General features: G+C 41.7%; 1 protein-coding gene across 1 annotated transcript; it reads right to left on the bottom strand.

Annotated features, from left to right (window-relative positions):
* Positions 1–18265: 18265 nt before the first annotated feature.
* Positions 18266–29182, bottom strand: LOC310933604 (homeobox protein Dlx4a-like; the record flags this gene model as incomplete). The annotated part of the gene is made up of 3 exons (XM_083897122.1): positions 18266–18511; positions 26241–26437; positions 28852–29182. The coding sequence occupies 3 exons, from the start codon at positions 29180–29182 to the stop codon at positions 18266–18268; spliced, it is 774 nt and encodes a 257-aa protein (XP_083753248.1).
* Positions 29183–58440: the final 29258 nt, after the last annotated feature.

Here is a 58440-nt window from a genome sequence, read left to right as displayed (position 1 = left end):
CCCGATTATTGCCAGTAATCAGTTTATAAGTGTGCATGTTAACGCACTCATTGATTTCATACCTTTAAACAATACTTTCTATACTGTGTTACCCTCAGTCAGCGATGAGCAAACAAAGCAGCAAAACAATCCCCAGACGTCCACTTTAGCTGCATTCAGACATGCTTTGACATTCTGGAGATCTTCCGTAGAGTTTCCTGCCAGATTACTAGTCTAATCTTCAGGTAAAGTGGGATTAATCTAGACTAAAACACCACCAGGAGAAACTTCCAGACGATCCACAGCAAACCCCTCCTTGCCTGGAGACCTCCACAGATTTTCTTCACGTCGCCTCCTTTTTCGTCCAAATACTGCACTTTAGAAGTGTTGCCAAATTTCCCCAAATTCAAGCTTTCTTCTGTACATAATGTAGAAAAGTTTACAGGAAAAGTAAGACGACGGACTGGATTAATCCAGATTATAAACCCCCCCAAAAACATTTACCTTACTTTCCCGTGAGTACATAGTTTCAAACACAGCACAACTCAATGTCAATCCCATGGCTGTGGATTGATGTTTCCTGAGGGTTTGTTAAAAAAAAAAAAAAATAAAAAAATAATAATAATAAAGGGCCCCCTGTGTAAATGACTTAACAGGAAAAATAACGTAATGTTTGATGAGCAAAGAAACACGACTTCAAACGCACATCGCCACGTTAATCGTATCCAGCGTTTAAAGTGTTGCAGAGAGCGTGGAGCCGCGGTGAAGGGCATCTTCCATGTTTGTTTAGACTCTTCCCTTCCTGTGCTGAGCCCTCAGCTTCCAGGTGTCAGAGAAGAATGTATGTGAACATCACACACAGAGAGAGAGAGGCAGACGGAGAGGGCAACAGGGGCTTGTAGCGACCTGTGACTGGCACACAGCACAGGAGGAAAAAAACAACAAAAAAAAAACGTTTTTTTCCACCTACATCACAGATTAAGCTGCATCCTATAATCACACAACAAACAGCAAACACACACACACACCAGATGGATTTGTGACTTTGAATCCTACACGGGTTTTGATTCCTCGCCGCCTGCATCGCCGCGAGACGTCGGATGACCTATCGCGCGAAGGTGAGCTGAGGTGACAGTTTTTTTTACTCCTCTGCTAGACCCCGAGCCGGGCGAGACGAGGCGATGACATCAACCGCCGCAAGCTGAGCGCGGGGAGGAAAAAAGTTAGCGCGGCGAGGAAAGTTAATAACAATGTCATGAAAGATTTCGCCCCGCTGACGTTAGCTTCCTTTTTCCCTGCCTCCAGCCATGAGCCGCACAACATGCTCAGACCGATACTTGTTTTTTTTTGTGGAAACCGATACCAAAGGCCCGGCGACTGGATTTTGTACAAAAGGGAAAAAAACAGCCGACTGGGAATGTTTTCCGTGTCATGTAAAAGTGCCAAATTACATGGCGCTAATTAATGTTAATGACTTAACTTATCTCCAGTGTGATCATAAAAAAAAAAAAAAAAAAAAAAAAAAAGGCTCAGAGGCATCTTTTCCCCAGTGAGGACGCTGGAACTGCACCAAACTCCCACAGACGCTGCTTATCAATTTATATCTGTGCACCGTTTCTGATTTACAGCTGTTTTTAGTCTTGTTCTGCAGAGAGGGAACGATTCACAGGGAGTCAGGACGACTCAGGTCCCGTCAGTACCTGGACTGAACCATTTGCGTCGCTGTTCTTGGTCGGACAGATTTTACCCCCGTTACATGAGCCCTAATCTTGACCTGTGACCTATGACCTATGACCTCCAGAGCCTCAGAAATGAGGATCTGCCTCATTAGGACCAAGCTTTAGTGCCATGAGGACGACTGTTCTATAACAAGCTCCACTCTTAGGGATAAAAGTGCTAAGTGTTCCAAAAGGGTTCTTCTACAAGGGCTGAGGTTCTCTACCTGGAACCATTTGCTTCTGAAAAACCCTTTCCAGAAGAAAGGGTTTTAAAAGGGTTCTTGGTAACACCAAGGGTTGGTTCTACATGGAACCAAAAAGGGTTCTCCTACACTCTTAGAAATAAAAGTGCTAAGTAGAACCATATAAGGTTCTTCGGCTTGCCCTCAAAGGAGAACCCTTTTTGGTTACCTTTTATAAAGGTTCCACCTGGAACCATTTGCTTCTGAAAAACCCTTTCCCGAAGAAAGGGTTTTAAAAGGGTTCTTGGTAACACTAAGGGTTGGTTCTACATGGAACCAAAAAGGGTTCTCCTACACTCTTAGAAATAAAAGTGCTAAGTAGAACCATACAAGGTTCTTCGGGTTGCCCTCAAAGGAGAACCCTTCTTGGCTCCAGGTGGAACCCTTTTGGAAGGTTCCACCAAGAACCCTTTTTAAAACCCTTTATTCAGGAAAGGGGTTTTAAAGGGTTCTCTGGAACCATTAGTGTTACCAAGAACCCTAGTAAAACCCTTTCTTCGGGAAAAGGGTTTTTCAGAAGCAAATGGTTCCAGGTAGAACCACAGCCCTTGTAGAAGGAGCCTTTTAGAACCCTTATTTCTAAGCGTGGACCTGCATTGTAGATTCCTGATACCAAACCGAGTAAAGTTGAGTCGAGTAGTGATAGAACTGTATACACCAGTTTCTTGTGGGTTCTCGTCGCTCCGTCTTCTTCTGGTCACTGTGACCAATGTTTTCTGCAGAGATTCATCTCTGGATCAAAGATTCCTCAAGAACCTCAGCCCTTGTAGAAGAACCAATGGAACCCTTATTTCCAAGCGTGTAGGGTGCATTGCAGATGTTTCACTAAAGGTCACCGTGCTGATGATCATAATATTAATATTCTGACCAGTATCACCCGAACATATCGGTCGAGCAGTGATGTTCAGTGTGTTCAGTGCATTCCTTCACACGCTGCTCTTTCCCACACACACACACACACACACACACACAGCCAAAGCCCTGCAGTACCTCAGTCGCACTTAAAAACCAAGCACGTATGCGTTTTCGCGCCACATGGGCCCGACGTTAACGAGCAAATTTAAAAAGTGACCCCCGCTGTTCACGACTCGTTTTAATTAAGGCCTTTTTCTCCACGTCTCTCTCTCTCTCTCTCTCTCTCTCTCTCTGTCTCTCTCTCTCAATATGTTACATTCTATGGATCTCTCGCTCTCCCTCAGCTTTCTTCTCGTCAGGGGGTTCACATGCTGTCATCTGCCCAGTAGCAAGTTGTTGTTTTTTTTTTTTTAATAGTTTTTGGCATTTCTGTCCTCACGCAAACTCTCAAACATCTCCCGCTCAACGTCCATATGCCTGCTTTTAATTTGTCTACATACACACACACACACACACACACACACACACACAGCAATAACACGGAGCCTGAGCGTAGCCTCGGTATCAGAATATCAGAATGTGCATTAACACGAGTTTATGAGCGTCTTGAGCAGGCGTAAAAGTAAACGAGTTGAGATTAAAAAAAAAGAAAAAGAAAGAAAAGACATATAGCTGCCAGAGAACTTTGTGTCTGCGATGTATGGATATGTTGATGATGCACTGGAACGGTCTAAAAACAAGTCGTATGCGATATGTATCTTCTCTTCATAATTAAAGGCGCCATACGTAAGAATGTGGTCAAAAACCGGTTACTACGTTCAAATTCAAAATACCGAGGTCTTTTTAGGTTTCGTTTTTTGACGTAACTGGCAACCCGTGGTTGCTCGGCGGCTGAGACTCTACCGACTGCGATGATTGGTAGACGGCGGTAGGTGGCGCCACATGCCAAAAACATGATTTCAAAACATAAACATGATTTGCAAATTCTGCAAAAGATTTTTTTTCAATGCAAATATTTTGTCTGTACTGTTGTTGTTGGTGAGTTCAGTTTTGAACATTTTTCCTGAGTCTCTGTGACATATTAGGAGGATTTTATGGCCAGTTGCTTTAGATTTATTACAGAATGCACCTTTAAGAAGCCGATTATTTTCACGATTAATCGTTCGATCCATAAAATGTCAGAAAATACTAAGAAACGTCGATCTGTGTTTGTCAAACATGGAAATGACGATGTTCTCGAACGTCTCGTTTTTGTCCACAAACCAAAATTATTCCGTTTTAATGATTTCTTTGTGATGTGGAGCAAAGAAACGAAGAAAATATTCACATTTAAGAAGCTGAAACAATCAGAAATCTTGTTTTAATCATGAAAAAAGCGACTAATTGTTTCACCTCTACTGTTGAAGTAGATGGACAGTATGTATTTTTAAAAATCCAGCTATGAATAAACCATAGCACTAAATGTCTACATATGTCCAATTACGGGCGTGTCTGTCACCAGAAATGCAATACAGTGTATGAAATTGTGTTTTCATCTTGAAAAATTATTTTGTTTTCTTTACATTAGAATGAACTCTTAGCCCTTTTGCCCCCAAAAAGACACTCAATCCACTGCAACTAAATCCCACACAGTGGCCCAGTAACTGGTTTTAATGTTGTAAATCAGCATCACATGTGCTAAAACTCTTGAAACAGTCATAGAAAACCAAGTAGCTGTGTTGTGCTTTGATTAGTCAGTCGTGACTGTTCATTTTAAGACAATCCAGGTTGAATTTGCAGTTGCGTTGGGATTCTACTGCCGCTCGGCTCTCAACTGCAGACACAGAGAGCAGAAATCGACAGTCTAACAGCGGGTTATTTAACTCAAGTAAGCAAGGTTTGCATCCACAGAAAACAGAGAGAGTGCACATGAGGCAAAGCAACACAGTCCCAAAAAAACCCAAAAAAACCCCCATCAAGCAAAACTGGAACACAACGTTTCGACTGTGACTTCAAACAACGTGTGACAGAGACTGGAGGTGAACACAGGTTTATATGGCAGTTGGCTGACGACCAGCAATCAGCCCCGATGAGCAGCAGGTGCACTGGTGGACGAGCAAGAGCGGGAACGTATAGATGAGACACACCTGTGTGAACACACCACAGCTACTGCAGGAGAATCTACACGAAGTTTGGTATCGAGTCGGCTTTTTAATCCACACAGAGGCGGCATGTTTGAAGCCCTGAAAAGATTATTTTATTTAATCTCAAAATGCAATTCTTGCATTTTTGTAGCTATAACCAGAGGTGGAAAAAGTACTAAAATATTGTGCTCAAGTAAAAGTACCAATACTTTGATGAAATATTACTCAAGTAGAATTAAAAGTAGTTCATTTTAAATGTACTGTAAAGGTGCATTATGTAATAAATCTAAATCAACTGGCCTTAAATCCTCCTAATATGTCACAGAGACTCAGGAATAATGTTCATATAACAAACTGAACTCACCAACAACAACAGTACAGACAAAATATTTGCATAAAAAAAAAAGTATTTTGCAGTGTGTTTTGGCACGTGGCGCCACCTACCGCCGTCTACCAATCATTGCAGTCAGTAGAGTCTCAGCTGCCGAGCAACCACGGGTTGCCAGTTACGTTAAAAAAACGAAACCTTAAAAGACCTCGGTATTTTGAATTTGAATGTAGTAACCGTTTTTGGCCACATTCTTACATATGGCACCTTTAAGTAAAAGCTACTTAGTTACTTTGCGTGGGGTGTGAGGGTAGTATAAATATGACAAGGGGTCAGAAATCCAAAACTATTTTGGAGCTCACGAGCCCGGCGTGACACAGGATGTTACGTCACTTTTGGCGTAGCGCCCTCTATGTTCACGCGCCAGTGCTGGTGCTAATCCCAGCATCATTGGTCTGGTTCTGGTGTATATTTTCCCCCTGTAGATCTTTATTGTGCTGAATGTTTATTTTTTACTCAGTTACAGATAGGATTTATAAAGTAACTAATACTTGAGTCAATACGTACTCAAGTAAAATACAACATTTTACTGATTTTAAATTGTACTTAAAACATACACCAAAAAAAGTATTCAATACAGTAACTTGAGTAAATGTATTTCGCTACTTTCCACCTCTGGATTATAACCAATATGTGACTTTGAAGAAACGACAAGGCTCTTACTTTTGCTGTCATTGAGTTTTTGTTCAGCATTTGTTGAAATTATTTCATGTTTATGGGAAACTTTTTAAGAATGATAAAGTAAAAGAAACTTCAGTTCCTGTGTGGATGAGGCTTATGAGGCTAAATTCAGATTAGAGCTGAAACAATTCATCGATTACTAAATTAAATGGTCAACTTTTTCGATCATCGATTAAATCGTTTGAAGCTTTTTTCATGATTAAAACAAGATTTCTGATTGTTTTAGCTTCTTAAATGTGTTCCTTTGCTCCACATAAACAAATAAATCATTCAAACTGAATCATTTTGGTTCGTGGTCAAAAACTCACTAAATTTGAGAACATCGTCATTTCCAGGTTTGACAAACATTGATCAACTTTTTTTTTTTTTTTTTTTTTTTAGCATTTAACGATTCATCAAGAAAATTATCGACAGATTAATCGATTAGGAAAAAAATCTTTAATTGCAGCTCTAATCCAGATTACCTGCCACATTGTTCAGTTCCAATTCAAATCTGGTACATTAAAAAATTTGACACCTTTGACAGCAATTCAAGGAAAAAATAATCTACTGTTTAATCCATAGTAGAAAAATATCCCACAACAACAAAATCAATAAAAAATCAAATTGAGCTCTGCCTTTGTAAAATGTTATAACACAGACATTAACATATATATGATTCTTTAAAGCCAGTGAGAGTAATAACGTGCTAATATCTTAGGAATCCACTTTGACTGATAACTTTGGCCCATTTCCACTCTGCAAACATAGAAGAAAACAACCACCAGGGTGCGATAGAGATGCTTTGGCTTCACTGTTGGAGAGCGGTGTCATGAACATACATCTTTCTATACAGTGTGTGTGTGTGTGTGTGTGTGTGTGTGTGTGTGTGTGTGTGTGTGTGTGTGGCCCACAGGCGACTGCTGGGTCTGTAGTAAACGCACTGATGAATTATGTCCAACAGGTCGAGACTGGGAAGTGTACGAAGGTGTAGAGTCACGCTTTGTTCCTCTCTGCTGTTGGACTGTAAAAACTCTCATAAAGCCATCACTTTTAATCCAATATCTAACTAACCCTGGAGTTCATAATACTTTTAAAATACTTTTTCACTTTTCTGTGCAAATTTTCCCCTGCAGTGGGACACATAAAGGAACATACTCTCACAGAAGCCATATTCCTGCTTTTTAATACCCCTCTCACTGTACACTATACTATATTTGCTGTACATGTGCGTTTGTGTGTGTCCTCTTTAGTGTGTACACCTTTGTGGTGTTGTTTGTATTAAAATAAAAATATGTTGATAACAGGTAAATGGTTTTACTGTTCTCAGCTGATCCACTCACACACTGCGGTCAATTTAGAGGTGTCCAATTTACCTAATCCCCCAAATCTGGATGTTTTTGGACTGTGAGAGGAAGCCGGAGAACCCGGAGAAAACAGCTCCGTAACACCCAGGTATTGCTGCAAAGGCAAGGGTGCAAACCACTACACCAACCGTGTGGCTCATAGATTAAAAATTAATGAATATTTATTACTATTTTACTTAGGCTAACGTGTAGAACTCCTCACGTATAACAGAAAAAAGGGCCCCATCCTCGGACCAACCCCTGATTTTATGAACATCGTTTAGCCTCAGTAGCTGTAGTGGCCAAAGTATACACTTAATTCCGAGGCCACTGAAAAGTCTTCAGCTATAGTGAGGTTCTAACGGGCTCGACTCGTAGACACTGTTTTAATTCATCAATCATGAAGGCAAGAGAAAGTCACACGAAGGGTTTGCACATTTATTTCCACTTGCCGTACGTCCAAGTTACATTCCCGCAGACATGTATCCAAGCCTGTCTAGGATCACCAATGCATAGAAATATTCCTTTGACGTTCCGGGCTATGAATGACGACCAATAGGTTCAAACGGTAAGACGACGTAATCCAATATCACGTAGTGACCTGACGGTCAAAAAACCTTATTACACCTAACTTAGTAAGCTAAAAACAGACATTCTTAGTACATACATCTCAATGCCTCTTTATATCACAGCCAGCTAAGACACCAAAGTGCCCATGGGGCCCTTTAGCCAAAGGGCAAAATTAGCCGCAAAGCTGCACATATTTAACGAAGGCTTAAGGCCAACAGTTGACGTTAACTATTTACAAATCACAATGTAACAAGTAATTCCGTACCAACCACCCAAACTAAACCCCACATTGGCTCCTACAGTAGCGTTTCATAGGAGCCACGTCCGCCATTAGCTTCTCTGCTACCTGCCCAGCTGTAACCTGATTTTCCCGCTCATAAAAGAAAAGAAAATTATAAATACATAAGTAAACATTTCCTCCCAGAGATGCCTCAACCCATAGTAAAAACATTACCACACACCTTGAGTGCCTCATTAAAAGTGATGACAGTGATTCACTCTGGATTAGTTTTGTTTCTTTAGGGGAAAACGTCTTTAATACGGGGCTTAATACTTGTACCGTAATATCAAAGCCAATTTATTTTTGGATCTGAACCTGTTTCACCAGTGTTCACATTGACCTCCATGTGACACCTGGGGTGAATTCCAATTCCTTGCTTAACCCTCAATCTCAAAAATGTGTGCTCCCTCTAGTGCAAGTGCTGTCCCGATACTCAGAAAAATTAAGTTGAGGGACAAGTTTAAGGGCTGTATCGCCCTCAATATTGAGATTTTCCGAGACCACCCTTGGGAGCAAGGTTCTACCCAGAATGCATTGCGTGTTTTCACATAACAAAGATGGCGCCGAAAGCAGCGAAACGAGTACGCTACAAATGAAGTATTTTCTTTGTTAATAGAGATATAAAAATGATGAAAACCATTGTATTATCTTAGTTTAGGCCCATATTATGGATTACTGACGTCATTGTTGCGTAACATTTATTTTTATTTTTACGATCTTTTGTCAATAGTCGGCCGGTGCAAACAAGCAATGGTTTGCTATGGTTTACTTTTCAATAAGTCGTGGTGTGTGGTAACTGTCAGCTGAATATGTCCGTGGTTGTGGTATTTGTATGAGTATCATCTTATAACTAACTGACAACCTAATAACTTGACTGACAAACGGATCGTAATAAATAATCCTGACGTAAATGTGTTCTTCTTCTTCTTCTTTCGCAGCTTTCGCCTTATTCTGCCCCCTACAGTCTGAAGACGTATCTGCATTTAAGGGGTGTCCCATTTCTAAGTGACAAAATAACCCTCAACACTTGGTTTTGAGGGTTAGTTAAGATTAAGGGTTGAGCTTGAGGGTTAAGATAGGAATTGGAATTGGCCCCTGACGTCCTGCTGCTGCTGTGACAGTGAGCCACACGCTAAAGTGCTGTTTCAAGTGTCTCGCGAGGAAAAATCGGCTTCAAGGATGAACACTTAGCGGAGCGGACAGTCTGGCAAATTATCTCATTACTTTCCACATCCATCTCCAGCGAGCGTGAGCACACACACACACAGAGCCACTGCGCTGAGCTGGGTCTTATCCAGAACCGGTCGCGTCATCCTGTCAGGAACACTGAACACACCAGCAGAGAGAAAAAAACGTAATGCCAAACATACGACGGTCGGATTGTTTTCCCCGATGCCATGAAGTCGTTAGCTCATCTGTCTGGAAGGAACCAAATCCCCGCTGTTCTGCAGCTGCTGCTTTAAAACACACACACACTCAGACTCATAGAGCATCATTTATAGCCCCTTATAATTAAGCGCTTATTGGTGAAATTTGTATCTTGGGATCAGCGTCACCTATTAAAATTCACCTTGGAATTGAATACATGGGTCTAAAACTCTGATAAACACACACACACAATCTGTAACAAAGACAGAGGTTTTGGATTTTTTGGGGTATTTGACTCGTTGTAAATAAACGCAAATATACTTGGAAAGTACCAAAGTAAATAAATAAAGAATAAATACATTTAAACATTTATTCCTTTTGTTTCCAAACATTTATTTTGGTAGGCAGGTACATTTACTCTTTAACTTGATGGAAAAAAAACACAGTATATTTATTTATTTATTTACATGGGTTAATCAGCATGTGATCATCTGTATCTAAAACAATGACGACAAGAGCATTCACAGAGTTTCTACAGTTGTTTTTTTTTTTTACTTATTTCTTATTAGGACACAACACGACATCTGGCTGTAAAAAAAAAAAAAGTACCTTTTTTCTATACCGGCATCTTCCTACTGCTGCTAGTTTTCCACAATTCCCACAAACTTTTTCCACCACTTCTGTACCGTTTTTTAAAAGTTCTACGTCACTTTTCCGTGACAGCTTATCTGTGCGAGGCCTCGTCCTCTTTCGCCTTCTTTTCTCTGCAAACTCTTTGTGTTGTGTTTATGTTCCAGCAGCAGTCCCCCCCACCCCCCTTCCATCGCTTCATTAGGACAATACCGACACGTCTGAAGTCTGCGAAGCAAAGTATTCCATAAAAAGTCTACGGTGTGAACTCTGCCGGAGGCAACAGGACGCTGCTGCTGCTGCTGCTGCTCGTCTTTGAAAAATGTCCATAGTGTGTGTTGCTTTGTCAAAAATGAGATTCCTGCTCTACAGATGAAAAGGGGGAATACATTTATACATATATATATATATATAAATATATATATAAAAGGGCTATAATGGAGAGTAAATCGCGTGTGTGTATATTTAACGTCGGCTGATTTCGTGACACAGTGTTCATGTTCCCCAACGCGTATTTCCCTTTTAAAAAAGACGGCGGCCAACGGTTTCCAAATGATTTAAGGGGAAGAGGAAGTAAGTGAGTCCTACATGTGAGGCCAACGTACATGTATGAGGTATTTAACTGCTACAGTCAGCTCTCTTCTTTATGGTACAGCTGGTTCACGTTCGCAGGTGTAAGCCACTGAATGTGCACCTGAGCTACAGAATTCTCAATATATCAACAGATAATATATAATATGATTTATGAAAATGATTCTTACATTACTATTTCTATAGCCTACCTACATGTATTAGCTAACTCACTGCAACAGGGTTTTCATGGAAAATGCCATTTTATGCCACAACTGAGCAGACAAGGCATTAGAAGAAGCACCTGGAGTGAGTAAATTCACAGCTCAAAACACTTAAGACGCACCTGTAAAAAAGGTGGATTCTAACTTCTGCAAAAAACCCTTGACCTTCAGTTAGACTTCAGAATTGCATTAGAAAAACAATCACTGTCACAATTTTGGCTTCTCAGAAAAATAATAACAACAACAACCGCTGCTGTTCCCTTTGCCAAGCAGTTCCAAGTGTCAATACGAAAAACAGGTAAAGTTTCTGAATCACCGTACAAACAAATATCACAAGGTTTGCTCACTCGCTCACTCACTCACTCTCTCGCTCGCTCGCTCACTCTTTGTGTTTGTGTGTGTTTGTTTGTGTGACAGTGGGATGGAGCGCGAGAGGCAAAAGTAGGTCACGGAGACTGCACTGTTCGGGTAATTACCCAGAAGTCCACAGGGGGCGTAAGAAAGGAAAAAAATAAAAAAAATAAATATACAATAAATCGTGACTTTCTGAAAAAGACAGAGCAGCCTGTCTGTCGTGTCACGCTCAAAGTCACATTCATCACCTTTTTTATTTTCACCATTCCCACGCACATCTTGGCCATGTCTACGCGGCTTGGATCGCTGCCATGCGATCGCATGTGAGCGGCTGATTATATAAGCGGTTGAAACTGGCGAGTCTAAAGATATGGGAACCACTGCCAATGGAAAGACAGTTAGGACGGTCATTTGCATATTATAGGATAACAACTGTACATTGCGGTTCCCAATGTAAAGTCTGCGTGTTTGTTTAGGTGTGAGCTCTCTGTGTAATGATGATGATCCTCCCAAAACACAAATAAAAAACACTCTACCTTTGCTTTCATCAACACTCAGGTGGCATCATTTTTGTTGATTTGCCGTACAGCTGAATCCCTGAAGTACCTGCTGCCCCACCTGGTTGATGTAATACACCTGTACCAGGATCCTGTTTGTGGACTGAACCCTGTGCCTCCCTGTTCTTCCAGCTTCATGTGCCAGACTCCATTTGGATCGCGAGACTTCCTGTCCGACAGGAAGCAGCAGGTTAAGCTAGGACTAGACAAGTCTCCGGGGCCTCCTGGACCTGCAGCACTTCAGCATCTTCTCAGGGTTTCCTTGCTCCGACACACCTGATTCAAATGCGTGATCAGGCTTTTTGCAGAGCTTGATGATGAGCTGACCATTTGAATCAGGTGTGTTGGAGCAGGGAAACATCGACTACAACAATGCAGGGCTGTGGGTCCCCGGGATCAGGATTGAGAAACCCTGCTAAAGACCAACTGCTGCACCAAGCATCTGAAGTTTGCAGACGATCATCACCGTCTACAGGAAGGCGATTGACCGCCTGGTGTCCTTGTGCAGTGTGAAATCATTTTCACTCGACAGTCATAAAATCATCAATATTTTACTCATTATTATCACCCCAGATGATAGAAAGTGACAGTTATTCCTGAACAGGAGTTATCCATGCTCAGTAGAGATGTTCTAAGGACAGACTAAAAGAGTCCGACACTAACCAAAGGTCAGCAAATAACAACTCTAATGTAAGCTTCGACGCTCGTCCAAACATGTCAAAATAAAATGATCTGGCTTTTCGCAATACTTGATCTAGTGTGGCTTATGTTTCAGATTTTGTTAATGCATTGAAAGTAGCATTTGTGACCCATCAAATATCAAAGTGGTCCTGGATCTTCTGTTTCTTTGTTTTTAGATCCATCATTTTAGGGTAACAACTAATTCTAGTCACCCTAACCCTAACCCAACTAATTCTAGTCACCCTAACCCTAACCCAACTAATTCTAGTAACCCTAACCCTAACCCAACTAATTCTAGTCACCCTAACCCTAACCCAACTAATTCTAGTAACCCTAACCCAACTAATTCTAGTCACCCTAACCCTAACCCAACTAATTCTAGTCACCCTAACCCTAACCCAACTAATTCTAGTAACCCTAACCCAACTAATTCTAGTAACCCTAACCCTAACCCAACTAATTCTAGTCACCCTAACCCTAACCCAACTAATTCTAGTAACCCTAACCCAACTAATTCTAGTCACCCTAACCCAACTAATTCTAGTCACCCTAACCCTTACCCTGACTCTACATAATTAAGAGTAAAGTGTTAACAGTGCATTTGAAATGCTTAGGCTTAAAAGCCATGTTTTAACTGAGTGGAACGATTCGGTTTGGTACGGTATACATATTTTTTTTTTTATTGCATTTCCATTAGGAATAATCCCAAAATAACTGGCCCCAACCCTTCCCTTGGGATGCCAGAATAAAATGGTACGGTGCGGTCTGGGTGGAGGTAGCCCGACGCCATCCAAGACATTTCTTTCCTGCGGTTTTCGTTATGACTCTATGCGAAGCCTTGTGTCTTGAGAAGACTTCTACACTTCAAGTCCATCCTCACCTCCTCCATCACTGTCTGGGGGGGGACAGTGGACACGTGTCCCTAAAGGAACTGTACTCTATCTAGGACTGAGGACAGGGCAGTTTAGTTTCTGACGTGTGTTGTGTTGTCTTTAGATGTTGTCATGCAAGTAAATTCTTTTGCGGTTGAGGAAAACAAACTTCACAACAGACAACGTGGTGACATCTCCCGCCCATAGACAAACACACACATTCTCCTCCGTGTGTCATCCCCATTAAACTTTACTCCCTCTATTATACTATTATTGTTTGCCTTCGAAGATTTTTTTTCTATCCAATTACTACGACTCCAAAAAGTCTCAATCGTTGGTGTCAGGTCTTCTTCGAGGTCAATTTAGTGAGTGGACACCAACAGTAACACACTGTGAGGTGTGTGTGGGGCTCTGTCATGTGAGGGACCTGCCTGTGCTTGTGCATGAATCATGGTGATGCCCAGTTGCCACTCTGTGTCCTCTGCACTTAAGGCCACATTATGCTTCTCCGACTGCGTAACCACGGAGACCCCTCGGGCCTTCATACTTCTGCGTCATGGTGACGGATGCGCGCTGCAATTTCCCGCCCGATCAGAAGGGGTCGCTACGCAAGGTTTTTGTGCTTTTGGCTACAGTGAGCAATGGCGTCCGAGAGAGAAAGACTGTTGTTGTTGAAACAGTGGCCGTTTCGAGAAATTGGCCATTTAGAGTCTAAACATGTGCTGTGCGTATTAAGATATGACGTATTCATAGTTTGGCAGCGACGTTGTCGGCGGCGATCAGCTCCGCCTCTGTGGACGCTCGGTGCTCACTGTAAGCCGGCACAGAGCAGCGTTAGCTCGGCCTGTCCTGAGGACCAATCGCAGCTCTTGCCGTCTCCGTTGTCCCTTGACGGAGTGACGGACACTTAAAAAATACCTACGCAGAGCATGTTACGCAGGAGTATAAATTGGGCTTTATACAGTAAGAAATGACAGGATGTCTCACCAGAAAGACACTTTTCCCCCTAATGGCAAGGCAACCCATTGCCCATAAGATTGCATAAAAGTGAACTTTTTTCAATGACAGCACGACGACGATGAACTTTCTTCCCAACCACATCATTCCTGTTTTAGTGAAACTCTCACGTGTTCATTAGAGAATTCATTAGAGATCAAATAAAGGTTGTTTTTCAAAAGAATAAATGTCAACAAATATGAATTTAAGATGGATAATTCTTCATGTTGTAAACTTAGCAAATGGTTTAATCCATCGTTCTCCAGTACATTTTGACTTTGGGACATTTCAAAGCTCTGGAGATTCATCTGTGAAGGCCTGACGGTAACATTTCATTTCAAGCAGCTCTATTATTGGACAAAACACCCAAACGTATTGTAAGTGCATATGTTGGGGTGAAGGCGTTCAACAATCAGTACCTCCACTTCAAAATGCCAAATTGTTCCATGTAATGGAAGGGTAATACGCCTACATTATACGTATGAAATACACAGTGTACATAGTATATTGTACAGTAGTCTACACATTACACGATACAGACCACCCAGGCAGTTTTATTTTGTTTTGTGTTCTTTAAATCTTCCATCTACAGTACGTCTGCCAGGAAAAAAGAAAGTGTGCATAGACTGCGTCACTGCAGTTCATTTAAGAACAACTGCGAATGAATCCAACTATAGCTCGGTTTTATGTAATGTTTGATGGAGATATCTTAAACAAAAGAGAAGTTGAAAACCATGAATCCATCGCCAATCAAACAAACCAATGTCCTGTTCAGTGTACACAGTGATGAAAAACGAAAAAAAATAGCATCATACAACAATGTATATAAGCATTTCTGTGCATCAATTAGTTGTGAAAGGATTAGCTCTCGCTAATCCAGTTTGATGCAATTCCATCCTTTTCCTTATGGCCCAGTTTAGAAAGATATTCCCTTGGCTGACAATTAAAGATAATTATAGCGCTGGAGTGAGTGCTTTATTTAACAAGCTGTGTCCTAAATTACCTATAATTGATGTGGTCATTTTATAAAATCATTGACGACGTTTGATGACTCTTTTTCTGCTCTTCCAGATGTTTGCCGGGCCAAAGATGTGACCCGCTTCTTCTGATTTACGACTCCAGAATAAATGGCTCCAGGCAACTCCAAAGAACAAATATGATCTTTTAGGGCGAGAGTCATTACTGAGCCACTCATTTGGACTCATTTGGACGCCAGCTGTTCAATGCTAAACAAACCCTATACTGGATATAATTTGAATAAATAAAAAACAAAACAAGATGGCAACTATATAACTGGTTTTATTCCAAGTGACCAAAGTTAATATATTCTAAAATAAAATAAAGAAGTTGTTGAGTCATGACTTTCCTGTTCCAGGTCTCAGGAGGAGAATATTTACCAAAGGGCTTTGAGAAACATCTTTAAAAATCCACTGGAGAAAAAACAATCACAAGTGTAGAACCACAATGAATTAAATCTCGCCTGCAACTTCAGAGTCAATTATCTATTGCCAAAAACCTCCAACGCCATTAAAAATAGCTTTTCTGGGGACAAAAGTGAAGGATAATGAGTTCATGTGTGAGGCACAATTATTATAATTTTGTCATTTATATCAATTGTGAGAACGGCGCATTAGTTCTGTATGAGCTGGCTTCATATCTGACATGCTTTTATATGCAAAACAATAAAAGAAAAAGAAAATGTGTGGCACTGTCTGATTGGTTTGATCTTATTTTTAGATCTTTTATTACAATGGCAAAATACACACACGTATAAAATCTGATTCAATTAAGACTTAATGATACAATAAAGTTAGCTGTGTCCATTCAGTGCCTTTTTTCTTTTTCCATATACACTTTTAAAAAAAATGGGTTGATCAGCACTGCAGAATGGTTGCTTGTCCTCTGGTGGCTCTTCATGGGTCAGGCGGCTACACAGAACCATTATAATAGTGTTATACAACAAGACCCAGTCCAAATTCATCACAATACACAGAATCAATAGAAGTGTACAGTATTTTTTTGTTTGTTTGTTATAGTTATTTTAATTTGATCTCTTTGAATTTGAACAGGTTGCAAACCAAAAGTGTTCTCTGGATCAGAGAAGTTTAAGATTGAAGTGAAAACCCTCACATGTACCTGGCCCGACTGTAACCCCCCCACTGAGACAGACAGAACAAAACAAAACAAACGCACAAAACAAAAACTGATCTGAGTCCAAACATCTGAAGTCAGCGTCGAGTCGTAGCTTTGTTCAAAAGCCTAAAGCTTCTCTGGAGGCAGAAATTAACATCGTATATATTTTGTGATGGAGGCGTCTGAAGGAGCAACACATTCTTCCTCTTACAAAGACGAAGTTGAATCCTTGAATCGATAGGGGAAAAATCGAGCATTCGCCACGGCTGAACCATGTCGTCTCGTGGCACAGTGCAGTTCATCTCAGCGTAAAAAAAATGAACATATTCCTCTGGTTTGCAGGGAGAGTCTCATTGGGAAGGAACAATTTAATGAATAACCACCAGGGGGCCGTACTGTTACTTTTTTCAAAATAAACAAATTCATCTGAATTTGAAGTCTACGGGAAAATGACCCTACACTTCTCTCTCTCTCGATTCCTCTCTTGATAACATCGGTAAACGAGGAGTTAATGGCGTCAATTTGCACTTTCAGGTGTTCTTTAGCACAACATGATGCTAATTATGTAAACCATGTTCAGCTGTCGACTGACTGTATGTCGGTAGAGTCTCTTCCAACATCCACTAAAATATAATGCTACGTTCCAGAGCCCATCCAAACCAGTTGGACGTGGAACTTATCAGACCTCCAACGAGAAAAAGTGCACTGTCGAAGTGGGACCTCCTACTCGCGAATTCGGAGAATAATGGCGGCTCCCATGGAGTCACGTGAATATGCTATAAACTTTATTTTTCTGTGTGTAGAGTTGTTCTAGACATATTTTATCACAACTTGTTTTTCATGTTATGGCGTGAAATTATGTCGTCGTTGTTATCCGTTAGCATGAAGATATGTAGGGCTACGGTAAAAGTATACACATGATGTTATTGGTATCGCTTTTACATATACGGCTCGCTTGTGTATGTAAGTAGACTGAATTGCTGAGAGTCAAAATGCCTCTTCAAACATAAAGAGAAAGCGCCGCGATCGTCCATGTTTTCTATCATTCGACTTCAATTGCTGGAACGCTTTGAAGTAGGAGTTAGTACAATTCAGGTAGTATATGTCCCACATCCCATTTGTTTGGATGGGCTCTGGAACGCAGCATAAGTCAAACCCTTAACTTCCAGTCAATTATCGCTAAGGGGAAACTTGGAGTTGTTTTATGAGCTAGCCCCCTAAAATGAAAAAAAGTCGTCCAAATTTTACTTGATAACTTCCGCAGACACTGACTGTAGACCATCTCTGCATCTTTGGTTGACAGCTTATTAAAAAACCAGGAAGTGCCCGTGCATATAGTCAATTGAACTTCCTGTTTCACATCCTGAGGCTTTAAACAAAGCAGGAATTTGTTTTGCAACTGCAAGTCTACATCCATTTTTATACACGGGCTATGGTCTTATCTCTTATATCCACCAAAACAAGGCCCATTATGTCAACTTTGACTCGTAATATTTTGAATCAAATTAAAAATGCTAATAAGCTGTCCATATATTAGAATAATATACAATTTAGCTGCTCTATTTCCCCCCGCCTCGTCTTCACTATACCTTCGTTAGCATTTTTTTTGCCTCCAGAGTCGCTAAACAGTTTGTGTGCCTAAAACAGCTCCGGTCAGATCGCTGCCGTAAATCCATCATTTGTCCTGGTTAGTGTCGCCGTGTCCTCGTGTGAAATCTGTCACATCATCTGAGTTCTAGGCATTGAGTCCTGCTGGTGTCCGGGATACCAGTGTCCAAAATTGTTCATATATCCTCCAGAGTGCACCGGCGCGCCTTTGGACGCCATGTTGATGTCCCACAGGGAGCAAGGAGAGGAGGAGGACGGCGGCGGCGGCGGCGCTAGGTGGTCGCCCTCGGGGCCGCACGGTCCGTTCTTCATGATCTTCTTGTATTTGGATCTCTTGTTTTGGAACCATATTTTCACCTGAGAGACAAGGAAATGGGGACAGAGTTGAGAAGACATTCTCAGGTGATCAACGCAACGTTACTTGTGGTTTCTCTTTGACAGTTGACAGTAGATCGACAGAGAGAGAGAGAACAAGACGAGACAAGACAAGAACTGGGACATACCTGGGAGTGTCACTCACTGAAAAAGGAAGCTAATGCAAAGGAAATGGTAGAGTCCATTTTTAGCTGTGACACCTAAACAACTAAACAACATCTTAAAGCTCCCATAGAGTGGTCCTGTTGCACATATATGTGAGTTATGGAGGTCTACTTACATACATTAACTTGTTTTTAAGGTCAAAATCCTCCTAGTTGCTGTAAACGAGCCGATAGAAATCTGTCTTTTCAGACGCTGTTCCTGAGCCGCGATATTTCAGACATAAATCTCACACCCAGAAGACATTCTTGTGATTGGCCAATACCCGGAAGTGACATATTGAGCACACCCACTCTCAGAAGCACAGCTCCCCCCTCTGGAACGGTGGATGCACTGCTACTCACTATCAAAACATTGTTTTAACAGTGTTTAAAAATAGCTTCTTCACGACTCCCCGCCACAGTCCCTTTTATGACTTTGACCCGGAGTCAGAAGACACTGTCGCTCGTGAAACACCTCCACAACGGACGTTATTCTTCTTCTGCGGTTCAATGTACGCAACCGGATGTGCCCGGACTAGTGCCCGGAGCAGGACGATCTGCTGTTCCGGAGAACCGATGTTTACGTAACCGGACCGGGTTTTTTCAGAGATCTCCCTGAGCCCGAGATTACAATAAAACACAGGGTTAATTGGAACTAAAATTAAATATTATTACTTAAACGCAAGATAATAACACAGTAGGATACGTCTGGAATATGAACATGGGGAACAGGTGTATATAGGCCCATTTCCAGTGTTCTAATGGTACATTGTGTTTGCTAATCGCGTTAGAAGGCTATTGGATGGTTAGAAAACGCTTAAAAACCCTTGTGCAATGATGTTCACATATGTATTTCTAATCTTGTCAATGTCTTGACTACATTTTGCAACTCTTTTGATGAATAAAAATGTAACTTTTAATGGAAAACACAAAAAAAAATTGTATAGGTGACCCCAAACCTTTGAACGGTAGTGTATACTCACTTTTGTATGATTTAATTTAGTTGATTGTATTAGTATAACAGACTAAAAGTACCATTAAAAAGCATTATTATTGTATTTGTAGCCACAGCTGCTGAATTACTACGACACAGCTATTACTGTGCCGTGTGGTGAGGTCACCGTGGATTACTGTGATTCCCTGCGACGTACATTAAGTAACCCGACGAGGTTCTAACAGGTCTATAATTAAACTATAGCGACGACAGTGACACCGCGAAGAATATACAAAAACACAATGAATGAACCGAACCGCTGAGCTGTATCAGGTCATTGAGACGCGTTATTGTCGTACGTCGCGTGATATGATTGGCACGCTCTCCGTTTTTTTTAGCGTGTCGGCAAATTGAAGCGATCGGATTACACAAATGGGGATCGAGTGAACGACGGGGAAACACGACACACACTCAGTGAAAGGACGCAGGTTTAAATACAGGAAAATACAAACGCCCAAAGGACTGGTACTAAAAAAAACCAAAAAAACAAAGAGAGGGGAAGATAAAAGAGCAAAAGAAAGTTGTTTTCTGACAGTTCTGGGAATTATTACACTGGGATTTTATGGGGTTTTTGAAAGATGATGTATTCTATAAAAAAAAACACTACTTTCAAACTCTTTTACTTGCCGCCAAGACGCCACGCAGTGTGAAATTTGACATTTAAAGGTGCATTATGTAATAAATCTAAAGCAACTGGCCATAAAATCCTCCTAATATGTCACAGAGACTCAGGAATAATGTTCATATAACAAACTGAACTCACCAACAACAACAGTACAGACAAAATATTCGCATTAAAAAAGAAATATTTTGCAGACTGCAAATCACGTTTATGTTTTGAAATCATGTTTAGGCGTCATGTGGCGCCACCTACCGCCGTCTACCAATCATTGCAGTCAGTAGAGTCTCAGCTGCCGAGAAACCCACGGGTTGCCAGTTAGGTCAGAAAACGAAACCTAAAAGACCTCGGTATTTTGAATTTGAGCGTAGTAACCGTTGTTTTTGGCCACATTCTTACGTATGGCGCCTTTAACTTCACGCCTATTGTTGGTCTGCGTGTGCTGACGTCAATCATTACAATTATACCACGGAAACTGCTTCTGTCGCACTTCTTTCCCCTCCCCCCCACATTCTAAATGATACTGTAAATCATCATGTGGTCTAACGTGATCAAAGTGACAGCCACCGTGCCGTGTGGAATAATAATAATAATAATAATTGTTATTAGTACCTGGATTGATAACAACAACAGGCGAGTACACATGCTCAAAGAAAGGCGAGTATGTGGAGCGCGGGGGTTATGAGGCCAGCTGTCAATCAACAGCACGTTAAGTTAATGCAGCCTCACTGAGAGAATTTCAGCCGTAATTATTGGTTTCGTATTCCAGCGGCAACACGGAGGCTGACAAGTTTGCCCCGAGAGTGAGGCTAATGACACTGACAACAGGCGAGGAGGAGGAGGAGGAGGGTGGCGGAGAGGCAGGCCAGGTGCCACCCTGTGTGTGAGTGTGTGTGTGTGTGTGTGTGTGTGTGAGTGAAGTATCCTCCCACGATTTGCACTGCTAGAATTTATTCAAGTACGTAAAACCAAAAAAAAAGAATCACTCAGCGCTGTTCCGCGAAGTTTATCAGAAATAAATCGTTCGCGTCAACGTCCATTTGGTGATTTGCTGTATGTGTGTGTGTGTGTGTGTGTGTGTGTGTGTGTGAGGGGAAAATGTGTGAGCTGTGCTACGTGCGATTTCTCAGCTGCGTCTGGGAACATTAAGAGAGTTTGATGGAAAGTGGTCAGTGGTTGGCCGGCGGCCTAATGGTCCTAATGAGGGCTAGGATAGAGATGTGGTGTGTGATCACTATCTCACGCTGTGTGTGTGTGTGTGTGTGTGTGTGTGTGTGTGTGTGTGTGTGTGAGAGAGAGTTTATGTTTCCATGTGACATTTGAAATAAACCCAATTCACAATGAAGCATAATGTTTGTCTAAAAACGACACTCTGTTTCTCAATATATACTGCCGCTGTATACATGCAAAACGCTCCCTCAGTCAGGTCTGATAATACTGCTTGACGGATGGACGCATCCTGCGTGATCACAAGCATCCTCCCTGCTAACACAGGTTAGCCCCATGTGGTTTGCTTTAATTATTTGCTCTTGCTGTGTTTGCTGCACAGTTTACCTTAAAGATGAAGGTTAAAGATGCCATATGTAAGAATGTGGTCAAAAACAGTTACTACATTCAAATTCAAAATACCGAGGTCCTTTAGGTTTCCTTTTTCTGACGTAACTGGCAACCCGCGGTTGCTCGGCAGCTGAGACTCTACTGACTGCAATGATTGGTAGACGGCGGTAGGTGGCGCCACATGCCAAAAACATGATTTCAAAAACATAAACATGATTTGCAGTCTGCAAAAGATTTTTTTTTAATGCAAATATTTTGTCTGTACTGTTGTTGTTGGTGAGTTCAGTTTGTTATATGAACATTATTCCTGAGTCTCTGTGACATATTAGGAGGATTTTATGGCCTCTGTTGCAATATTCCATCATGATAAAGATAACCATGATGATATGTTACATAATTTCAAATTAAAAGTGTCTGTACTTCACAATAAAATATATGTATGATGCACAATGAGCCTTTGAATATTGAAAACAGAGTCTATATATGTGTGTAAGTCAAAAAAACGTGATAATTACAAGCAAATTAATTATAATAATTTTGATATTTAGTGTTATATTCTGTTATCCCACTGGCATCTGTGCCTCAGCCACACTCACTGTGTTTACAGGAAGAGTAAGTCGTCGTTTTCATTATAACATGATATTAAGTCATGGGCCACATGTGGTCCACGCTCCACCAGTTTGACACCTCTGCTATAGAGTCATCAGTTTCAATTTGACGAATAGAATAAAACAAAAGTACAAAAGCTTCCCCCATGTGTTAGCTTTGGCAAAAAAGTCCCGAGCAGTTTCTCCTGCATCTGTGCGACCAGATTGAACACCGACGTGGACGTGAGCCGAGGCTGCAGCTGCTGCTGCTGCTGCTGCTGCTGCTGCTGCTGCTCAGCTTTAAAACACACGCAAAGCAAACAAAACAGGTAGCGACGCTTCTGTGACATCAACGTCTGCAGCACTTTTTGCACGTTTGCTCAATCTGCACAAAAGCCTGTGATTTTACCAGGAATCACGTGGACTTCCTGGAATCTGGAAACATAATTCTGGGGGAATACTGGACTCGCTCCACGAGTCTAGACTGTCAAATTATCTGTTCAAAAAAAAACAAAAAAAAAACAGTTTGCACCAGTAATTAAGACTCAGCGTCAAAGGCAAAGTGATGGGAGAACCCGTTTGAAACACTGCTACGTCTTAACGTCTCCACGTCTCTGTGCTATTTTCTGCCTCGTTTCTAAGAAGGGCGACACACAAACAAATCCCGCATGTTCTCTGCGAGTGGTTGTGTTTGATGGAACACAAGCTCAGGTGATAGATAGTGCAATTAAAATAATGCATTTGAAAGAATGCAGACGCAGTAACCTGCGTTCAAGCCACAGAAATGTGTCTGCATTCCTTAAAAAAAACACATTCACAAGAGGAAAAAATTCACTCAACCCAAATACTTACTCCTTTCTTTAACTATATATGTGTATTTATATATATATGAAGAAGAAACATATGAATAAATGAAAACAATGAAAACTCTGGGACTGAGTCGCTGCAGACCACAATCTCAAACCACGACAATAATGAGTGGATCATCTCTTACTTCCAGTGCAAACAGAGCTGCAGAGCGGTTCATTCAAAGGGGATTAGAGGACGGTTCGTCTGATGACATCAGCTGCTCGTGTGTACACACACGCACGCACGCACACGCACACACACACACACACACACACACACACACACACACACACACACACACACACACACACATATGTACATCTACATGTCTTTACCACCATGCTCGGGACCGGGCATAATGTCCCCACAAGGAAATATGTCCCCACAAAAAAGGTGTTTTGCCAGGGGGTGGTCCAGAGAAGCATAGAAAGACAAGAACACACGCACACACACACACTTCTATATGTCTTTACCACATTGTGGGGACCACGTTCGGGACCGGGCATAATGTCCCCACAGAAAAGGTGTTCTGCCAGGGGGTGGTCCACAGAAGCATAGAAAGACAAGAACACACACACACAAACACACACATCTATATGTCTTTACTACATTGTGGGGACTACGTTTGGGACCGGGCATAATGTCCCCACAAGGAAAAATGTCCCCACAAAAAAGGTGTTTTCCCCATTAGCTGGTCCACAGAAGTATAGAAAGACAAGAGTACACACACACACACACTTCTATATGTCTTTACCACATTGTGGGGACCACGTTCGGGACCGGGCATAATGTCCCCACAAGGAAAAATGTCCCTACAAAAAAGGTGTCTTGCCAGGGGGTGGTCCACAGAAGCATAGAAAGAAAAGAGTACACACAGACACACACACTTCTATATGTATTTGCCACATTGTGGGGACCATGTTCGGGACCGGGCATAATCTCCCCACAAGGAAATATGTCCCCACAGAAAAGGTGTTTTGCCAGGGGGTGGTCCACAGAAGTATAGAAAGACAAGAGCAGACACACACACAGACACAAACACACACATCTATATTTCTTTACCACATTGTGGGGACCACGTTCGGGACCGGGCATAATGTCCCCACAAGGAAAAATGTCCGCACGAAAAAGGTAAACTATCATATTTCAGATTATGTTTTTCCAATGTGATGTTTTCTCTGTGTCAAATTTGTTGATGCTGTTTTTGAAAGAAAATATAAGATAAGATAAGATAAGATAAGAGAAGATAAGACAAGGTAAGAGAAGAGAATCCACAATGGGGAAATGTATGTATTACAGCAGCAAATGCAGTAAAGTTATCAGTAATAAATCAGAAACGTGCATTTTTCCATCTATGAATGCAGAATTATAGAAAGATAATTGACCATAAATGTTATAAAATGAGAATAGAATGAACCGTATATTTGTTAAATAAACAAATGTATGTAATTTGTTCTGTTCTTGTCTCGTCTTCTGACACTTTTTGTTATTGTTAAAGCACTTTTGTGATTTAATCTGCAAAAGTTCTACAGAAATAAAGTTTACTTACTATTTATTTTGTTACAGACGTCTGCTAAAGTCTATTTCAAGAATAAAAAAAAAAAAAATATATATATATATATATATATATATATATATATTTTGTTTTTACTACAGTAAATCTGGATTTAAATAAAGTCAAGTAACAGTAAAGTAATTCATTTTTAAACCATTTTAGGGTTGATAATTGATGACATTATACTAATATAGTTGTCAGAAATTCACCTCACTTATGAGAAGTGAGGAATATGAGAAAATATCTATACGTAAATATGGATTTGTTTATATAATTGCAATTTTGGATGTTATTTTATTTTATCTATCTTCTTTACCCTTATTCACATCATATTCTTATATTGCTTCTGTAACATCTATCTATGAAATAAATCCCACGACATAAAATACAGATTATTCAGAAGACAGGTTTGTTGATAATGACACACTCTAATTGATTAATATATCATTATTATTATTATAATAACAATAATTCATATTATTCTGAGACATAATAATAGTAGTAATAAAAAAAACATATATAGAGAGAGTTTTAGGGTGAAAAGAACTGTTTAAGACACAACTGTTAAATTACAAGTGGCTCATGATGACAGTGGTCATTCACTGACTCCATGTGATGGACAAAATGGCCGCCGCCATTCAGCCTTTTACACACACACACACGCACGCACACACACACACACACACACACACACACACACACACACACACACACACACACACACACACACACACACACACACACACACACACACACACACGCCTAACACACACTATTCCAGTGGCAAACAATGATCGACAACATTTCACATGACATTTAATGATGAGGGCTTTTTCTCTCTGTATAAATGTCAGGGTCTAATTACACACACACACGCACGCACACACACACACACACACACGCACACACACACACACACACACACACACACACACACACACACACACACACACACACACACACACACACACACACACACACAGTCAGTAACAGTAAGAATGCACCGCTGCCTGTTTTTGGGCCTTATTTTTTCTATCTCTGCCCCTGTTTTTCCTGGAAATTGCAAATGCAGTGATACTATCAAAACATATGAGGGAGGGGGGGGGGGGCATTTTTGTGATGGTGGACGGAAAAACTTGGCCGTAACTGTAACCTATTAAAGCGTAAAGCCACACAAAGCGCAGATGTTATATATATTTATCTATATAATGCCACACATTCCAGTGATGGTGAGCTTGGGGGGCGACTCCCGAATGTGGTGTAAGGTGATTCAAACGCGCCCTGATCGCATTAGAAATGTTTCTATTTAATATTTTCCTTTAAATAATCTTAAAAGGCAACAAATAAACAGAACATGTGTGTCTGTGTGTGTGTGTGTGTGTGTGTGTGTGTGATCCACAGTGTTACCTGGGTCTGCGTCAGGCCCATCTTGGCTGCCAGGTCGGCCCTCTCGGGCAGCGCGAGGTACTGGGTTTGCTGGAAGCGCTGATTGAGGGCCTGGAGCTGCAGGCTGGAGTAAATGGTGCGAGGCTTCCTGATCTTCTTCCCCTTCCCGTTGAGCCTCACCTCGCCGTTCTCTATCACCGCCGTGGGCTTCTCGTGCTCTGGAGGAAGAGCAAAGGGACAGAAGAGGTTTGAACGTCACGGTCGGGGATTTTCTGATTTTAGATCTTGGAATTCCACCATTATGATATATTTATTGCACTAAAAATTGAACATTTATGACACTGGAAAAGGCACTAAGAAGATTTTTTTCCCCCTCTTCCACTTCTTCCATTTCCCCCCCCCTCCCAGTTTAAAGGAAAAGTTATACGACTCTCTCTCTCTGTCTGTATGTTAGGCCCACACTGATTGTTGTTATGACATGAGCTCATAGCCTGCAGTGGCAGCAGAAGAACAGCTGTGGACGAGCCAAGGCCCCACAAGATGTTCGCTCTTCGCGTCGCTGTGTAACTGAGCTGCAGACAGACGCTGAGGAGGAGGAGGAGGAGGAGGAGGAGGAGGAGGAGGAGGAGGAGGAGGAGAGCGAAAACGCAGCAGCAAACGACAAATCTGAGAATCCGAGGGGAATCCGAGGGGAATCGAAGGATGCGTTTTTGATGGCATTTGATTTACTGTGAGTGTTTGTTTAAGGTCATACACACTCCACTGTTGGCAAAGCACCAATAATAATAATAATGATGATACTAATAATACTATTAACAACAGTAATAATCGTATAATAAGCACTAGTTCTGTTTCTATGAGCCCTTATGTAGAAATGTGAATAACAGCAATAACCACGAAGCCTTCACACTAAAAATATTCCCACAAGAAATGTGTTAATATGATCAACTATGTAAATGTAAAATTTTACTTTATTTATACAGCCCTTTCACAACAATCCTTTCGGTGATTTACAACAATTAAATAAAGAGGAAACAAATAAGAATAATTAAAAAACAGTACAACGATAAAATAGCGCAAAAATAAAACAAGATAGAATAAGATAAAAGTATTAAAAGCCATTCTAAATAAATAGGTTTTTAGCCTTGATTTATGAATATTATATATATTATATCAAACGTGTAAATATTATGTAGAGACATGGTTGAATAAACCAGATCAAAATGAACATATTTACGAGCCACAGACTGGTGTTAAATCTGTTTAATTTAACTCAACCTTTTACTGTACTGTACTGAGCGTGTGTGTGTGTGTGTGTGTGTGTGTGTGTGTGTGTATTAATAGGGGTAAAAGAATGGACATAATGATGTTCAACAAAGATAAAGGACGGCTGCGTGTGCAGAGACATTAGAGTTAAAACGGATCTGGACTCATATAAAACCCCAAATATAACATTTAGGTTCAGAAAGCTGTTCGTTTGACAGAAGGAGCAAAAGGAAATGGATACATTTTAATTTAACTGCAGTAAAATCGTGTTTTTTTTTGTTTTTTTATTAAAAGTGGACAAAAACATGTATTAAAATTCAATCATTATTGTGTTTATTATTATTATTATTATTAGGGGTTCAGAGGGAAGATAATAACCTGTATCTGTTAATATTTACTGTAACATACAATATTGTTGAAAATGAAGTAAAAAAAGAAGAATTATTTAATGCTTATTTAATGTGGATTTGTGCTCTTTTCACAGATCCTCTCATTTTGGTTGATTCATTTCCGTGGTATTTAATTATGATATTTAATTATATGCTATATATATATATAATTATAAGTATAATATTATTATTATTATCATCACATTTACTATATTTTAAACACTTTGACCTGCATTTTCTTTTTCTATATAAAAAAAAAGTGCTGTATTTTTATTTAAAAGTAATTATATTTATTTTATTTTTTTTGGGATTCATTTAACATTGGTTAAATTATCATTATTATTATTATTATTATTAGAGGCCTTGGAGCGTGTAGCGGTGGATCATCTCTCTCCTCCGCTGTGTCTGCACTTATTTGGGAGATGATGATGATGATGATGATGGGATTGGATGAGGATTTGGGGTTTTTTGGACTCTGCTGCGGGACACCACACCACAGAGCCGGTTTGGAGCTGCTTCTTGTGGAGAGGCCTTTTAAATAAACTCCAGTCATCTTCGGTTCAACCCCAAAGTACACAACAAACACGACGCTGTGGGCAAAAGACCTGTGTGTGTGTGTGTGTGTGTGTGTGTGTGGATCCAATTACGTGTTTTCTTTTCTGGTTATTAACGCACATGAGTGATTTATGATGTGATGGAGAATACTCTATATTTAGTTTGTTTGTTTGTTTGTTTGTGGGATTTCCACACCAGTGCGTAATTAACTTCACACACACACACACTTTTACATCCTGTAATTCACTGGTTTCAAATAATTAAATTAAAGCAAGGATTAACATGTTTTTGTTCTTTTTTCCACCCCTTACTGCAACCTTATATTATTACATTATAGTAAATATTAGCAACAAAGTATATAATAATAATAATAATAATAATAATAATAGTGTTTTATGATGTTAAAAACAGTAAAAACCTACCGCTGTCTTCTAGTCTGGTGTGTCCCAGCGCGCCTCCGTGGCCCCCGTGCTGGTACGGCAGGTAGGCGCCGGGGTGGTGCGCGCTCACGGGGCTGTGGTAGGGCGCGTATCCCAGCGGGCGACCGTACGAGGACGCACCGGTCGCGAAGGGCCCGTCGAGCTGCGCCGGTCCGACGACGGCGTGCAGCCCGTGCACCGGGTAGTGGTTGTGGGACAAGCCCGGCGAGTGCTGCTGGTGTCCGGGGTAGCCGTGGCCGCCGAACTCCAGGAACGCGGATTTGGACGGATCGGGCGGAACCAAAGTGTCCGATAATGAGCTCATAGTCATCATTGGGCCGCGGGACAGTGGTGTGGAGGGAAATGGAAGGGAGTCATGCAGCTATGAGCTCCGGGCGGGACTCATCATTTTAAAAAAAAAGGTAAAAAAAATATAAATAAATGATCAAACTTTCAAAAGAAGTGCTTGAGTTTCGCTAAAGCAGGTGAGTGCGTGGAGGAGTTTAAGCGCGTTTACGCATCGCTACATCCCGGCTGAGGATCCACGGCACATGCAGCGGCGGCGCGCAACAACCTTTTTAAAAACCCCAACGCGTCCAACACGAACTGACACGCAGCCAAGTTTTCACACACACACAAAGAAAAAAAAAAAAAAAAAAACACACACACAAAGCCGATAAATGTGTCTCCGTCCTTGTGTTTCCACCCTCTCCGGCGTCTCGGTGACTGCTGCTCGGTGCGCTCTCTCTCTCTGTGAGGCTGCGTCCTTCCCCTCCCTGCCTTCTTCTTCTTCTTCTTCTTCTATCTGCACCAAACCATTCTTCTCCTCTGAACTCCACGTTGTCACGCGCGGCGCGCTCATTGGCTGCAGCGCCTCGCCGTGTCACACAAATCACAATCTGCGCGTTTTGGAGAAAAGAAAGAACACGGGGCCCTGATTAATAACACTAATAATAATAATAACACTAATAATAATAATAATAACAGGACAGGAACTATTCAGTGTAATAAATAACGCAGATAAATAAAACAAAAAATAATACACGCTATTAAAAATGTAATTTCACATGAATTAATAACATCAAAAAAAATAACGACCAACAAATGATATAATATTGACTAATTACAGCGGGTTTACTGTTACACCAGGAAGTGAACGAGCGCTCGTGGCCTTTGAGTCACTCGATCACAGTTATTAGTATCATGACACTAAAGTGTGAGTGTTACAGCAACAACAACAACAACAACAACAACAACAACATCATCAGGCCCTGCAGGCGAAATCTGATCACAATCACACACAAGTGAAGAATAAACACACTTTTATTTTTTGGGGGGGAAATGATATAGTGATAAAAACACAAACCGCACATGGCACAGAATGCTGCTGCTGCGAAAGGGCCTTTGAATGGTGTTTTATTATAGTGTAAAAATGAACATGATGAATGTGAAATGATTCATTTTCAATGCAGGTTTTGACATTGACAAATATATGCTCATAAAACGTAAATGTCATTTTGTTTGTTTGTTTGTTGAGATGGAAATTGCACTCGTGCGCACTCGTGGTGCCACGCGGGAAACAGCCAGACAGAGAACACAGATTATTTTCTGGAGTTAAAAAAAAACAAAAAAACAACAACCAGTGATTTATTTTCACTGCACCTCAACATCATCATCATCATCATCATCAACAATAACAACAACAGCGTTTTAATGCGCATAATTATCTCCAGGTTTTATTAACATAATGTAAACACGCGCACCGTGAACGCATCGTTACACTCGTTTTAAAGCAGCAGTAAACACGAGCTGGAATATAATCCTAGTCTCTGAGTTCAGAAAATGATGATTATTATTATTATTTGTTCTACTTTAAAGCATGACGAACTAAAATAAAATAGCAAATTGTTTCATATAACAGGGACATTTGACTTTGAATTGACCTTTAAAAAAGGCACAAACTGCTTGGTTTTAACCTCTGGACTAATCAGCAAAGTAGTTCAACTTTTAACAAAACTTAAACTATTTTACAATTACATTTACAGTTTATGGAATTTTTCATGTATGGATTTGTAACACACACTTCCAGTATTTTAAATAAACACCAGATACATGTTTAAACATTCAAAATCTGAGATTACAGCCATTATATCATGGCTCAAATTCAAATAACACATTTTAATAACAATATTAAAATATAAAATAAGCAATTATAATATCACATTTTATTTGTATTTTTATACTGGTAATAAATGATATTATAAAACTGGAAATATTCATAATGTTCAGAAGATGGCAGTGTTTTCTTCAATTATTATTATTGTTTTAATGAATGACATTTTGAGGCTTTTATTGCTGTATTTTCTCCACTGACAGTAAACCATGTCCATTCTATTCTATTGCTATACAAACAAATGAAAGTCTTACATTTATCTGTTACACTATTAAGCTATAAACGGTTTATTCTGCTCATAAATTCTAATGGAGCAGTTCAAGTCAAATATGACCCTGACAGTTTAGCTCCTCCCTGAACACGACTCTCTTCAGTCTCACAGGAGACTTTTGTTTATTGAATAATATTCAAAGTTTTTCATGTCAGGACTTAAGATAATGTGAAGTTTTTTTTTTTTTTTAAACATCTGAACGCTTGTTCTTTACAGTCAGGCTTTATGAAGACATTTTTATATTGGCCCCCCGGGGGGGGGGGGGGGGGGCCCCCCCTCTCCACTCACTAATCCCAGTTTTGACAGCAGAGGACTTTGAAGACTCTTGCTGTCACTCTGGCCTGCAAGGTGTTACACACACAAACACACACACATGCACACACACACACATTTTTTCCCTACATTTAACCCTTTGATGGTTTTTACCACAAGAAAAAATGCCATTTTCTGGAAATCCACCCCCCCCCCTCCCCCACCCCCCTCGTCCGGCATATATATGACCATTAATTTGTCACTTTGACATAGTACATGAACGCACCGCACTGAAAACCGCCGAAGAAAAACAACAAAAACACACATTATTTTGGCTGTTTTTTAATGTGATTTTGTGTGTTGTGTGTGTGTGGGAATGTAAATGAACTATTAATATACACACAGTTGTGTGATTTCGACATCAACACAGTGTGTCATGCCAACTGAAAATGAGAATAATCATAATAATTTCAGTCTATACTGTAGACAGTGAACTGACGACGACACACACACACACACACACACACACACACACACACACACACACACACACACACACACACACACACACACACACACACACACAGAGCACAGAGTAAGAGATGTTTTGGCATGTTTTCTTTCTTGTTTCTTTTCTCTTGCCCTCCAGGATTTGGCTTATTATACCAACAGGCTGGTGTGTGTGTGTGTGTGTGTGTGTGTGTGTGTGTGTAGAGTTATTACACATCCCCAGCCCCGCGCTGCAGCAGCTTTCATCTGCAGCCAACATTCCTCCCCCCCGTCCCTGACTGACTTCACCTAGGTGAGCGCCGGGCACACCCTCCTCCTCCTCCTCCTCGCCGTGTCAAACGCTGTTATTTAGTGGCACACACAATCTTGTTAAGTCGTCAAAATTTAGCTTCTTCCTTCTCCTTCCCCCCTACCCTCCTCTATTCTCTCCACCTCCTCTTCCACAGAACTGGAAGGTGAAGCAGCCAGTTGGCAGCGCTGTGAGCAGAGCAACATGGGAACACATTAATGTGCTCTTAAAATCCAATTGTGCAAGTCTGAAAACTTTCTTTGGCGTTCAGGCCCGAGGGGGGGGGGTTCTTCGACCATTTTTTTTCACATTTTACTCCGTAGTCTTAGGGCCAATTCCAATTCCTATCTTAACCCTCAAGCTCAAGCCTTAATCTTAACTGACCCTCAAAACCAAGTGTTGAGGGTTATTTTGTCACTTAGAAATGGGACACCCCTTAAATGCAGATACGTCTTCAGACTGTAGGGGGCAGAATAACGCCAAAGCTGCGTCCAGTCTGTCGACTCCAAAAAAGAAGAAGAAGAAGAAGAAGAACACATTTACGTCAGGATTATTTATTACGATCCGTTTGTCAGTCAAGTTATTAGGTTGTCAGTTAGTTATAAGATGATACTCATACAAATACCACAACCACGGACATATTCAGCTGACAGTTACCACACACCACGACTTATTGAAAAGTAAACCATAGCAAACCATCAGCTATTGACAAAAGATAGTAAAATAAAAATAAATGTTATGCAACAATGACGTCAGTAATCCATAATATGGGCCTAAACTAAGATAATACAATGGTTTTCATCATTTTTATATCTCTATTAACAAAGAAAATACTTATATTTGTAGCGTACTCGTTTCGCTGCTTTCGGCGCCATCTTTGTTACGTCAAAACACGCAATGGGTAGCCCTTGCTCCCAAGGGTGGTCTCGGAAAATCTCAATATTGAGGGTGATACAGCCCTTAAACTCGGCCCTCAACTTAATTTTTCTGAGAATCGGGACAGCACTTGCACTAGAGGGAGCACATTTTTGAGATTGAGGGTTAAGCAAGGAATTGGAATTCACCCTTAGTTTTGGGAGAGATACTGGAATATTTAGCCCAATCGCAAGGCTTCATTGTGACTTTGAGGACAGAACGGTTGTTTTACTCAACGAATACGGACGTAGGAGGAGCCGCCGATTCAAGACGTAACATAAGCTAAACGACTGCCCTCAAACGAGCCACGCTGATTTGTTGGCCTGCAGCGAGGCAATTTGTCATGTGTGGGTTTTTAAAGGGTGGAGATAAGTTACTGTCCGGCAACAAGAGATGGAGCTCACGTACAGTATAGCGTGTGCAGGTCAGTTTACAGCTTCAGGGAGAAAGAAAAGAAAGGAAGGAAGGAAGAGGCAGATACAATCAAAATCCCATTAAAATACCAAAACCACTAATGAATGATTCATATATTTGGTTTTTACTTCACCACATAGGTGAGCCACAGTGTTGCGCTGGCATGAAAACACACACTGCAGTTTATTTTGTGTCAAAATTCCCACATTTAGTCGTTTCCACGCCCACCTGCTGCTGCCTGAAATACAGCGGAGCACCAAACTTTTGGCCTGGTTAAGCGAGCACAGAGAGGTTGGTGGCATCCTTTGGCGTTTCTCTTCCTCCTCCTCCTCCTCCTCCTCCTCCCTCCTCCTCCTCCTCCCTACATCATCGTGAGGCGAGGCCTTTATCCAAGGACAAAGAGCCTGAACCTCACCTCTTACACATAGAGAGAAACGCCTCTTCGTAGAGTTCTGGCTCGTGTTCTTGGAATGGTTTGCCTTATGGTGCGTTCACACCAAATTTGGCGCATTGTGTTTTTTTTTTTTTCTCGCGTGATTCATATCGATGAATCACCGTAAACTTGTGATACACAACTGGCAACTGTCCGCAAAACAACAACTAACCAACAACGACATGATTCACACCTAGTTTCAGGAGTGTATCCTCACTTACAGCGCTTTTCCATGACACGGTTCGAGCACGACTCGACTCAACTCCGCTGCTCGTCATTTTCCATTGCTTCGTAGAATCTCCCGTGGGCGGAGTCTTCGTGGCGCGGCTCTCTTCCAGTGACGACACTCTCTGACCAATCAGTGGCCGGCAGTCTGTCGATTTCACATTTTAGTTTCCTCCAAGAAATTTGAAAATCAAGGATGCAGACCATCAGGCCACGCTCAACCCATATCCAAAGTCTTAGTGTGATCTGCTTTATAGCTAGAAAGTGGGGCAAAAGGGGAAAAAGCAGCCCATGGCAGAGCTTGTAACTGAAAGGTTGCTGGTTTGATTCCCGGCCAAGTCAAGGGGACACAACGTCAACTCACTGTTAATTGGTACATTCTAAAATGACCCCAGCCACAGGGGTCCACTCCTAGTGTAGTCCTTATGACAGTCCCAAGCCCGGTAGAATTCCATTACTGGTTATGTTGAATTGTCACATGGTACATGACAAAGAATGTTAAAGGTGCATTATGTAATAAATCTAAATCAACTGGCCATAAAATCCTCCTAATATGTCACAGAGACTCGGGAATAATGTTCATATAACAAACTGAACTCACCAACAACAACAGTACAGACAAAATATTTACATTAAAAAATATTTTGCAGACTGCAAATCATGTTTATGTTTTGAAACCATGTTTTTCATGGCATTTGGCGCCACCTACCGCCGTCTACCAATCATTGCAGTCAGTAGAGTCTCAGCTGCAGAGCAACCACCGGTTGCCAGTTACGTCAGAAAACGAAACCTAAAAGACCTCGGTATTTTGAATTTGAATGTAGTAACTGTTTTTGGCCACATTCTTACATATGGCGCCTTTAAATCCAGAAAATAAGAAACAGTTTTTTTTAAGCAGTTTTAAAATAACACAGCTTAAAATGATCAAGTAGTTAGTGTGAACTGACTTTACATGAGAGCAACTCTCTTAAATCTGGAGTCGAACCATCATTTATGTCACTGGTAAAACCTGTATTTGTTCTACTGTTTCATGTCGACAAATATCAGCTGTGAGAAAAGATCCATTACGCCACGTTTATTGAAGACATGCTTGTTACTAATATACGAGACCGACTCGTCAGTCGCATCATTCCAATCCAAATGCCGATCATCGCTGCATTTGACAGACATGAAAACCCGCTGATTGCCCGTGTCGCTGAGCAACCGCTCGTCTAGATCAGCGATAGCTGTGAGAACCACAACGGTATTTAACGCGCACGCACATCAACTCAAGTATTCCACTTTAAAGTCGTTAAACGTTTTTAGCGAACGACGACTGCGTTTCAATCCGCCAATCAGACGCAGAGCAATCGTCATTGCGATGTCAGTGTCATGTTCGGCGCTGCAGCTCTGTGCTGATTTTCACTGAAGTGGTGATGGAAACATCTGCCCTGAGCTGTTAAACACTCCACTATGTTTTTGCCCCGCTCATTGCCAACTAGTGTCTGTCTGGTATTTGGCATTTGTGTCTGTGTGGTAAAAAAAAAAAAGAAGCTGCCTCCTTCCTGCTGAGCGTGAAGCTAAAGTGGAGCTCAAAGACGCTACAGTACAATGGTATGTGGGGCAGAAGGAACAGCAGAACGTTCTGTGAAGGTGAACACAATCCGTTCTTGTTTCACCATCCATTTTCATCCATTTACGACCACTTTATCCTGCTGTGCCAATCACGGCTGACATAGGGAAATAGGCGGCGTACATCCTGGACAGAACAACCAGTCCATCGCTGGGACACATACAGACAAACCTAATTCCCATATTGCATTTTTTTTGGACTGTGGGAGGAAACCGGAGAACCTGGAGAAAACCCACGCACAGTATAGGCCTGTTCATGCTGTCCATTCCCCTTATGCTGTGCTTCCATCATGGTATAAGTGGGAATGGTTCAGTCTTCTTATGTCTTTTAATGTTAATTTAGGCTTTAGGTTTTGCTTTATTTAGTCATCGTTTTTCCTCTGAATCTCTGGGGGTGTATTAAAGCAGAGCTAGACCGGAAGTTCCAATTAACGCTGTTTTTTAGTGTGTATCTGCGTCATTACCTTGTTTTACGAAGCCCTGAAGGTTCAAAACAAACAAAGTTCAGCCACTGCTGAGAACGCTGTGTATTATTGTAATCTCGGGCTCAGCGAGATCTCTGAAAAAAAACCCGGTCCGGTTACGTAAACAGCGGTTCTCCTGAACAGCGGATCGTCCTTCTCCGGGCACTAGTCCGGGCACATCCGGTTGCGTACATTGAACCGCAGAAGAAGAATAACGTCCGTTGTGGAGGTGTTTCACGAGCGACAGTGTCTTCTGACTCCGGGTCAAAGTCATAAAAAGGGGAGTCGTGAAGAAGCTATTTGTAAACATTGTTAAAACAATGTTTTGATAATGAGTAGCAGTGCATCCACCGTTCCAGAGGGGGGAGCTGCACTTCTGAGAGCGGGTGGGAAGGCTCTCATCCGCTCACCCCACAAGACAGTTGGGAAGGCTCTACGCTGGCTGGCCAATCACAACACACTCTGTCTTCTGGGGGTGAGATTTATGTCTGAAACACCGCGGCTGAGGAGAGCGTCAGTAAGGAGAGATTTCTTTCGGTTCGTTTACAGCAACTAGGAGGTTTTTGACCATAAAAACAAGTTAATGTATGTAAGTAGACCTCCATAACTAACATATATGTGCAACAGGACCACTCTATGTGAGCTTTAAATGTTTTATTATATACACTACTGTTGGGTCATTTCAGAGAAATGTCCTAATTTTTGAAGGAAAAGCTCTTTCTTTCAATGAATATAACATTAAACTAATTAGAAATACACTCTATACATTGTTAATGTGGTAAATGATTATGCTAGCTGCAAACTACAAATCATCCAAACGCCACTAGCAAACACAGTGTACCATTAGAACACTGGTAATGGGCCTCTATACACCTATGTACATATTCCATTAAAAACCAGACGTTTGCAGCTAGAATAGTCTTTTACCACAATAACAATGCTAACATTTGTCAACATAAGTGACCCCAAACTTTTGAACGGCAGCATATCCCTGGTTTAAGCCTCTCTGCTGACGACGAGCACAGGAAAGCAGCCTGGAGGGCGAGAAACAGGCCTGGACCTTTTTTTAGACCATAGAAAACTCATCTCATGATGACAGTGACACACATCATGAAAGAAACCCCATGCCTGTGTGTGTGGTGTGTGTGTGTGTGTGTGTGTGTGTGTGTACCTCTGCAAGGTGAGGTGAGGTTGAGCGGCAGAGGCAGGAGCTGCCTGTGCGCTTTCTCTGCTAAGGCTGTAATTATGGCGTGCCATTATGGAGCGCAGAACAAAGGCGAGCCCTGCAGCAGCAGCAGAGCAGGGGATGTACTGCTGCCTCTATTCACGCTGCAGTTAATAACAATACTCCTGAATGCACTGCAGACAGCATGGCGTCAATCCTCCCACATGTGTGTCTCCTTGCGTGTGTGTGTGTGTGTGTGTGCGTGTACAAAAGACATAGTGTAGGGAGGGAATAGGGTGTGTGTGTGTGTGTGTGTGTGAGACAAAAAGACAACAAAGAAAGAAATCTTGAGGACAAGTTAAAGTTCTCTGTTTGTTCTGAAGATGCTGCAAGTCAGGTTTACACAGCTGAGATTGTCTCGCGTCAATCATCCACTGCTTACTTTGATGTGAACAGTGTTGGGATCCTCATGACAATCGACCGATTGAACGGGAACTTTGATCTCAGGAGAAGATAGCAATTCTGCAGCCAACTAGATTTACTAATGTGTTGTGATGTGCAATCATCTAAAAAGAAGGTTGTAAATGTGTCATTTTAAAGAAAACCAGACCCTGTATGGGTAACTTTTAATTCAGTCTCCATTGGCTCTCTGTTTGGGGGATGAAGCCCACAAGGTAAACTGAATGACCGTATTTCACAAAACCCTCCACAACTGAGTAATAAACTGGGCAAATTTACCTTGAAAAGTGGGGTAATTTACGGACAATATCCAAGGCTAAACATGACCAGGGAGAGAATCCTGCACCACATCATCCTCAAAGTCAGCATCAATTGTTGGATACCAATAATGTCACTTCAACAACAAAAGGGTATGACTTACACCTGGAAGACAGGTGAACTTTCATTAAACTCACATTTACCAGATTTTTCTCCTCCCAAGGTCGCATGGACCAAGAAATCAGATCATGAAATCCAACTGTTCAGTATGTGGTCTTATATCAAATATCAGTTTACATGGTGCACCAGCCATGAGTGAGGAAAGTCATACTGGAATCCATGATTCCTGCTTTTTGCCTTAAAGTTTGCACTGACTTTGAGTTGATTGACCTGCACGAGGAGCACTTGTGAACGTGAACGGTAAATTCCGATCTGGAGTGAATCGGAATTAAAGACTGTTAATGCGAATGTGGCCTTGGACGCATTCTTAAAGACACTAGGACTAAAAAAGGACCCTACGTGGATCTGGCTAATTCAGTTACGCCTCCGTGAACCCAAATAAAATGTCACATCGCTCACATTTGAAGAGCCAATTGGGTCTTATTTCTGGAGTGCCTGAATGCTAAGTAGGTCAAGGTTAGCCTTAACTTTGTTCCCAATATCATACTTTGGTCTCAGATGCAGATGGACATTTTGAGGGTCATCTAAATGAAATATGAAGTTACGGAAGTTATAAATATGGTTCTGTGAATTCCTCGATTGCTCTGTGCAGATTGAGGTCTTTATGTAAACAAAGTCACATGAGTGATGTGTATAGGCTAGTTACTCTGCTATAAATATCATGTGATAGTTTACATCCAGCCTCTTAGAATCTTCTCGCCCTGAGAAGATCCAAGAGTGACCAGCGTGACTGGTAGTCGTAAAGGAATTAGCAGAATCATCTTCAACAATTCATAACTTCCTTTCTGTTTCATTCCCTCCTGTAGTTTCTCTTTGCAGAGGGACGGGGCAAAGCCTATTTTGAGGTTCATCTCAATCTCGAATATATCCAGTTCCACCAGGAATCTATAGTGAGTCATCTCAAGCAGAATCAGGGTGGACCACAACTGGTACAGTGACAAAAGAGGTCTTTGGTGTAAGTCAGCTCCACCTTGGTTAACTAGGTAAACAGGCAGGTTAGGGCATGAGAATAGCACAGAGTTAGCATCGCAAAAAAAGGGACAGCATTATTAACAGTGACTACATCAAGTCCAAATGAAATGTCATGATCTTTGGAGATTATGACAGTATTTGTTGTATTTGTTGAAATATATATAGAGTAGACTTCAAAAAAGCAGTGCCGACAATGCTGATGTTTCCTCGTAATACTGGGATACTTCTGACCAACGTATGAACTTAACAGTTGACTCAAGAAAATGAGATGAAAGAACAGATGATCGCGGCCTCAGCAGCTGTGTTCTCAGATCTTTCTCTAACCCTCCAGTTGACCCCGGACTATTTATGAAACAAATTAAACTAATCTATGAACACCGAGAAAAAAAAACAAAAAAAAACATGGCTGGGGGAAAGTGTCAAGCGTGCCTTTAATGTTCCATCGCACAGCTGACAGACAGACCAGAGGCAGTGACTCTTGAGTGTAGCTACGTTAGAAGCTACATTTCAAGAGCTCTTGTGTTTCTATCAATGAGAAGTTAATGTTACATGGGTGCCATGTTGTACTATCATGTACCAGCCTGAGTTTCTAGATCTACATCTTAGCCAATCATAGACCAACCACATCCACCGTAGTACACGTGCACACATCTTCCCACACCACACCCAATGACTATGGATGGAAGCCGGACTGTGGGTGGAGCGTGGGGGTTTACCTACCCTCGATACCTGTTGCCTTGGAGTCCTAGGGGCTTTGCTACCTCCAGGAAAACTGGGGATTTTGCTGGATTCGCAGGGCTGGCTCTGGGTGGGGGCTCTGGTGTGGCTCTGGTTCCCCTTTCTTGCAAGCCCTTCTGTTGGCCCATCAAATGAAAGCATTTGAATTAGCTTCTCCAGGACAATGGCTTCACCAACCTCCTCTGTGGTGTGGTTTGGAACGGTAAAGCCCAGTACCTTTTTCTTGGTTGGGGTGTACACTTTTTGATCTCAATTAGCTGACTGTCGTAGGTCTACTGTCCACCTGGTCCACCGTTACTCTGGTACCCCAAGGGAAGGATACCGGAAAATAGAATGGTTGGGGCCAGATACTTTGGCACTATACCTAATGGAGACACGAACCGAACCACTCCACTCGGTGGAGTTTGGTAGGGAACTTGGGCTCAATCCAGCATTTGGTAGACTCTAGGTCTCAGTAGGGTTCTCACCAGGTGGTGGACCTAAACTGCTGGCGATAACTGTAAGCAGTGGCTGTTTCAGGTCAGTGCAAGAATGAGCACTCTTCCTCATCTATGGCAATGCCTTTCCAGTCAAGCAGTGACATGAGTCAACCGCTCAGACGTATTATTTTTAACAAGGAAGTTGGAATTGTCTGGGTTTGACTGATTTGGGGACGATATTTTGTGGCCCCCCACTTGATATCAAAGTTTAATGTAAGTGCGGCCTGTTAGTGAGAAGTTGGAGGATAAGAGTGACTGTGGGACTCCGGTAATGTGGCGAAGACAGAAGGCAAGAACCAAGCGCAGGCTTTAAGCCAGCAGGGACGCCCGGACTGTACTGTACTGAAAATAATAAGAAATTAGATGCCCTACTTTTAGGCCGGACGCCCTATTTTTTCTTCCAGTTTCCCCCAGTAACCACCCAAACGATGTTGTGATGACGCGCGCAAAAACTGCGGCCAGCACCTATTAAATGCTGGAAAGTCTCTTTGAGCAAAAGCGAAACGTGGCTGCAAACAGCGCAGATTACGAACTCCCCGCGACAGAACTCTCTTCTCGCTCTCTTTGAGCAGTTATCTAAAGAGATCAGCTCACCTGACGCATCTGTTATTCCCTTAATTACAGCGCTAAAGCGTCTTCTACACAAATATTAAGACCACGGAGTGAAAACAATTAAAAGTGCGTTCCAGATGTTTTTTTTTTGAGTACTTACTTGATGTAACAGGGGACAAAATAGCAGTGCCATGATCTCCTGAAACAGACGACTGTGGTGTGTCTGTGTGCATGCTACTAGCATCAGTGTGTGTTTCTACACTGCATGGCTGAGCACTACACTTCCCGTAAGTGACAGGAGAAGCTTCGACGCAATCTGTCTGCAATCGTTTACGCATCTAGTAGTATAAATATCACAATATTTAAAATATACTTAAAATAGATAGAATTTTTTTCATTGTTTGTGTTAAAACAGGTGTACACGTGTTTGTTCACCTGCAAACAAAAGGAGTAATCCAACAATTAGCTCGAGAACTTTCCTGCATGTCACCTCTGCTAAGCCACTTCAAAACAGTGAAATACCTCATAATTAACATTATCGCTACTGTGTTTTGAAGTGGTTCTGGGCATGAGGCCAGCATTAAATCCTCCTGTTTTGCTCATGGACACGTTAAGCATTTGCATTTGATGACGTGCAACGCAAACCTGGAAACTTTGGTCTTCTGCTTTAAGATTTGCATGAACGTAATGTCAATGTCACACTACTAGTTTTATTTGTTGGCAGAAATTGGGAGCCAAGGTTGTTGTTAAGCATGTAATGAATGTGATCAGGGCGAGGCACAGCGAACAAGAAACATGTGGTTAGTTTATCGGCACAGAAAGCACCTGGTGAGGGCCAGGAAAAGATAATGGTTTTAAACTCATAGCTTAAAGTACATGCACCTCTCCATAAAATCTCATGTACAATCTGGGTGTTACTTCACTTTCAATTAAAGGTTTATTTATATGGAGCTTTCAAAAAATGCAATTACAAAGGGCACACATAAAAGTACATAAAAAAGTCAATGTTAAGACTGAGGGATTATCTGTTATTATACGTGTTTTTAGTAGTGACGTCCGACGAGAATGTGTCATGCTGCAACATAGAAAACACACTGAAACGTCATAACGCGGCAACATTCTGCAATAAATCTTCTCATGTTTGGTCTTGAACTGGTTTTGGAATGAGATCTGCTCATGGTGGTGGGTGTTTCTTACCACCACCAACTCCTCTGAACTGATAGATAGTATGTTTGTATACGTTGCTTTATAGCTTTAGTTTCCATTTGCCTTAAAAAAAGCATTTTATATGTACCTTAGGATACCTAAACCGACAAACCAACGAGAGTGTGTGTTTGGAAGCAGATAATGTGTTATGCATAGGAACAAGATGGTATGTGAAGACCTGTGGGAAAAAAAATGGGTCTAAACGTACTTGAGAAAAAAAGCTGGAACACTGACACAAGATGGTACAAGATGAACTAACACGGACAAAGGGAAACAGAGACAAATTGGCCGAGGGAGGGGAGACAACGAGAAGCAGGTGTGACATATTAGGGCAGGTGCAGATGATCAAACACAGGATGGCAGGAGTCGTTTGAAGACACTTGAAATGAGACACGATGCGAGCATAAAAACAAGTCGAAGCAAGTGGTATCGGAAAAAATAAAGGTATCTTAATGGTGCCATATGTAAGAATGTGGCCAAAAACGGTTGCTACACTCCAATTCAAAATACCCGAGGTCTTTTAGGTTTCGTTTTCTGACGTAGCTGGCAACCCGTGGTTGCTCTGCAGCTGAGACCCTACTGCACTGATTGGTAGGCGGCGGAAGGTGGCGCCACATGCCAAAACATGATTTCTTGGCTGTACTGTTGTTGTTGTTGTTCTCTTACGGGAGCTCATTTTCTAAGCTGATTAAGTTGTTTTTGGTCAGGCATGACTACATTTCTACATCAGGGAACATCAGCAGGTAGATGTTGATATTGATCTGCCCTGCTTCTCTGATGATGATGATGATGATGCGCAGAAGGGTCCAGAACAACACCCAACCCAAAGGCTAGCAGGTGGCCAGTGGGCAGGTGTAGCCTAGGTGTTCTTATCCACTTCCACCAGCGAGGGGCTGTGACAAGCAGGGGATGAGCCACTAGGTGGAAGTGAGTCAAAAGACTCGTGGGCACGAGAGGCCCCAAGTCTTCCACCTCTGCAGGCGAGTTAGCACCTTTAGCACGACTAACATCATCACCCTGCGGTGACAAAAAAAAGCAGCTGACTCATTGCTGTTAATCAGCTGTGGGCAGGGCCCAACAGGTGCTCTGAGGTGACAATGCTACCTGGGCTAAATGTGCTAGCAGTTGGGAGCTAAACGTTAAAAAAAGAATGAATGAACATGCCATTTGCAGCTCTCCACATGGTTCTCCCATCTCCTCATTTGGGGATGTGGAGGGCTGTAACCATAAATGCTGCAGAGTTAACTAGGTCACCACCTATTTTATGTGGACCATAGTTCAGTTCCAATTGGTTCACATCAAAAGTCTTGGCCTGCATTCATAACAATCAAAACATAATAACCTCACCATGCTCGAAGGTTCAGGTCACCTTGACTAAACAAGGCTGGGTGTAAACACACCCTCGCTAACATTATAAGACGCTAACATTAGCTTCCTCTTTGGGCACTTCGTAGTGGGTTGAATTTGGACGACTGTTGTGGTGAAGATCAACAATTAGTTCAGCAACTTTTGTTTGAACAAACTTTACACAGTGGACAAAGGCAACAAGGTGTTGTAACAGTGCTTTCAGTGCCGGTTTCATGTCACTGCGAGTCATTCGATCCGTGTAGCGTGGGCGCAGCCAAATCGCCTGAAGTAGCATGTGGAAAAACAGGCATGAAACCACTTCGCAACAACAACGAAAATGCGTGTCGATCGGTGACTAAAAACCGGTACAACACACATTTACTGTGCATTTACAGTGATTTTCTTTGGGGGGGGGGCAGAATGTTAAAGTGAGTTTTCAGTTACGTCGTTACCATGTATCACCTGTAGGGTGTGCCAAAGCAAGGTTCCGCTCTCAAACTGTGTGTGTTTTTTGAGACTTAATTGAGTTTTATTGCTCCACCAACTCTCTCGCTCACTTGTGTGAGCCACAACTATGTATAATGTACAGTGAGAGGTGTAAAGATGCCGTCCACAGTTCAAAGTTCCTTATATTTCATTCATTCATTACTGCTCGGGGGGGTCATATGGTGGCCTGGAGCGAAATCCTGGCTGGCAATTTGGCGCAAAAAAAGGGCAGGGCCACATCCTGGACAGGTCACCAGTCCAAGACACGGCCAATATACACAACCCTTCACTCTCACATTCACACGTACGGTCAAACCACAGTGACTTTTTCCTGCTATGAGGCAACAATACTAGCCACTGCACCACCATGTATTCCCCTTAACGACAGTTTGGCGTTCTCCTTAATTGTCATCCTCGTTCTTTTATCCCTCTCTTCAGTCTCACTTGAATAATTCATGTTGGTTGGGTTTGAGAGAGCCATGCGATGGACTGGCGAACTGTCCAGGGTGTACCCCGCCTATCCCCCCCCCCACGAGGATAAAGTGGTAGATAATGGATGGATGGATGGGGTTGAGATAAAGAGTCTACGACCAAAGATTTCTGCACCGTGGACAGGAAGTACATCAACTCTCAGCAACTTTAGACAATATAGACCATTTCAAATCCACACTTTTACTGCACATTATACATTTTACTCACTAACTGTTGAATGTTTACCTTTATTTATAAATGTATATATATAAACAAATATGATTGTATATATAAAAAAAGTCACCCTAGTGCCGCCTATTGACCAGCTGCCACTTCTATGACCAATCATATATATATACAGTATATACGTGTGTATATTGAAACATTTGGAAAATGAGTGACTTATTTACAGCATGAATTATATTCAGTGGTAAGGCTTAATTGTCCTCTATTGTATTCATTTATTACCTTTTCAATTGTCGTGTATTTGTCATGTGCCACGTGACATTTTCCCCCGCTTGTGTCAAAACAGGTCTATTCAGTATTCTGACCACAGCGGTAAACAACCCCGCTTTGATCAGGAGTGTAATATGCAAATACATAATTGCTCGGCAAAACGAGTCAACAAGTGTCAACAGCATACCGGGCAGGTGAAGTGGGATGGAGAGTATGCGGAGACAAACGAAACAGGCGTGAGTGGCATAATTGCTCTTGCGTTTGTTGGAGCTGGCAACAAGGTGAAGGATCGCGATGTTGACTGTTCCCTTCATCTGTCACCAGATACAGCATTTAATCATTGTGATAGTGATATCACGCATATTCAGAAACACACTAATCCTTCTATGGTTGGACGATTTCATCAGATGCAATTGCCAATTTGGTACTTATTCTGCTTTTCCTTGTCATACTTATTTGCACTTTCGTACCTCAGGTGTGCGCACACAGGTGACTTTTAGGGCGTGCTTACTTTGATGACTTTCTATGACGCACGCCCTGAAAGGCATCACAGCTACATTCGCGTGTGTGTGTTTTTTTTTTTAAAAAGAGCACACGTGTCTACGAGTATGCTGGTATATATGTGTGAATGAAAGTTGTCGGTTCAGGTGTGCGGATGTTTGCGCGCGTGTCCTCGAGCAGCCAGCGGGGAGGGGTCGGGCGTGTCCGCGTCGAGCAGCAGATTCAATGAATTGTTCTGAAGAGAATAGAAGAAACAGAATGATGCACATTCCACTGCACGGTGTGTTGAAGGGCTGCTGAAAGATCACATACAATAGGTGCAATTATGCTCTTGACAATGTCGAGTTCAGTTTATTTTCATAAACACATCGGCTGTACGCTGTATTCATAGGACTTAAGTGAGCGTGACCATGTAATTTTTTTACATGTGTACAGGCAGAGAGAGGCTTTGTTTGCACTCATGTCGCTGGAAACTTAAGGTGTCATATATATATATATATATATATATATATTCTTTTTAAATTTGACATGCAGTTGCTTTAAATACAAGTGATGACATTTAAAGCTTATGCATGGCAATATCATTTGTGCGTGAGCATGTGTGTGTTTCGTTGTGTAACTGGATACATGTGTGTAATGGGGTGGCTAAACCAACAATGTTTTGTCAATGATTTGTGCAAAAACAGTATCACGTTTCCAATTAGTTGATCACTACCTACATACAGACATAATGCATTTATTAGCACACAGTGGCAGCAACCACATTTGTTTGGAGTTACGAGATTCATTGTATGCATCTCGTAGCTACTTCACTACTACTTGCTACAGGGGTCTGAGTACTCCCTAAGTTGGCAACACTGCTTGTTCCAACAGTACCAAACAGGCGTGTTGAGCACTTTGACACTCTGAAGCGTGTGTGACTTTGTTAACTCCACCACGCGAGAGTTCCCTGTTGGGCCACTGCTGCCTCAATGTGGACGCACGATTGCATATGATTGTAAATGGCGTTGTTTGTCCATCCTGTAGAGATGTGTCTGTTGTCAACGTGTGTCAATGTGACTGACAATGAATAACAGAGAGAGAAATTGAGTGTTTATCATGCCTTACCCTAGCGTGTACTCATGCTGAGCCCAGCCAAACAAATGGGATGTTGGACATATCCTACCTGAATTGTACTAGCTCCTACTTCAAAGCGTTCCAGGCAATTGAAGTCAAATGTTAGAAAACGTAGACGATCGCAGTGCTTTAGATTTATGTATGAAGAGGCGATTTGACTGTCAGCAATGCAGTCTACTTACATACACAAGTGAGCCGTATATGTAAAAGCCATACATATGGATATGTAACGTCATGACTATACTTTTACCGTAGCCCTACATATCTTCATGCTAACGACGATGACAGGATTTCACGCCATAACATGAAAAACAAGTTGTGATAAAATTGCTGTGTCTAAAACAAGTCTATACACAGAAAGTAAAGTAAAGTAAGTAAAGTTTACAGGCTATTCATGTGACTCCATGGGCGCCGCCATTATTCTCCGACATCATTTTGGTGAAGTCGGGTTAGATCGATCAGCCCCGACTTCGCGAGTAGGAGGTCCCACTTCGACAGGCATTCCAGTGCACTTTTTCTAGTTGGGCGTAGGAAAAGTCCCACGTCCAACTGGTTTGGATGGGCTCTGGAACGCAGCATCATATCTGTAAATGTCTAATTGTATGAGCTGATCCACTGAACACTGGACTGTACCATTTTACTCTGCACTCTTAGAAATAAAAGTGCTATGCAGAACCATATAAGGTTCTTCGGCTTGTCCTCATAGGAGAACCCTTTTTGGCTCCAGGTAGAACCTTTTTTTATTCAGGAAAGGGGTTTTAAAGGGTTCTCTGGATCAAAATGGTTCTTACTGGAACCATTAGTGTAACCCTTTCTTTGGGGAAAGGGTTTTTATGACAGCAAATGGTTCCAGGTAGAACCTCAGCCCTTGTAGAAGAACCCTTTTTTCTCAGAGTGTGGTACCCCAAGGGAAGGGTGCCAAAAAATGGAACCGTTAGGGCCATACTATTATTTACGTACTATTCCTAATGGAAACACACAAAAATATGTACCATACCGTACAATACCGAACTGAGCTTAAAAGAAAACAAAGAACTGAAGTTCCCAACCACAAACTCAACATATTAAGGTGTGTGTGTGTGTGTGTGTGTGTGTTCTATAGTCGTGGATCTTGCATGCGTCTGTTCTCTCGCTCTTCCCTCCTCTCAGTCCACTCATGTAACAGACGTCGAGCCAAGAGAAACAGACTGTTGAGCGTTGACGGTCAGCGATGGTTTCTCCTCCGCCTGTCCCTCGTTTTCTTTCCCTCTGCTCACGTTGTCTCTTTTTTTTCGCTAAGCGTGAACGCACATGCGCTCACACACACACACACACACACACACACATAAACAAACGTGCACATGCATGCGCTCCACTGCGGAGAGATGATGAATACCCCGGTGTGGATGGACTGCATTAAAAACAACATTAATGAGAAAGCTCTAATTGCCATCATTTATCAGCCTGTCCAGAGTTGAACTCTGAGGCTTACAGATCAGATAGAAACTTACCCATTCCCATACTGTTAAAACTGAGTGAGTGAGTGAGCGGCAGTAGTTCAAGGAATGTCTGAAAAAGGTTATCTATCATCTCTGCTCTACCTTCATCCGTAACCCTTAACATAAACGGTCAGGATCCAAGGTCGCCGTGACCTTTGCAAACCTTTTTTTTTTCGTTGAGTTCGATGAGTCCTCTCACAAATGTGCACGTCATTGGAAAAAAAAAAAAAAATAAGGAGTGGTTTTAAAAAACGGTACAGCAGATGTCAGATGCACTTTGTCCTCCACCGGCTCAACTGGAAAAAAGGACTCGAGTGTGTTCAACGTGATCGTTTGGTCCGATATGGAAGCATGAGGAAGTCTAAAGACGATGTGATTTATGCCGAGTCACGTAACACAGTTTGAATAGACAGAACAAAGGTGCTGATACACACTTTCCTCAGCCAGCACACACCTGTAGAATCGTCTATGTGTTGGTTTGGTCACCGCCATGTTATCCTCACCTGTCAGTGAATCTACTCCCCGTGGCTTTTGATTCTTTAAACCAAGGCTATTCTTAACCTAAGGCACTTGAAGCAATTTGGAGCGGCCCGCAGCCCATTCACCCATAAATAATTAATGTATTATTAAAAAGCCAATAAAACCAAAGCTTCGCCTATTTCTGGCAATCTGCGACACCTCGCGACAATTTGTGACCCTTTGCGTCCCTTTTTGGCAAATACTAGTACAGCTGTAATTGTAGGCGGCCTATGTATATGTACCAGAATACTGGTACTACCAGAAACTAAGAGCCAACTGTAGCGGTTGTACCTGAATAGTATTGGTACTGTTACTTATATTTCTGCAAAAATAGCCTTTTGTGGCCATTGCACCTTAATGTTGTTTATATTGTTACCTCAAATTTTGTAAGAGCCAATTGTGACTGTTATACCCAAATGTTGGTGGTACTGGTACATTTTGTATCTATTTGTATCCGTTTACTGTATATCCATCCATCCATCCATTATCTACCGCTTTATCCTCCACTGCGGGGGGTGCTGTGCCTATCTCAGCTGACATTGGGCGATTGGTGGGGTACACCCTGGACAGTTAGCGTTTACTGTACATGCAACAAAAAATAGTAGTACAGGGGTTGACCGGCCCACTGGCTGGACAGCCTTCCGAAAAGCTGGCCCTCTGGAAATTTTAGTTGAATAGCCCTGATTTAAACTGACGCACTGATAGGGTAAGGGTTAAAATCAGGCTTAAGTCGGGGACTTTCATAGGGATGAATATGGCCACTGTTTCAACGTAGTCCTTCCCTTAAAAGGTATAAACACAAGCTCCGAAACTAGTGCGCTATAGTGACATATACGTGAACTGCAGCCTACACACTTTGCCCACTTTTGCTCACAACAGCTAATGAACAGTCTCTGTAATGATGGGTGGAAGTCAGCCATTGATGTTTACCTGGGGTGTACGGCAGTGCACACGACGCAGATGTTTGTGGAAAATCCCAATCTGTCTCCAGGATTAGTCTAGATTAGTTTAGAGGCCATTGTAGAAGGAAAGGATTTTTCTGCTGTTGCTCACCAATGATTTGACCTGATACCTTGATAGGGTTTTGATAGTTCTTGATAAAGTTTCACAGACTTAACCTCCCATACGACACAGAAGTGAATAGATATGAACTTAATTAATTACATGGAGTGCAAAAAGAAGGCTAGCTTGACAATTAAGCCTACAATTAATTTCTTGTAACAGACCCATAATAACGTGGCCATCAGTACCTGATGGCTTTTCAAATGAACTTAAGTAATGTTCTTTTAGACACTTTAAGAGGACATAATGTATCACAGGAGTGAAATTCAATTCTGCATATTTAATTATGCTCAGTGAAACTTTTATTTGACTTTTAATTTGGTAAAAGTCGAGACTTTAGTCGTAGTTAGTCGGCTCTGTGCAACTGGGTTAGGGTTAACCCCACAAATAATAGCAAACAATAAGCACCGATAGACAAAGAACAAAAGCAAAAGGCTTCAATTATTATTGATTTATCTGTTCTGCAGAAACGAGTTTCTTTATCCTGCGTTGATAAAGAGATGAGGATTTTTACTGTGGGAACCTCTTGGTTGAAATGTGTTAAAAAAGTGTGTGTGTGTGTGTGTGCGTGCGTGTGTGTGTCTCCCCTCCCAGGAACGACATGCCATGCAGGTACAGGAACACACCTTTTTTTTTTTTTTTTTTTTTTTTTTAATAGGAGCGCTCATCCAAAATGCGTGTGATTGTAATTATAGTTTATGTATTAAAATGCTAGCGATGCTTCGGTTGCCATGGCGATTGACCGACTCACAATAACAACAGAGCTGATGCAACACTGTCACCCACAATTAACATATTTTTATGCTACTAATTTGTCCCGACAGTGATGTCATTCCTTTGAGGATTAGGTTACGTGGGTGTTCTTTTTTTTTCCATGATGTGATGTACGCAATAGGGTCACATGGTGGTGGAGCGGCTAGCATTGTTACCTCACAGCAAGGTCACTGGAGTTTGCATGTTCGTGTGTGTGTGTGTGTGCGTGAGTTCACTCCAAGTACTACGGCTTCCTCCCAAAAAACATGCCAATTGGAGATTAGGTTAATTGGACACTCTAAATTAACAGTGAATGGTTGTTTGTGTCTGTATATGTTGACCCTAAGATGGACTGGTGACCCTAGGGTTAGGGTTAGAAATGGGTTAGGGTTAGAAATATGTATGTATGCAATAGATCAGTAATAGTAAACGGTCCGTATTCAAAGCACTTTTCTCGTCTTGATATTCCACTCAAAGCTGCTTTACGAGACAGTTTTGACTGACATTACCGCTAAACCACCGCGGCGCCAACTGTGTAATTTGCCTGTGGTACAGTCTAAAGAGCAACCAGGGTCACAAGGTTGAGTAGCTACGTAAAACATATTTCTGTGTGACAAAGAGACCCTAAAAAAACGGGAAAAGTTGAACCAAGTTATCGAGAAGTACAATTCAATTCCAGTAGTGCTGATTTCTCACCAGGACTTTGTTCTTTTGTGTACCCTACCGTTCAAAAGTTTGGGCTCACCTATACATTTATGTTGTGTTTTCCATTAAAAGTCACACTTTTATTCATCAAAAGAGTTGCAAAATGAGGGGAAAACATAGTCAAGACATTGACAAGATTAGAAATATAATGATTTTTAGTCAAGATAATCATTTTGCCCTTTCTTCAAAGAACCAGCAAAACTGTTTTCAGCTGTGCTAACATCATTGCACAAGGGTTTTCTAATCATCCAATAGCCTTTTAACGCTATTAGCAAACACAATGTACCATTAGAACACTGGAAATGAGCCTCTATACACCTATGTACATATTCTATTAAAAACCAGACGTTTGCAGCTAGAATAGTCGTTTACCACATTAACAATGTATAGAGTGTATTTATGATTCATTTAATGTTATATTCATTGAAAAAACGTGATTTTCCTTCAAAAATAAGGACATTTCCATGTGACCCCATGTCATTGTATTTTGTATTGAGCACTGAGTTGCATGTGTGTGTGTGTGTGTGTGTCGGTGAACCTGTTCACCTCACCTCAAGTAACTACCATTTCCTTTCTCGTCTCCTTTGACCGAGAAGAGACTGGACTGGAAAGGTTTTTGTGCGTATAAGACGTCCCTGAAGGACACGTGCGTACATCTGCAAAAAATAAATGGACGATGATCCCTATGAAGCGGACTGTGGTGGACAAACTGTGTGTAATGCAGAGAGAGTATGACCGGTGCTTGAGTCTTGCTTTTAGTTAGCTCATGTAAAACCTTGACGTCAATCATTCACTTCATGTCCAGAAAATTGGGAGTAGAAATGCTAACCCCACAAATGGACCTATTCGTACAGGTATACGTGACCATCACCGTCCTTTTAGTCACGTAAGTATTTACGCAGATCCCTTTGTAGTTAAGAAACGCTTCAACTCTTTAATCCGGTTCCAGTAACTGTGTCTCTTTTCTTCTCTGATCTCTTAATTCAGTAATGTAAGCAGAATGAAAGAGAGATATTTTCTTTCTTTGTCTTCTTTCTCTTAATCCCTTAAATTATGTTTTTGTTCATGTCCATCATTCTCCTCTGATCTCAGTGTGACGGGGTGTGTGTGTGCGTGTGTGTGTAAAACAAATGCCAATCATTGGGATAAACTTGACTTCTTGCTTCGTGAGCCTTTAATTAGTCTTTTCACTGAAACTCAGATTAAAAATGTTTTACACGCAAGGACATTATTAATTTATCTGTTCAGTAAAGTAGCTGCAGTTCACAGAAACTCTTTATTCTGCGTTTTAGAATCCCTTAAACCCACTTTTTTGGTACGTTATACGCCGTTATAACTAATGGCGTTACTGATGTCATGTGTGTCTCTCGCCTTATTTGACATAAAATGCGTCACTCACACATCGTGGGAATGTCCCCACAGACGAGAAAACAAAACAGAAAGGGTTGCGTGGAACTCGGTAGCCTTTCACTGTCGTTACTCATTTTGAAAAGATTTGGAGAAAACACACTAACCGACTGATTTTAGACTGATTTTAGACTTTTAACGCCTGTGTCTGATGAGGGATCACAGACAACATGATTTGTCAGACCAACTGAAGCGAAAACTGGTGATAAACAATGTTCGTCCATCGTTGTTTTGATTGATATTCGCGCTACTTCCTGTTGTTTTTGTCTTCTGACACTATTTCCTGTGTTCCACCAACTCTTGTTCATTGGCTGCTGTTGGCAACATGTGTTTGCAGTTGGGTCAATAATCAGTACAGACTACCCAGTTACCCTAACGGTAACCCTAACCCTATCCAGATACTCTGTCTCCTTGGTTTTAAGCTGTTTATGACTCAAAACATAAACCCTAACCCTATTTATTTTTCTTACATTTTTACAGCCCCTCATCACTTTATGTTTTTTTTATTTTGTTTATGACATAATCATAAACCCTATTTATTCTTTAACAGCCCATCATCACGACAAGCTTCTTACACAATTTAAGAATCTATTTTCTTAATTTTCTTTCTTTTTACCCCAATTTACAAACTGGCACCCCCCTCCCCTCCACCCATCCACCGGCGACCCGGCTTCAACTCCAGATCTCCAAAAAACAATATTATTGTGATTTAAATTAACTTACCTTTACAGTGGGCCCCCTCTTTCCCTGCCCAGAGCTCTGCCTGGGGATCGTACCCTGGTCCCGTCTGCTGGCCCTGGACTGGACCACCACCACCAACTGGATCAGTAGGCAAGTGCTACTTAAGTTTAAACTCCTAACCCCAACCCTAACCCCAACCCTAACCCTAACCCTAACCCTAGCCCTAACCCTAACCGGCTCAGAAAATGTCAACGTTTGATTGAGTGCCATTGAGCTTGGGGTCAGGTCTGTCACCTCACATACTAACAAACTTTTGTGTAAACTAGCCATGCCGACTGTCCCCAACTAGTGCAGACACTGGTGCAGACTATGTCCAGCTGTGACTCGTGGGTAAAATCAGGTGACAATCTTGTAGTGTGTCCCCAGCTTAAGTGAGACGAGCCTCTTAGTCTGACAGAAAGATGACGAAGCAACAGGCGTTTATAATGAGGGGGAAGGAGTCTGGGACAATCTCTCTGATCAGATCTTCATTTACATTATGCTTAAAAAGTCATTATAGAATTAGAATGAATAATTTTTACACAAATACCAAGTGGTGATAGTAGATTTGTCCTCTGCATCTATCCAACCATCATTATCTACCGCTTTATCCTCCACAAGAGGGTCACGGGGGGCACTGTGCCTATCTCAGCTGACATTGGGCGATAGGCGGGGTACACCCTGGACAGTTCACCAGTCCATCACAGGGCCACATATAGAGACAACACACTCTCACACCTACGGTCAATTTAGACCAATTCACCTAATCCCCATATCGCATGTTTTTAGACTGTGGGAGGAACCCGGAGAAAACCCACGCACACATGAGGAGAACATGCAAACTCCTTGCAAACTCCCTTGTTCCGAAGTTGTTCCAAACAGAGCTCGAACTCAGGAACCCGGGTCTTCTTGCTGCAAAGGCAAGAATGCTAACCACTACACCAACCGTGGGCCCCCTCTGCATCTAACCCATCCTTATAACACACCGGTGGTAAACACACCCAAGGCAGACACAGTGGGCAATAGGAGATCGGGTGCCTCGACCTTTCCGGGTTACAAGTCCAAATCCTCTCCTCTTGGCCATGGGCTGCCCAGAGCGCGAATGCAGTACCACCACTAGCAAGACTTATGCAGTCAAGATTCTCACATTTGGGGGATTCACCACAAACCAAAGAGCAATGGCTGAGCCTCACCCTTGAACGTGGTATCTCCCCTGCCAGGTAAGTGTTTGACCACACTGAACAGTGAAGATTTGGACCTGGAAAACAACAAACAGCAGTGATAGATAACCATATACACTCGTTGCTCAGATCATTATGAAACTGCAGCACAGGTACTTAATGGGGAAACTCTGTCTGCAGTTCACAATAAGGCCTCTTCATACTTTCCCCATTCGGTGTCCGTTAAAGAGTTGCTCATTCATTTTGCTCACGCACACATGGCACGCCCCAAATTCATTCACATTAAAAAAAAACAAAAAAAACAGGGCTTGGATCGGTCTGGTGCATCACGCACACTCGATCTGTTTTGTCCTACCTGGGGCATTGTTTCACGTGCATGTTACACGTGCATTGTGTAATAGATTATCTGTTGTGTTATTATACGTGATGCATTTTCCTCTACACTCCCCCACCTTTTTTTTAAAAATCGAGATTCAAACCCGTGACCTCAAGGTAAAGGGGTTCAACGCCGTGATGTCGTTCTGAAGCTAATACAAACAAGCGTAAACTACACAAATAAACACCAGGTTCATTGCTACTGTGCCTCATTAGGAGGAGGTTGTTCTTTACATCTGCTCTCATCAATGTATAGATTAGCTGACCACCCAGATGAACACACACACACACACACACACACACACACACACACTGAAACTTTCCCCCTGGCCTTTTACTCAGCAGACCAGAACTGCACCACAGCGTCCAGATCAGATACGACTGCACTCTTGATCCTGCTGCCAACAGCTCAGAGTTCAGTTTCCCTCGTTTTCTCGTTTCTAAGGGCTAACAAATCAAAAATTTGATATATTAATTGATATTTCAAACGGCCAAACCCATGGAATCAGAGCTCACCAAAACAAAAGAAATACGCTTATGAGCATATTTTAAAACAAAATCATTTTCTGTCGCGGTACAAAAAGCTTTGTCACTGGCGACGGCTGCTAACTCCGCCCTGCTCCACTTGCAAAGGTAAAGTTTAAGGTTAATCGAGGACAAGGATAAGCTGCGTGTTAATCTGGGAGACGTGACGTCTCCTAATGTCTGTGAAGACGTCTGCGTGGCCAAAACCGCAAAGAATTATTTTGCATATCAACATCTAAAGGAAAAACCCACGATTAACAATACACTCCCTTCTCAGTGGAGCTAATATTATCAATCTGTAATTGACTATATGCACAATCACTTCCTGGCCTGATTATTGAATTAATGCACAACTCTGCTTGTGATTGATCATTTTTCCATTTGACTAAATATATGTTCAGGTTGATCTTTGAAACAGGTTGACTAAAGAGCACTAGACATTGTCTAAACTTCAAAGATGCACTGTTGCTGCTGCAGTCGAGGTCATTTTAAGAGATTTCGGGGTCCCTACTTTGAACTTAGCCAATAATATTAAAATACATGGGCACAGTGTTTAGTTAGGGTGTTTCTAACCATGGAAACCCTGGAAATCTCCACTCAAAACCCAAAGTCTAGCCTGTTTTGTTCTGCCTGTCATGACTTTAGAGAAGGGCTTCAACATGGCGGCCACTGTGGTTGTTGCTTCCATTTAAACAACTTCCTCTAAGGAGCTTCCCCTCTGCAAAAGCCGTTGATGCCATGACTTTGTTTTGCAGGTCTCTGCATACGCCATCGTGATCGTTTGCAGGTCTATCCAAATCGCGTACAGAGGCAATTTCATCTACGTATATTAGTCACGCCTCTTCAATGTGGGAGGTGACTTCAGCCTTTCCAGACTCGTTGCAGTCCGGCATTAGCCAGGCTAGCACAGAGCGCTCTGCGCCGACTAAACTGACAAAATGGCAAAGCAAAGAAAAGGATAGATGGCGTTTTATCAAGGTCTCTTTGAGAGAGTGACGGTGCAATGATGCAAGTATCGCACGCGGCGCTTCAGACGCCATTGTTTGTCTTCTTTCAAGATGTCGAGTAGCCCCGCCCCCCCATTGTCCAGCCACCTCTTGGTTGCGATGATTGGTCAGGTGAGGTACCACCGTGGAGTCGGTCAACTTATGTTAGATAAAAGCTAACTTTGAACGTGCAGATGTTCTTTTCTAGACACCAGACGAGTCGAGGATGGACCCTGAATTTAAAAGAAACAGGATAATAAAAGTTGTCATCTGACAGACATATCAAGGTGAATCTTCATCTAAATGTTACACACACACATCACACAGCTGAAAGGGCAAAAGTGTGGCCTATGGAAATTGAGACCATTTTTTGTCTGAGAAGATTGAATAGAGGAACACTTTCATGACTCAGTCATGATTAGGCGTCCGCTCAGCAGCAGGAGAAGGAGTAAGTGAAGTGGAAATTTCTGGACGGCTCAGTGTTGTAAAACAACGACTTAAATAAAAGCTCAGCCCCGAAACGGCACGCGTTGATTTATTGCTTTGCGACAGCGGCACACAAAGCTGACCTGTTAATTATCTTCCCATGACGCAAATGTTAGTCGCTGCATTTGCCAAAAAGCCTCTGCAGCCGGCCCACACACACACACACACACACACACACACACACACACACACACACACACACACACACACACACACACACACACACACACACACACACACACACACGAACAGAAGAATAGCAAATCTATTCTTGTCAGGCATCTGCGGTGACTTCCATGCATTTGGACTTAATGCCCAACCTTGATACAATTCATTATCTTAGTCCTAACTTAACCATGTTCTCAGAAATGAGGTTCTGCCTCATTAGGACCAGATTTAGGTCTCATGAGGGTTCTGGTTCTGACAAGGTCAGTCTTTATGTGTCAGGGAAACGTTCCTAAAGAGGTAAAAAAGACACACACACACACACACCTTTTGGCCCTTAAATTATGTTGATTTTCTGTGTGTGTTTACTAGTGTGCATACTTGTCAGCAATGGAAAATGCTGTGTTTGTGTGTGTGTGTGTGTGTGTGGGGGGGGGGGGGGAAGTTACGTTTGCTTCCAGAACAGAGACAGTGAAACCTGGAAGCCTCTACCTCCCTCCTGAGGTTCCACAGAGTTTTCTTTGGTATCGTCTGTCCATGCAAACGTTCTCATCTCCGTACATGTATGAGTGGCAACAGAAATCTCTCGTACACACTCATAAAAACTCATTTGTAAATTAACTTTTTGTTTCTTTTTGGATTGGTAACTATACGATGTCCACTGGGGGCAAATATCAGTGCCAAATTGAAGTAAATTGGGCAACAACAACAAATGTGTTTCCTCGCTCACAACTGCTTTATTCTCTAAGTTTAGAGAATTTTGAAGATCCAGTCCTGCGTCAAGCAAAAGGAGGAAGAGCTACATTTATACCCCTTTACCACAACATAAACACAATTGACAAAAAGGTCTAAATTGTGCATAAACCACTGTTTTATTCATCTCTGATGACATATTATGGTCCTTTCTACGTCTTTCATTCAATACATCTCTTTCATAACAGCTCAATTAACACCTCAGCTGTAGATATAAGGTACATATACGTATAAATATTGACATGGTTTGTTTCTTTAGATTCCATCAAGAATAGAATCTTTTTATAGCCCTGTTCATTTTATTGCTTAGTCCTTTCCCGCCCTTTTTTCAGAATACAATAAAATATATACAGTACATTCAACATGAATGTAAGAAATATCACCTTTTTTATGAATACTAAATAGAATGTGTGCATGTAATAATGTTTGTACAAGTGAACATAAACTCAAATCCCTCATAAAATTGTTATTACTGTTTAAAATGATTATAGTGTTGGAATAAATGTATCATTGCAAGTGAGATTTTTACTATTT

The sequence above is a fragment of the Microchirus variegatus genome (assembly GCF_963457635.1).
Source record: "Microchirus variegatus genome assembly, chromosome: 10".
Taxonomy (NCBI): Eukaryota; Metazoa; Chordata; class Actinopteri; order Pleuronectiformes; family Soleidae; genus Microchirus; species Microchirus variegatus.
This window is presented reverse-complemented; position numbering and strand designations above follow the sequence as displayed.